This window comes from Cajanus cajan, chromosome 1 (genome assembly GCF_000230855.2).
Source record: "Cajanus cajan strain Asha chromosome 1, NIPB_CcT2T_4, whole genome shotgun sequence".
Classification (NCBI taxonomy): Eukaryota; Viridiplantae; Streptophyta; class Magnoliopsida; order Fabales; family Fabaceae; genus Cajanus; species Cajanus cajan.
In genome coordinates, this window is record NC_138517.1 from 5,697,924 (window position 1) to 5,751,844 (window position 53,921).

Here is a 53,921-nt window from a genome sequence, read left to right on the forward strand (position 1 = left end):
GGAATTACCCCACCCATGATCTTGAATTAGCAGCTGTGGTATTCACACTTAAGATTTGGAGACATTATTTGTATGGTTCAAAATTTGAGGTGTTTAGTGATCATAAGAGTCTTAGGTATTTATTTGACCAAAAAGAATTAAATATGAGGCAAAGGAGATGGTTGGAATTCCTTAAAGACTATGATTTTGATCTTAATTATCATCCAGGAAAAGCTAATGTGGTAGCTGATGCCTTGAGTAGAAAATCTTTGCATCTGTCTTCTCTTATGATTAGAGAGATGGATCTTTTGACACAATTTAGAGACTTGAGTCTGACTTGTGAAGTGAACCATAATAGTGTAAGACTAGGTATGACTCGGGTGACTAGTGAGTTGTTGGGGGAAATTAGAGAAGCACAGTTAATGGATTCATTTCTAGAGGCTAGACGAAAGGATATAGGACAAGGGATTGGAGAAGAATTTACCTTGGGTGCAGATGGAGTGGTAAGATTTAAAGATCGAGTATGTGTGCCTAGTAACCCTACACTTAAACGACTGATACTAGAGGAAGGTCATAAGAGCAAGCTTAGTTTTCATCCAGGAGCAACTAAGATGTATCAAGACCTAAGGAAGATATTCTGGTGGCCTAGGATGAAGAAAGATATAGCTAAATTTGTGAGTGCCTGTCTAGTATGTCAGAAGGCTAAGATAGAGCATCAAAAACCTTCAGGACTACTTCAGCCTTTGAGTATACCCGAGTGGAAGTGGGATAGCATTTCTATGGACTTTGTAGTTGCTTTGCCTAGGACTAGGAAAGGGCATGATTCCATTTGGGTTATAGTTGATAGGTTGACCAAGAGTGCACATTTTCTACCTATTAACATTAGGCATTCTCTAGAGAAATTGGCTAGATTGTACATTGATGAAATTGTGAGATTGCATGGGATACCATCTAGCATAATTTCAGACAGAGACCCTAGATTCACCTCTAGATTTTGGGAGAGCCTACAACAAGCCTTGGGGACCCAACTGAGACTTAGTTCAGCATACCATCCTCAAACTGATGGTCAGACTGAGAGGACTATTCAGTCTTTAGAGGATTTGCTTAGAGCCTGTGTTTTGGACCAAGGAGGAAGTTGGGATAGCCTTTTACCTTTGATAGAGTTTACCTATAATAATAGTTACCACTCTAGCATAGGTATGGCACCCTATGAAGCCTTGTATGGTAGGAGGTGTAGAACTCCTTTGTGTTGGAGTGAGCCTGGAGACAATGTCATCTTAGGACCTGAGATTGTGCAACAAACCACTGAAAAAGTTAAATTGATACAAGAAAGGATGAGGACATCTCAGAGTAGACAGAAAAGTTATGCTGACAGAAGAAGAAAGGATTTAGAATTTCAAGAAGGTGACCATGTATTCTTGAAAGTCACTCCATGGACTGGGGTTGGCAGGGCATTAAAATCCAGAAAACTTACTCCTCGATTTATTGGTCCTTTTCAAATTCTTAAAAGAGTCGGCAATGTTGCCTACCAAATTGCTTTGCCTCCTAATTTGTCAAATCTTCATGATGTCTTTCACATTTCTCAACTTCGAAAATATATCCACGATCCTTCGCATGTGATTGAGTCGGATCATATTGAGGTTAAGGAGAACTTGACGGTGGAAGCTACCCCGATAAGAGTCGAGGATCGAATGGTAAAGCAACTTAGAGGTAAAGAAATTCCTTTGGTAAAGGTTATTTGGGGAGGAGCTATACCTGAAAGTGCTACTTGGGAATTAGAGGAAAGGATGAAAGCTTCATATCCATTTTTATTTGCATCAGGTAATTTCGGGGACGAAATTTCTAAAAGGAGGGGAGTAATGTAACATCCCAAAATTTTATTTTTATGTATTGGGATTATTAAAAGGTTTATCATATTTTTATTTAAGTATTTTACTATTTACGTATTTTACTATTCATGTATTTTACTATTCACGTATACATTTTTCACTATTCATAAATACGTATTTACGTATTTGTAAATAGTGTTTTACTGTGTGCACAGTAAAATACTATTTACAAATACGTAAATACGTATTTATGAATAGTGAAAAATGTATACGTGAATAGTAAAATACATGAATAGTAAAATACGTAAATAGTAAAATACTTAAATAAAAATATGATAAACCTTTTAATAATCCCAATACATAAAAATAAAATTTTGGGATGTTACATTAAATGTGACACCCTTACTACCCCAACACATATATAAAAAAAAATTTATAATACATTTAAGAAGGTTAAATTTTCTAAGTTGGTAAAAGGGTTCACATAAAAATTCGACAATCACATTAATAGAGATATAAAACATAAAACACAAGAGTTTTACAAAATTGTTTTCAAAACAATATTACAGTGCCAAATACACATAAATATTTCATCCTAGAAATCCTCTGTCCCGATGTCACACTATCAGAGCATTCCCAGAATTTTAATTGTTGGCATCCTAGAAGCCACTCGTAGCTGGATCTTCTTCTCCTAAAATATCCACAGTTTATACGGTGAGAAAAGAAAATATCTATATGCAAAGTACATACAAACACATCACAATATAATCTCATAATAACTCATTATTTAATAAAATATTCATAAGCATTTATCTATATATATATATATATATATGTGTGTGTATCATAATTTATCAACCATTCATCATATTCACATCTCAATTCACAATTACATCAATCCATCACAATCCACTTGAACATTACGATTCATTCATAATCCACACAAATTTCACTATGTCAAGGTCACGCTACCCTTTTTCCAACCTAGGGCCGTGCTCACCCCTGACATAACACTGTGCCAAGGTCACGCTACCCTTTTTAGTAGCCTAGGGTCGTGCTCACCCCTGACATAACACTGTGCCAAGGTCACGCTACCCATCAGCTTAGGGTCGTGCTCACCCCTGGTCATCAGTACCATAATCACATCTCATTCACATCTCAATCACATTCCATACTTCTCATTTCATAACTCAAATTCACATCACGTACATAATTCCACATCACATACACATCACATACACAACAGATAAGCCCAACAAAATGAGGGTTTACACACCCTTCAAGCAATTCACATCAAGATCATCCATTCTTAACGGGTAATATAGCAATATTATTCATAATTTATAATAATCAATAAGATAATCAATTTAATATAACAGTGAAACTCATAATTATTCCAAATTCTAGTTCACAGCATTTATGATTTCTTCTTTCTTCCCAGATCATTATTCCTACAATTTGGCATATCTATAAACCTCATCACATAATTTCAATAGAACTAATGATTCTTCAAATAAAATAATTATAAAATCATAATCCTAAGAAATTCTTCCTCTACCCAATTCCCTCATGTACTCTACATATAAATAATCCCCTTTTTCCCCGTACCTGGATGAATAGTAACTTGAGCAGAACCTCCTCTTCTTTTTCCTTAAACGGTAGTCAAAATTCGGGCAGAACTTTCTCTCCTTAAATCGGGACCGGAACTAGGGTAGAACCTCCACCCCCTAAGCTCCTTCCATCAACAGCAGGAAGTAGAGAGAGAAAGAAAAGAGAGAAGGGAGAGAAGATGAGAGGTGTGTGGATTTGAGAGGGAGGAGGGGCCTTTTATAGGCATTTTCGCGGACCTATCCGGAACGGCCGTTCCAAATGTGGAACGGGCCGTTCCAAATGATAAAATTGTGTATTTTTGGGACGTCCAGAACGGGCCCAGAACGGGCCGTTCTCCAAAGGAGAACGGGGCGTTCTCCTTGCAGAACGGGCCGTTCCAGAAGGAGAACGGGGCGTTCTCCTTGCAGAACGGGCCGTTCCAGAAGGAGAACGGGGCGTTCTGCCACTAAATGTGACACCCTTACTACCCCAAAACATATAACGAAATAATATAACAAAATTAAAGAAAATAAACTTTTGAAATTGGTAAAAGGGTTCACATAACAAAAATTCAATACACCACATTAATAGAAATATCAAACCTAAAATACAAGAGTTTCTAAAATTGTTTTCAAAATAATATTACAGAATTTTCATAAATATCTTAAACTAGAAATCCTCTGCCCCGATGTCACACTATCAGAGCATTTTCCCAAATAAAACTGCTGACATACTATATACCAATTGCAGCTGGATCCTCTCCACCTAAAAATATCCACAATTTATACGGTGAGAAAAGAAAAGTTACTTATATGCAAAATACATACAAACACATCACGGTATAATGCATACAAGTATACATGTATTTAATTATCAATTATCCATCATTTTCACAATATATCACAATTAATAATATCACATCAATAATACATGCCAATCATACAATTATTTCCCCATCCATATCCATAACTCATATCACTTTCATAATTTAACGATAATATTTCTACATTCATAACTCATATCAATCTCACAATTAACAGTATCAATTATTCATCATTCACAATCCAACAATTCACATCAATATCACAATTAACACTATGCCAAGACCTCGCCACATCTGACACCAGTGATACAGGTTAATTGCCTCCCTTACTCACACCATACCAGGGGTACGCTCGTCCTTGAAGCATCACCTACCCAAGGTTCGTATCATCCCTGATCTACGAGGAGTACGCTCGTCCCTGAATCATCCACCACCCAGGGTTCGTATCATCCTTAATCCTTCAGTGTGAGTAACAACAATCACATACAATCAATACAATCTATTGCAATTAACCCTATGCCAGGGCTGCCATAACTGACATAAGTGATGGTGTTAATTGTCTTTCTCATCCCACACCATGCTAGGGTCACGCCTTCCCTGTAGCACCACTTATACAGAGCCGTGCTATCCTAGTCATCGATGTGAGACATCACAATCACAATCAATGTCTCAATCATATAACATCTCATCCTATTATTCAAATTTATAACACGTATATAATTTCATACAACAAATAAACTTAACAAAGTAGAGTTTACATATCCCTCAAGCATATTACATCCATATCATTCATTTAATAATCAATAATACAGCAATTCCCTTCATTAATAGAATAACAGTAAGATCCCTAATTATTCTAAATTATAAGTTAATAGGAGGCTCAGCCTTCCATTCAGATAAATTTAACATTATAAACTATTAGGAGGCTTGGCCGTCCATTCACATAAATCAAACGTTATTCTAAGAAATTCAACCCAATACCCTCATGTATTCTACATATAAATAATCCTCTTTTCCCCCGTACCTGATTAAATAGAAATTTTAGTAGAACCTCCTCTTCTTTCTATTAAACCAGGACCGGAACTAAAGCAGAACCTCCCCTCTTTCTTTCTCTCTTTCTCTCTCTCCTTTCTCTCTTCCAGAATTTCCTTATCTCAAGTTATGAATTTCTTTCAGCCCCTAGCCCCTATTTATAGAAATTCTGAAATTACTATGCACTATGCACTATTCATTAAAATAATATTATAAATTACTATGCACTATTCATTATTATATTCAAATTTATTTAAAAATTTGAACCCGCGTCCCTCGCAGCCGTCAGTTACTGTGCACGTGCACAGTAAAACACTATTTACAAATACGTAAATACGTATTTATGAATAGTGAAAAATGTATACGTGAATAGTAAAATACATGAATAGTAAAATACGTAAATAGTAAAATACTTAAATAAAAATATGATAAACCTTTTAATAATCCCAATACATAAAAATAAAATTTTGGGATGTTACATTACTCCCCTCCTTTTAGAAATTTCGTCCCCGAAATTACCTGATGCAAATAAAAATGGATATGAAGCTTTCATCCTTTCCTCTAATTCCCAAGTAGCACTTTCAGGTATAGCTCCTCCCCAAATAACCTTTACCAAAGGAATTTCTTTACCTCTAAGTTGCTTTACCATTCGATCCTCGACTCTTATCGGGGTAGCTTCCACCGTCAAGTTCTCCTTAACCTCAATATGATCCGACTCAATCACATGCGAAGGATCGTGGATATATTTTCGAAGTTGAGAAATGTGAAAGACATCATGAAGATTTGACAAATTAGGAGGCAAAGCAATTTGGTAGGCAACATTGCCGACTCTTTTAAGAATTTGAAAAGGACCAATAAATCGAGGAGTAAGTTTTCTGGATTTTAATGCCCTGCCAACCCCAGTCCATGGAGTGACTTTCAAGAATACATGGTCACCTTCTTGAAATTCTAAATCCTTTCTTCTTCTGTCAGCATAACTTTTCTGTCTACTCTGAGATGTCCTCATCCTTTCGTCTAGCCTCTAGAAATGAATCCATTAACTGATACCACTAAATGTGACACCCTTACTACCCCAAAACATATAACGAAATAATATAACAAAATTAAAGAAAATAAACTTTTGAAATTGGTAAAAGGGTTCACATAACAAAAATTCAATACACCACATTAATAGAAATATCAAACCTAAAATACAAGAGTTTCTAAAATTGTTTTCAAAATAATATTACAGAATTTTCATAAATATCTTAAACTAGAAATCCTCTGCCCCGATGTCACACTATCAGAGCATTTTCCCAAATAAAACTGCTGACATACTATATACCAATTGCAGCTGGATCCTCTCCACCTAAAAATATCCACAATTTATACGGTGAGAAAAGAAAAGTTACTTATATGCAAAATACATACAAACACATCACGGTATAATGCATACAAGTATACATGTATTTAATTATCAATTATCCATCATTTTCACAATATATCACAATTAATAATATCACATCAATAATACATGCCAATCATACAATTATTTCCCCATCCATATCCATAACTCATATCACTTTCATAATTTAACGATAATATTTCTACATTCATAACTCATATCAATCTCACAATTAACAGTATCAATTATTCATCATTCACAATCCAACAATTCACATCAATATCACAATTAACACTATGCCAAGACCTCGCCACATCTGACACCAGTGATACAGGTTAATTGCCTCCCTTACTCACACCATACCAGGGGTACGCTCGTCCTTGAAGCATCACCTACCCAAGGTTCGTATCATCCCTGATCTACGAGGAGTACGCTCGTCCCTGAATCATCCACCACCCAGGGTTCGTATCATCCTTAATCCTTCAGTGTGAGTAACAACAATCACATACAATCAATACAATCTATTGCAATTAACCCTATGCCAGGGCTGCCATAACTGACATAAGTGATGGTGTTAATTGTCTTTCTCATCCCACACCATGCTAGGGTCACGCCTTCCCTGTAGCACCACTTATACAGAGCCGTGCTATCCTAGTCATCGATGTGAGACATCACAATCACAATCAATATCTCAATCATATAACATCTCATCCTATTATTCAAATTTATAACACGTATATAATTTCATACAACAAATAAACTTAACAAAGTAGATTTTACATATCCCTCAAGCATATTACATCCATATCATTCATTTAATAATCAATAATACAGCAATTCCCTTCATTAATAGAATAACAGTAAGATCCCTAATTATTCTAAATTATAAGTTAATAGGAGGCTCAGCCTTCCATTCAGATAAATTTAACATTATAAACTATTAGGAGGCTTGGCCGTCCATTCACATAAATTCCAAATTATAAATTAATAGGAGGCTTGGCCGTCCATTCACATAAATCAAACGTTATTCTAAGAAATTCAACCCAATACCCTCATGTATTCTACATATAAATAATCCTCTTTTCCCCCGTACCTGATTAAATAGAAATTTTAGTAGAACCTCCTCTTCTTTCTATTAAACCAGGACCGGAACTAAAGCAGAACCTCCCCTCTTTCTTTCTCTCTTTCTCTCTCTCCTTTCTCTCTTCCAGAATTTCCTTATCTCAAGTTATGAATTTCTTTCAGCCCCTAGCCCCTATTTATAGAAATTCTGAAATTACTATGCACTATGCACTATTCATTAAAATAATATTATAAATTACTATGCACTATTCATTATTATATTCAAATTTATTTAAAAATTTGAACCCGCGTCCCTCGCAGCCGTCAGTTACTGTGCACGTGCACAGTAAAACACTATTTACAAATACGTAAATACGTATTTATGAATAGTGAAAAATGTATACGTGAATAGTAAAATACATGAATAGTAAAATACGTAAATAGTAAAATACTTAAATAAAAATATGATAAACCTTTTAATAATCCCAATACATAAAAATAAAATTTTGGGATGTTACATTACTCCCCTCCTTTTAGAAATTTCGTCCCCGAAATTACCTGATGCAAATAAAAATGGATATGAAGCTTTCATCCTTTCCTCTAATTCCCAAGTAGCACTTTCAGGTATAGCTCCTCCCCAAATAACCTTTACCAAAGGAATTTCTTTACCTCTAAGTTGCTTTACCATTCGATCCTCGACTCTTATCGGGGTAGCTTCCACCGTCAAGTTCTCCTTAACCTCAATATGATCCGACTCAATCACATGCGAAGGATCGTGGATATATTTTCGAAGTTGAGAAATGTGAAAGACATCATGAAGATTTGACAAATTAGGAGGCAAAGCAATTTGGTAGGCAACATTGCCGACTCTTTTAAGAATTTGAAAAGGACCAATAAATCGAGGAGTAAGTTTTCTGGATTTTAATGCCCTGCCAACCCCAGTCCATGGAGTGACTTTCAAGAATACATGGTCACCTTCTTGAAATTCTAAATCCTTTCTTCTTCTGTCAGCATAACTTTTCTGTCTACTCTGAGATGTCCTCATCCTTTCTTGTATCAATTTAACTTTTTCAGTGGTTTGTTGCACAATCTCAGGTCCTAAGATGACATTGTCTCCAGGCTCACTCCAACACAAAGGAGTTCTACACCTCCTACCATACAAGGCTTCATAGGGTGCCATACCTATGCTAGAGTGGTAACTATTATTATAGGTAAACTCTATCAAAGGTAAAAGGCTATCCCAACTTCCTCCTTGGTCCAAAACACAGGCTCTAAGCAAATCCTCTAAAGACTGAATAGTCCTCTCAGTCTGACCATCAGTTTGAGGATGGTATGCTGAACTAAGTCTCAGTTGGGTCCCCAAGGCTTGTTGTAGGCTCTCCCAAAATCTAGAGGTGAATCTAGGGTCTCTGTCTGAAATTATGCTAGATGGTATCCCATGCAATCTCACAATTTCATCAATGTACAATCTAGCCAATTTCTCTAGAGAATGCCTAATGTTAATAGGTAGAAAATGTGCACTCTTGGTCAACCTATCAACTATAACCCAAATGGAATCATGCCCTTTCCTAGTCCTAGGCAAAGCAACTACAAAGTCCATAGAAATGCTATCCCACTTCCACTCGGGTATACTCAAAGGCTGAAGTAGTCCTGAAGGTTTTTGATGCTCTATCTTAGCCTTCTGACATACTAGACAGGCACTCACAAATTCAGCTATATCTTTCTTCATCCTAGGCCACCAGAATATCTTCCTTAGGTCTTGATACATCTTAGTTGCTCCTGGATGAAAACTAAGCTTGCTCTTATGACCTTCCTCTAGTATCAGTCGTTTAAGTGTAGGGTTACTAGGCACACATACTCGATCTTTAAATCTTACCACTCCATCTGCACCCAAGGTAAATTCTTCTCCAATCCCTTGTCCTATATCCTTTCGTCTAGCCTCTAGAAATGAATCCATTAACTGTGCTTCTCTAATTTCCCCCAACAACTCACTAGTCACCCGAGTCATACCTAGTCTTACACTATTATGGTTCACTTCACAAGTCAGACTCAAGTCTCTAAATTGTGTCAAAAGATCCATCTCTCTAATCATAAGAGAAGACAGATGCAAAGATTTTCTACTCAAGGCATCAGCTACCACATTAGCTTTTCCTGGATGATAATGAAGATCAAAATCATAGTCTTTAAGGAATTCCAACCATCTCCTTTGCCTCATATTTAATTCTTTTTGGTCAAATAAATACCTAAGACTCTTATGATCACTAAACACCTCAAATTTTGAACCATACAAATAATGTCTCCAAATCTTAAGTGTGAATACCACAGCTGCTAATTCAAGATCATGGGTGGGGTAATTCCTCTCATGTACCTTCAATTGTCTGGATGCATAAGATACAACCCTACCCTCTTGCATTAATACACCACCCAAACCCATCTTAGAAGCGTCACAGTAAACCACAAAAGTCTTACTAAGATCAGGCAATACTAAAACAGGTGCACTAGTCAATTTTTCCTTAAGGGTTCGGAAACTATCTTCACATTTACTATCCCATACAAACATAACTCCTTTCCTAGTCAAACTTGTCAAGGGTAATGCTAACTTAGAGAATCCTTCTATGAATCTTCTATAGTATCCAGCCAATCCAAGGAAACTCCTAATCTCACTAACTGACTTAGGTGTCTCCCAATTAAGCACAGCCTCAACCTTAGATGGATCCACTGCTATTCCTCCACTTGAAATTACATGTCCTAAGAAACTCACCTCCTCTAGCCAAAAATCACACTTGGACAACTTAGCATAAAGTTGTTTCTCCCTGAGAGTTTGTAGTACTACCCTTAAGTGTTCCTCATGCTCCTCTTTAGTCTTGGAATAAACTAGTATGTCATCTATAAAGACAACTACAAATTTATCCAAGTATGGATGAAGAATCCGGTTCATGTAGTCCATAAAAATTGCAGGAGCATTTGTCACACCGAAAGGCATTACTAGATACTCATAGTGTCCATAGCGAGTTCTAAAGGCTGTCTTAGGTACATCTTCTTCCTTAACCCTAATCTGGTGGTATCCTGATCTAAGATCAATCTTACTAAACACACAAGCACCTGTCAACTGATCCATAAGATCATCTATCCTAGGTAATGGATATTTGTTCTTAATGGTCACCTTGTTCAACTGGCGATAATCCACACACAATCTCATGCTACCATCTTTCTTTTTGACTAAGAGTACGGGTGCTCCCCAAGGTGATACACTAGGTCTCACAAACCCCTTCTCCAACAATTCTTCTATTTGCTTTTTCAGTTCCACTAACTCTATGGGTGACATCCTATAAGGTGCAATAGAAATAGGTCCTGCTCCTGGAACTAAATCTATGGAAAATTCTACTTCTCTTCTAGGTGGTAAGCTAGACACCTCAGAGAAGACATCCGAAAAGTCACATACAACAGGCAGTTCATTTACTGAAACATTTTTCTCAGAATTTAAAGAAGCTAACAACATGTACACTTGGGCATCCGCTTGCATAGACACCTTAACTTGGTTGGCAGTCAAATAATCCTTACTCACTCTTTCAACAGGTTCACCAAAAACAATAGATTTACAAGCACAGTTCAAAAGGACATGATTGGAAGATAACCAGTCCATACCCAGAATAACATCTAGTTGACTTAGAGGTAAACAAATTAAGTCAACCAGGAAATCTCTACCTTCAATAGTTAGAGGACATTTTGGACAGACATCAGAAGTAATTACAGAACCATTAGTGGGTGTTTCGACAATTAACTCAAAAGATAAGGAAGAGACAGGTAATTTTAACTTAGACACACATGCGTGTGATATAAAAGAGTGAGTTGCACCAGAATCATATAAAACGGTTAAAGGAGTTCCATTAATGAAACACATACCCTGAATTAAGTCCTCGGATTGAGTAGCTTCAGCACCACTCAAAGCAAATACTCTTCCTGTGGTTCGAGGTTTGCTAGCGTTCCCTTCAATCTCCGTTGTCCCTTTCCTATTCTGAGGACATTCACTAGCCTTGTGTCCTTTCTGTTGACATTTGTAGCATATTATTGCTTTTGGTATCCGACAATCAATTGCCCTATGCCCTGGTTTTCCACAGTTGTAGCAGCTTTTGTGTGGAATAATACTCCCATTTCCACCTCTAGAAAGTTGACTAGCTTGGTTCCTTTGCACAAAGTCCTGATTATTTACTTTAGTGTTCGTATTTCCAACAGGCTTGTTATAAGGTTTTCCTTTATTGGATGAACCAAACTTATTATTTCTCATTGGTCCTCCACTTTTATAATGAGTCACCCTTGCTTGGTTGTCCTCATCATAAACTCTGCACTTATTTACCAAGTCATGATAGTGCGTGATCCCTTGATAATTGAACACCTGTTTAATCTCTGGGCGAAGACCGCTCACAAACTTTACGCATTTGTCCTCCTCATTACCCACACCGTCATACATGGGGCAGAATCTGACCAAATTTTCAAATTTAGTTACGTACTCAGCTACTGAATCCTCTCCTTGTTTCAATTCAAGAAATTCCACCTGTTTCTTATGACTTATATCTCGAGGAAAATATTTCTCCAAGAAGAGTCGCTTGAAAATATCCCAGCTTACTTGGGTTCCTAGAGCCATTATTCTTTGCCAAGTACTTTGCCACCAGATGCCAGCTTCTCCAGAGAGCATAAAGGTAGCCAAAGTCACCTTCTGTGTCGTAGGACATCCCATAACTTGGAATATCTTTTCAACTTCAAATATCCAGTCAGTAGCTCCGTCAGGATTATAGCCTCCACGAAAACTTGGTGGATTATTTCGTTGGAATCTTTCTAGCCAATCAACTTCTGGTCGTTGGTTCAAATTACCCAGAGCCTGAGCCATTGCTTGTAGAGCATCGGCAATTGCTTGATCATTTCTACCTCCTGCCATTGTTTTTCTGTTTTTCCCCCAAAAAGTTAACAATCATACTCTAAAACAATAAATTCAATTTATCTTCATATTATCAATAAGTTCAACAATCAATTTTATCACATCATTCATTTACCAAACAAACACAGTAGACTCATAACTCAAGGCCGATTGAATCGACCTGCTCTGATACCACTAAATGTGACACCCTTACTACCCCAAAATAAATGTTACATTTGGTATCAGAGCCGGGACCCGGGCCGGTGTGCCAGCGAGGGCGCTGGACTCCCTTGAGGGGGGGTGGATTGTGAAGTCCCACATCGGTTAGGAAGGAGAACGAAGCATGCCATATATATGGGTGTGGATACCTTCCTTGTGTGGAGGCCTTTTGGGGTGGCATGCGTGCCATTGCCAGAAGCAAAACCGTGAGGGCTGCGGCCAAAGCGGACAATATCCACATGCGGGTTGCTGGGCTGTTACATTAGCTCACTTCAATGAAACACGTCGCATGGCCTCCACACCATCAAGAAAATTTTTGACATAAGGGATCTCACACTTTGATCCATCGCTTCCCATTGTCAAATACTTGTTCGAGACTCTAAGCTAGCCACCTGGTCAACCATTGGCTTTGATACTACTGATGGCAAAAACTTCTCCTCACATAATAAGATTACCTATATGTCCAAGGATCATAAACGAAACACATAAAGATTCTATTTCTTGACTTTTTATATATATAGAAAAATTATAGTACAAAATTTTAATCTTACAATCCTCCTAATTAAAAAAAAAACACAAAAGAAATATCCAAAAGATATTAAAATAAATAAAAATCTATAAATTAATCTAAATAATATTCTAAAGATTACAAATTCTTGGAATAACTCCTTAAATTTCACACTCAATTTATTTGAGATTTGAATTATTTTTTCAATAATTTATTGAGATACCTCACATCATCAAATTATGAGGAGTATAAAGGTTTATAAAGCACATATAAACTCCATTGATATTATGAAACCTTTTAGGAAATGACCAAAAGCAAAATCATGAAAGTTTAGGACCAAAGTGGATAATATCATAACAATGTGAAGACATGTGTGTGGGTGCCCATTAGTGACATCAAAGTTATGGCGGGAAATTCACAAAAGTTTGAGATATTGATATTTCATGGTAAGACAAATTTTATGATTTGACAGTGTATTATATTCAATATATTTTAGTGCAACGGGATCTTGATCAAGTTTTAGAAGATAAAAAGTCAAATACTATTAACAATGACGGATCCATAAATTTTAGATAGTAGGAGCAATATTTATTTATATATTTGTAGTATTAAAAATTTTATATATAACTTTTAAAGGTATAAATATATATCATAATTATTTTTTACAAACTTTTTATATATACAATTATAATTAAAGATGAAAATAAATTAGGTCACACTAAATTTTATTATAATTTAGTAGGTTTGAACCTAATTTTCTTTAAAAATATATATCCTAAGTATGACTTATTTATCTATCATAGACATTTTTTAAATATTTGGGTAGAACTACAATCATAAAGACTTATTTTATAATAATTTAACACTATTAAAAATATAAAAATAAATATGTTAAATTTTATAAAAATCAAGTTTAATTTATTTATGATATAAACATGTTTTTAATATCTAATATATATTTTTAGATGATAATTTATTTTAAAATATATTTTATAATAACAATTCTAAATGGAACTTAAGTCTTCCAATTTTTCTTATTTTGATTTTTTTAATCAACATATATAATTTTACTATTTTTATTTTTTTAATCAACGTATACAATAAATAGAAAACTCAAAAGGTAAACATGCATACTGCAAATTTTATTTTATCAAAAATTTATTTATATTAATATATTACATTATATATGTGAATGTTAAGATATATATATATATATATTATAATTAAACTTTTTTAAAAAATTGATTTGTTATTAAGAAGTATTCTTTATCACATAAGAGAATTAATCTCTTTCAAAAGTTTGAGAAATATCAAATAAATAAACATTTTTTCTGAATCTATATTTTATACATATAATAATTTAAACATATATATTTATTTTATTAGAATATAATTTTTATTTTTTAAAATATATTATTTTTTAGATAAAAAATTATGTATATGTCAAATAGTAGTGGGGGCAAGTACCCCCACTATCCAAAACGTGCATCCGTCCCTGACTATAATGAAAGAGAAGGTCGTGAACACAATTCCAAGTATTGTTTTGCATATTAATCCTAAGTAGTTAGATTATTTTGCATATTAATTCTAAGTAGTTAGATTATTTTTCTCGTTAATATAGTTGTTGAGTTGTAAAGTGTGAGGACCTATCAAGTCGTTACATCAATATTTTTTTAACATTATATTATTTATATTTCTTTTAACTAAGATTATACTTTGTTAAATTTTAAAAAAAATTTAAATAACTTAAAACCTAACCTTTTTAAAAATATTGTTTTAGAATCTCATGACTTAAGTTATTTACGAAATAAATGTGACTTAATTTATACTTGGTGTAAGTTAGATCATACACCTCTCAGGAAACTGACATACCACGAGGGGGTAATTTACATTTCCATATTTTATTGTGATGAGAGCCACAATGTTTGAAGAAAATATGTTAGATTAAAGAACATCCGAAGATGTCTATAATATATATATATATATATATATATATATATAAAGAGAGTGTTTATGGTTATAATTATACCGATATAACTTTTACTAAGTATTACATTCCTGAATAATTTTATATTAATTATGAATTTTGTAAATTCAACCGTTAGATTAAAAATTCATATCACTTTATACGTGTATATTAAATTTTTTTAAAATTGAACAACAACTTGAAGGTAATCAAAGTGTTCATATTTCAGTGTATCTTGAAATGAATATATTACGTCAATTTTGTTTTATAAAAATGAAGTATCAAATCATCTTGGATTAATATAAAATTTTGTATATATGATCTAAGAGTAGAGAACTTTCAATCTAACAGTTAAATTTACAAAATTCACATTTAATATAAAATTATTGAGTGGTATAACACTTGGTAAAAGTCACACCAGTGTAATTATAACCCTATATATATATATATATATATTCCCATGAGTGTCAACAGATGGAAGACCAGAAGTAGCTAAGCCGCTTCCATATTTGTGAGCATTAATAAACTACACACGTGTATATATATATTATGTATGCCGAGTGAGAAAACATATATACCTTGAAATTTGCCAACTAAGTCACCTAATTAATGAGGTTTAGGAACAAAATATTCTTGACGTCAGAGAAATCCTCCCGTTGATACTGTTCCATACTTTTATTTGCCACCACCACTAATACAGTATTCTTATGTTAGTTGTTCACTTGTTTTCATTTCGGGGGCAAACCCACATTACCGAAGAAGAGTACCGTACCGTTATATGAATAATTTATTAATCATTCTTCACTACAAACATCTTATTCATACAAATTTCTTTTCTTTATTTCTCTCTTTCTATTAGAATATATATATATATATATATATATATATATATATATATATATATATATATATATATATATATGAAGCATATCAAGTGAAGGAATTTATTATGAGAGATGAGAGGGTTAAAATATAATCCTTAAATTAATTTTCTCTCACTTAATTAAACTCCAAATTTTCTCACTTGATATGCTTTATATATATATATATATATATATATATATATATATCTTTCTATTAGAGTATACATCTATATTTCTCTTTATTTTTTTCCTTTCTCTTACTATGTGTTAAATAGAGAAGAGTTGTTCATCAACTATTTTTATTAGAGAAACATCATCTTCAATTAAAGGAAATAAAAATTGACGGTCGAGAAAGAATTAATATGGTGTTCTGCATTAATTCTCTACAAATTATCCGAGTGGTTTTTTTTTTTTTTTTACATAATTACGAAAGGTCCCTTTTCCTCTATCGGTAATATGAGGATAGGAATACTTCTTGATGGTGTTCTTACACAATTGCCAAAGTCCTTTCTGTAGTAATGATGTGAAAAATGATTTTTGTACACCCAAAAACCTATGTAACATGCACCTAAAAAGAGAGAAATAAAATAAAGAAAAAGTATAAATATGATAGGTAATAAAATGTGATGAGGGGAGAGAAATTAGTAGTGAATGTTAATGAAGGGTTAGTAAAAATACAATATCCACACAAAAAAAATATCACTCGAGTGATATTGGGGTAGGGACCAACCTGTACTGCATTATTGTTTTTGTGTGGTAAGTCAAAATATTTGAGATAAAAAAAACATGAAGTTATGTTTAGGTGGGACGTGGAAGAAAAATGGTAGTATAGAATAATATTGTACAATAGGTTGAATAGAGAGGAAAGATATAACATAAAAAGAAGAAATTTGTGTAATATGACAAGTAATATGATGAAAAATGGTAGAGAAAAAATAATCTTATAGAATATTACAGATAGGTTTAGGGTTTAACCTAACTTATCAATATTTTTATCTCATATGGTTTTCTGTTAATTAAAAAATGTTCACATAGTTTTTTCAACTATAATTCAATTATTATTAATATATATATATATATATATATATATATATATATATATATATATATATATATATTCCTCTACAAACACTTGTTCTCTAGTGTATTTGTCACCGAAGTTAAAGCTAGGCTAGGTTAAACTAGAATTATTATATAGTAAGCACCAACGACAAGAAAGAGGGAAAAGAAAAATGGGTTAGGGGAAAAGAACTTAAGGGTTTATATTTTAAATAAAAATATGCTTTAGTTTGTAGGACATATATGAAGAAACACCCAATTAAATGCTTGCTCAAGCCACTTTCGTGTTTCAACGAGGGCCACATGCATCCCTTCTTCTATACGTTTAATCCTTTTAATAATCTTTCTAAAGCTCCCTTGACGAATAAATCAAAATTTATTTTTCCCCAAAACTCAAAACTACATCATCTATGCTATGTAGCATAAATTAGGTCGATGTACATTTCAAATAAATTGTAAGCCATTGGCCGATCACGATTGTTGAATAATTTAGCGTGACTAAAGCACAGAATCTTAGTTCTTATTATTATAGTAGTATCTTCTTATAACTTTTTTTTTTAATATTTTATGAAAAATGCTGATTAATGTTTTAAGGAAAGCGATTACAACCCAAAAGTAAAATGTTTAAGAAAAATAATATTATTAATTTTCCGTTACCATATATTTTCAATAGATCCACAAATATGATTTTTAACAAAAAAAATAATATTATTAATTCCTTAACCTGTACCTTTAGGAAGACCAATATACTTTATAAAATAAATATTACATAAAAATTAAATGTATTTTGACACCTAAAAGTATATAACAAGTATGAAGATTAATATAAAAGCGTTGGAGAAAGATTTAAAAATATTTTTATGGGTTTACAACTTTATAGTGCACAAATAAATATACTGAAAATAATTAAAAAATAATATGATTAATAAAATTGATATATTATCTCATTTCGTAGAATAAATGTTTAAAATGATTTTTTTTTCTCATTTTTCATTTCTCAATTAATTCTACACTGGTTTTCATTAAAATTTTGCAATGGTAAACTTCACACAACGATTATTTACTAACTAAGGCTAAACTAAAACACTATCTCAATCAAAGAAAACTACTTCAGTGAAATGAAATAGTTATTTCATACATACTTATATTTAGAAAAGAAAACCGAAGGAAATGAATGCTTGAGCAAGTTCTAAACTTCTAATGTATATGATGTGAACGTTAATGGGAGGGGTAGCAGTCGTATTTATGAACAGTAACCTCAAATTATTATAATATAAAAACTGCGAATGAGGTCACTTCTTACGTAACTTTGCCTGTAAGGAAACCAAAAAGGGTTTCAATTTTGACGATGGATGAATTTAAAAAATATTTAACATATTTTGTAATCATCTTTTTAAGAATAAAATAGTTTTAATAATTTTATTTCGGTCTTTAATTATTGCACTAGTTAGTTTTTTTTTTTTTTTTTTTTTTTTACATTTTACTTAAATTTTCTACAATATTTATTTTATCTGTCTTTGTCTATCATATCACTCTTTTTATATTACATCTTGTCCCTTATTATAAAATATATATTTCGTGAGAATAATGTGTTGTTAAAATAATATATTCGTTTTGAATGGCCTTTAATGATGATTTTCTTTCTTTCTTTAACATACTTTTTTTATTATATTATTTTTTGTTTATGAAAATTAGTTTAATAATTTTAAAATTTTAAAAATAATACTTATCTATAAGAAATAAGGAGTGTGTTGCAAAATTTTTCAAAAGAAAGTCTCATTATCATTTAATTTGTCTGATAAAATCTATAGGAATCTTTAGCATGTGAGATCTCCGTAGAAGGTTGCTAGAAATAGCATATTTTGCCCAAATGAAATGAATCTGCTCCTTCATTCAGCCCCCATAGCCAAAACTAAGGATTATTTAGACCACTCATTGAGTTGAGCATACCATGTTTCCTTTACAACGAGGCAATGAGTTGGTTATCCAGTTTTCTAATAGCCCCCACCAGCATGAACACAAAATCTCCGAAGATCTGATTCTGGATGATTATGCTTCTCTGGATGTCAATGATTCGGACAGAAAAATCACAAGTAGCCGACCAAAGAAACTTTTCTGTGTGGCTGATAAGAAGAATCATGGCAACTCTAACGAACATAATAAGAAGAAGATGATTCATAAGGAGATTGAAAGGCAAAGGAGACAAGAAATGGCTACCTTCTTTGCCTCTCTTAGATCCCTTCTCCCTCTTGAGTTCATCAAGGTGAAAAACCTTTGTTCCTTTGTTGTTTACTCTTTTTCTGTACACACTGTCAATAACTTGTTGAATTACTCCTTGATTGAGTGTGTGTTTAGTAACACATCTGATGTCACTGAAAGTGGATCTACGAAAGCAACTATTAATTGCTTTTTCATAAAAATTGACATGATTTTTGCTTAATCACTCAGTTATTTCCGTTTTAGGGGATACCCTTTGGAAATTAGGCTACTCCCATGAGCTAATTAATTACTAGTAACCATTCTCTTTATAAGAATCCAAGTGTAGAATCCCCTTTATTTCTATACTTTACACAATAACTACTGATTCTTACCCTTGTTTTTTTGGTAATATTATGTGATGTGGTTCAAAGTTTTCTGAGTTTATTAGGGTTATTGGATGGTTTTTCTTCAGGGAAAGCGTTCAATATCTGACCACATGAACGAGGCAGTGAATTACATAAAGCACATGCAGAACAATATCAAAGAACTTGGTGCCAGGAGAGATGAACTGAAGAAACTCTCCAATTATTCCAATACGGAAAATAATCAAGAGGGTTTGCATACATCTTGCAACTTTACTGTCCACGAGAATAATGGTATTATGGGAATCGAAATCACCAGCGGCTCCAGAGAAAAAAGGCCTAAACTTTCAAAGTTACTAAAGTTACTGATTGAAGAGGGACTTGAAATTGTTAGTTGCCTTTCAACAGAAGTCAATGGAAGATTGATCTACAGTGTTCAGTGTGAGGTAATAAGTTCATGTTTTCATTTTAGAGAGTTGCTATGGTGTCAGATAAATTTAAGGGTTTAAGTACAGTTATTTTTTAGACCAATAGTTGAATTAGTTTGGACAAGGGAAGAGAGAATGTCTCAATAACGTTACTTTCCAAAACCCTTAAATTTCTGAAGGTTCTATAAAATTTCTCTTTTTAACTATTCCAAAAATTTATTCTAATGTTATATATTTTCCCTATGGAACTTGATTCACAGGTTAACAATTCCAGCAGTGTAGATCTATCTGAGCTGAGAAAGAAAGTTTGCAATGCATTTCCAACATTCACGTGTTCTGATTAACTTTGTGGTTGGAGATAGCTAGCTAGACTCACAATCTGGCCAATGACAGGAAATTTTCCCATAACACGCTTTTTAGAACTTTCTAACTTGATCATTGACTTTGTTTAGAAGAGTTTCCTTGCAAATTTTACATTGGCAACTGTCCCCTTTAAATTTTTAGATACAAAGTTTTGTTTTATTTGCGTGAAGAAAGAGGGAAGAAGAAAGAAAATTTGTGTAGAGATCAAACTTATCATTTCTTTTCCCTGATTCCTTTCACAGCTTTTCTGCTATCAAATGGATTCAGTTTGCATTTGCTTTTTCGGATTTCTCTGTGCGCCTTCGCTGTCTCAACTCATTTGTAGGGCTGGGCAAAATTAACTTAACTAAACTAAAACTATTAATAACTGAATTATTTTAAACTAAAAAACTAAAACTATTTAAAATAAAATTGAACTAAACTATTTTTTAATTCAGTTTTAAAAAATTGAACTTATTTAAGTTATAGTTTAGTTAACTATAAATAACTACTAATTAAAAAATAAAAGAAGGCACCGCACGGGTTGGCTCTTTACGCTAAGAATCCCTAACTCACATTCACACGAGTCACACCAGCCACGAAAATCTGCTTACAGGCACCGCAAGGTAAATGTAAAAATCTTCCTTCACAAGCACGAGTTGGCTCTTTTTTATCGCTCTTAAATTATAGATGGTACGACTTTAATTCCTTGCAAATCTGCTTTTCCTGGCTCGCGAGGTGTCTGCTACATTGAGGATTAATTCAGATTTTTATGGACTTCATTTTTTCAAATTAATTCATGTATTAATTCATCTTGAGAGGTCCTACATATTTGAACATACAACTTATAGTTTTATGTGCTTGATAAGTGTTATTCTGTCCTTGATACAGTATTTACATCTGATGTGACAAGCTCTTTAGGACTGCAACTTGCACCAGATAATTGCACAGGAATTTCCAGATCACTTGATCAAATTCAGTGGAATTTTAGCTTCTGAATATGCTATCAAAATCATTGTATTGTAGAAGAGTTGTTTGAAAAAGTTGAACCACCAAGGTTTAATGTTCTGTGTGGAGTTTTATTGAAGTTTACCACTATTTGGAATGCTTTATATAGGGCCAAAGCCCCCCCTCTCTCCCCTTTGACAGCTTCTTGAGAGATCTTTCTGAAAAAAAAGAATCAGTTTACCAAAAATAGTTATTTCTGAACATGCTATCAAAATGTATTTGATCTTTATATATTTCACTAATTGTTGTAGTTCTCATAACATGCTGCAGGGAATGTTGTACATATGTAGTTTAAACTGGACCTTTTTTTTTATTATCTTCTCTAACAATTTTTCGCTTCTTAACTTGAAAATAAATCTGCATTGAATTATTCTCTAAACTATTTCCTTGTATTGCTTATTTCTTTGTACTATTTACATCTTTTAATAGTTCTATGCTTCCAATTCCAAGGTAATTTTAATGCAATAATTTTTGGTCATGGAGTATCTGAATGGAGGTGACCTGTATTCATTATTAAGGAATTTGGGTTGACTGCGTGTGGAGTATTTGCATTCACTGCGTGTGCTTCATCGTGACTTGAAGCAGTGAATGTGTTTGGATTTTTGTATACAAACTGTGGTTTAGGTCCTGTACAAAAAAATGTAAGTTTTAGTCCCTAAACAATTTGTCAAGTGGCAGAAGTTTTTGTAGCAGTTCATCAACAGTTATTTGTTAATACAGAGCCCCCAGATTCTCAGTAGCAGATTTTGGTATAGTTCATCAACAATTCATAAACTGGTGGCACAGTTTAGAAGCAGTTCATAAATAGTTCAGTTCAAAAATAGTGCAGTTCAGAAACAAATTAATGTGTATAGCAGTTCAGTTTACTTCATATTATAGTTCAGTATAGTTCAGTACAGTTCTGTACAGTACAGTTTAATAGAATAAAAAACAGTTCAGTTCAATTTTTGTAATCTAATTTTTAGTTCAGTTCAGTTTAATTGAACTACTTTTTAGTTTAATATAATTTTTAACAGTTTAGTTTAGTTTAGTTAATTTTGCCCACCCCTACTAATTTGCAAGATTCACCATGAAATTGTGTCTAATTAATTTTTATTAAATATTACATCGTTTAATAATTTTTAAATTTTTAAAATTTATAATTTAATTTATGCATTAAAAATTTTAAATTTAACAGTTAAATTGTTAAAATTTGATGTAGAGCATGAGTTATTGAATAGAGTAAAATTAGGTAAACTTATTCTTGGAATAACTCTATAAAGTTACTCCACATCTCATTTCTTTGTTTTTTTTTTTTAATTTAATAGTGCAAGATTAATATTAAATAAATATGACCAAATTTATTAGCTTCCTCTTTATTTACAATAATTTTTCTTGATTGATATAAATTATTCTCAGTAATTAATTTGTTATTTTTCATTTATGCTTTTTCTTCTTCATTTATATCTTCACATATTAAAAGGGAAAAATAAAGTAATGAAATTTTCTCACATATATGAATGTGTGATCTCGTTATAACATTATAAAATTAGAACAATAGTAAGCTCCGATTAACTGTAATAATTGTGTGCTTAGTTGATCCTGTTATTGTGAGAAATCTTCTCTTAACATAATTTCTTTTTAATTAATGATTTAATTTATCGAGAGATATATCAAGCTCACTCTTAAATCTAAGATTTTGAGTCAATTACTTAATTATTGTAGGAAAAAATATTTATGAATTTTTTGTTAACTTTTACTTGAAAAAAATCATGAATAACCAAGTACGATTAAACATATTGTAGTTCTAGAATTTGAAAAGTAGATATAGTGATATCAATATTAAAAGAATTATAAAACAATTGAGTTGAAAAATCACCTATTGACAAAGAGTATAAAAAAAAGAAATTAATCAATACCCAACCAAACAGTCAATTATTACAATTAATTGGAGTTCATGATTGCTCTTCTTTCGTAATGTTATAGCGGGATCACATTTCATGTTTGTGAGAAAATTTGATTACTTTACTTTGTTTTTTTCTTTTTGATATGTAAAGAAAGAGAAGTATAATTAAAGAAGAAATAACATAAATGAAAAGGATAAATTATATCATAAATAATTTATGTTAATCAAGAAAAATTACTATAAATAAAAAGGAAGTTAATAAATTATATTATATTTAAGTAATATTTAAAATTGATTATACACCGTTAAATTAAAAGAGAATAAAGAATTGAGATGTGAAATAGTTTTATAGAGTTATTTCGAAAGTCATTTAATTCTCCCTATATATAGAGAGAGGAGAGATTTGTTACTCTAGGAGTAAGTGTAAGTAGACTTACTCCATTTAATAATTCATGTTCTACATCAAATTTTAATGATCTATTCATTGAATTTAAAATTCTCAGTTCATAGATTAAGTCTGTAAATTTTTTAATAAATGTAAAAATTATTTGATACTACATTAAATTGAATTAATAAAATAAAATATCAAATAATTTTAAAATTTTATAAAAAAGTTACAAACTTGATATATATATATATATATATATATTAAGAATTTTAAATTTAATAATTAGATCGTTAAAATTTAATGTAAAATATGAATTATTAAGTTAAATAAATCTAGATAGATTTATTCTTTAAATCAATATATATATATATATATATATATATATATTAATATTAAGACATGTATGTCTTATATAAATACAGTTTTTAGTGTTTTTTAGTAAAAAAGTATAACTTTTCGGTGAGTCCATCCTATAGAATAAAATAAAAATTTTAACTACGAATTCATGTTGAAAACTGAAATCGAACGTTGGTTCATAATTTATGAATATATAAGTGTATGATTACTTTTGTCACTTGTGCAAATTTCAGTTTTTTAATTCAACACATCTTACTTGTTTACTAATATCACTCATTCTCTTTGACATATGAAATTACAGCTTTTAGAAAGAGTGTCTAAACACGAAAAAGCGGAAGAATAATAAAATGGTTATGAAATTAATTTGTTGGAGGGTTGTAACCGTACAACCTTTTACATAAACAACTCCAAAATAGACAGCAATTGTAGCTGTGGAAATCACTGCAACTGTAATATGGGATGGGGGGTGATCACAAACTTCATCAGGTCATGTCAAATCATTTAAAACTTATATATTTGTGTGCTGATACTTTGAATGTATATACTCTCTCAGCCACAACTTTTTATTATCTCTTAACAAATGTTTAATACTAATATGTTAAGTTTAAAATATTATTTAATATCTTAAAATATATAAAATATTTTCATTTAATATTTTAAAATATACAGGATAAGAGCAACTATAATTATGAAGTAGAAATATTAATTAATTATCAAATAAAGATATATGTGAAAAATAAAGGTAATTAATATTATTTAAAATATGTAAAATATAAAAAAAAAATTGAAAAAACTTTAAAACATAAAAAATTGTGGTTGGAAAGAATTAACACAATATTCATTAATTAAATAAACCTTGGATGCGAAGTTAGCGTTGCAGAAATTTTCGTATAGCTTGCTTTTCATCAACTAAATAAAGTGAAGAGCCTATAGGCATCAAATTATTGCTAATTATATATGTCTGCAATTATAGCAAAATAAAATGTCACACGTATTTATCTTTGTTAGTAAAGTTTTAATTTATTTATCAAAAATAAAGCTATTAGTTAGATATTATAGTTTTACACCAATAATAAAATATACATGAAACTAATACATAGTTTTATTAGTATAAGTAGATAAATGGTTTTAAAATATTTATACTAAATGATTTAAATTTTACCGGGCAATATCCATATTAATGGAAGTAATTTTAACATCTAATACTTTTTCCCATTAGTATATAATGGTAAATTTAACATTATTCAATGTTGGAGATTTACGAATGGTTAAATAATAGTCTAATAGTGAATGGTTTGATAAGTCTAACAACACTCATTAAGATAAATTCTTATATGTTTTGAAAAAGTAAATTTAAGACTAACTCAATTTTACAAAATTAACTTGTAAAGTAAAGATTGTTTCCTACTTATATATTCTTTAAATATTTTTATTTTTAATTGATTTAGCAGTTGAATATTTTTTAATACATTCATTCACGTCCAGCACTACTGGACTTAATAGGTGACCTTTTTTAATGATCTAGGATAAGCCTGATTTAGATTTTTTCTAAAACACTCCCTCACACATAATATTATTGGGTTTGTAGGTAGCTCTTGTACCATATTAGAAATTGGGTTATTAATTTAACTCAACCGTATAAAATTAGTTTATAAAGTGAGGGTTCTCTATTTACATATTTTTTAATTATCTTGTCTAACTTTAGTCTATGTTGGACTTGAATTTTTCCAATACATCCCTCATATGCAATATTATTGAGTTTGGTATCTAAATAAATAATGGATAACCCTTTTTAATGATTTGGGATAAAATAGAACTTAAATTTAAAAAAATAAATAATCAGAGATAAGAGAAGAATACTTCTGTATCATTCTTTTACTTGATGTGAGACTTAATTTTAAAAGACAATTATAAAAAATAATATTGAGAAAAAAATGTTACTCTATCTATAGTAACGTTTTCTAAAAAAATTATAATAACTTATTAACTTATTCTATAGTAACATTTTAATAAATATATATAAAAAATAGAAAAATATTCTTAAAGATTAAGGATGTCAACGAGGAGGGACGGATAGAAGTAGTAGTTCTCTGCTACCTGTTCCACAAGATAAATATTCATCTCGTATCTGTTTCCATATTCATGTGAGCATCTACTAAGCGAATATTCAAGTATTTTTTGATATCCACGGGTACTCGTGTATATTTATTTAAAAAAATATAAATAGTTTTTAAAATATTTTAATAATAATTTCTATTTGTTATTATAATTTTTTCAAAAATAATAATTTAAAAGTCAAAACTTAAATTATTCAAATTTTATACACAATTTTATTAATCATGATTTTTCAATTTAAAAACTAAATTTAATTGTTAAAGTACTTCAATTTCATAAGTTTAAACAAATATAAAAAATTAAAACAATTCAACTCCATAATTAAGTCCAAAATAAAAGTTAAAAAATTATAATATTTTAATCTCACAAGTCTAAATAAAATAAATTTAAGTAATATCTTATTCATACTTACTTAATAGATATCCACGGGACACGAGTACCTTGACATCCTCACCCTCATTTATTAATGAATATGAATATATTCATTTAAATTATCTATGGATATCCATTTATTATTCGTTGAATATTTATTTGCAAATACTTACAATTATAGATTTTTTTGTCATTCTTACTAAAGATGTTAAATGTAATAGTATATATTTTAATAGTATTTTTTAATTTCTTTAAATGTAATTAATTATTAATTTTAATTTTCATAAATTTTAAAAATAAATTTTATCATCATTTATTATAATTGAACATGCATTAAATATGTCATATCATATTCTCTCAGAATAATATATGATTATGTTTTGTCATTACTAAGTGATGGTATATTTATTTTTTAAAAATAAAATTTATTAAAAATAATAATAATAATTTTTGGACAACTAAAACTAAAATAATTATATTTAAGATAACTAAAAACACATTTAAAGATATATTTTATTCTCTTATATAATTATCAGAAAACCCGGTGGCAATCGCCAAGTAGTTGTTATATAAAGTTCTTTAAAACTTAGTTTGTAAAATTAACGTATAGTGCATGAAGTTGATCTTTAAATATGTGAACCTACGTACTCATGCTCTACAAGAGTTTTGTTAATTGGTGGAACCAAACGTTGGACATGCATGCAGTAAATCATTTCAAATACAGTTCAATTGCAAATTTCTTTTAAATTACGTTGTTAGCTTGGAAGATTATTTGCTACTGCAGTTTTTTTGTAGAAAAAAAAAATATCGAGGCTGGAAATTTTGCATTATTGCAATTTGAAATAAATAATTACTTCAAGTCTTCAAGTGGGTTCCATTTATCGTGAAAAGTATTCAAACTGCCGTTGAACAAAATTTATAACATCATATAAAATGGATACATCTATTATGTGTCCACTTTTTTTAAAACATTTATATTTATAAAAAAAACCTTATTTCTGCTGCAGACATCTTTGTACATACATTGTAGCAAAGAGATTAGTCACTATTATCGGCGGTAGATACTCTAGGCAAAAAAAAAAATTATTAAAACTTATACTTTTGATATATATTTTACTTTAAATTGATTTTGGAGCTCTTGTAAATATTCTTGAGTTATGCTACCCTAATTCTCACCCCTTTCTCTCGAGTCTTGATTTACGTGGCAAACACAAATACAAACGTTTGGTTGGTTCCCCCACACATCTTCCTCAAGTCTTTCCACCAGAGAGACTCAAACTTGTACCCCAATATAAATTTTCCCAGCTGCCATACTTGTATTCCAATATCTTCCCCCACAAGCTATTCTTTTGGTGAAACAGACACCACTTCCATTTTCCTAATTAAATCATTAAAGATTTCAATATCCTTAACTTCTAAGGCCCATGGAATGTTAGACATAAATCCTTTCCCAACTTATCCATAGGATTTTTCTCCTACCCTCTTCTGTGATACCCTCTACCCCAACATATATATATAATAATAATAAAAAGAAATATCTTATTGGATAAAAAAAATATTTAAAATTGAAACGACAATTCCAATAATCATGTGAGTAGAGAATTCACATTCATGTCCTTAATCCAAATAGCAAATAAAATTACAAAGAATAAAAATTGAATTTTCCAAAATATATACTTTAATAAATCATAAACAATGTCATATTCTAATTCTATCTATGTCCCGATGTCACATGTCCTATCAGAGCAAAATCCCACATCAGAGCAAAATCCCACATAGAAGCCTCAGCTCCATCGTCTACATCCTCAGCCTCATGTTGTTGATGGTCTCTTGTATATCAAACAAGGGAAACAACACAAAAGAAAGGAGTGAGAAACATCTCACTCTGGCTTACGGTGTAGGAACGCACACCGGATAGCCAAACACAAACAATACAGTTACCTCATAGATCAATCAACAACAATAGCTTATCCAATCATCCAAGTCATACAAATAGTAATTTATCATCATTTAATAATAAGAATGCACATGCATGGACACGAACTACATATTGGCGCCAGTAAAACATCACATGGCATATTGCCGCTAGCAATACACGAAGAGTAGTCTAGGAGTACATGCCGGGTCACACCCTCTGCGCACTCTCACTAGAAGGATATACTACCAGAGTCTCGTCGGGATAGCTAAGCTGCGCAAGATACATCGCATGCACACAATGGGCGAGACTGGGACTTCCGAACCGAGCTATCCCCAAGGACTAATCCCCAAAGCTTTTACACTAGGGGGCCTTCTCTGGCGGTGTATTTCATATCGTACCCTTAAAACACTTATGCAAATGATGCATGTCAATCAAGACTCTATGCATTCTCATATCGCATTATCATTTTCCATGGTCATATCACATCATCGCATTTCGTCATCATATTTCATTATCACATTTCATATCCCATGTCTCAATCACATTTCACTTTACATCATGATATTCACAAAGCCTCCACAGAGCACTTTAATTTATATCAAAACTCATTTATTTATAAAATTAAATACATATTTTTACATCTCATCAAACAAGGAATATAACAGAAAAATCAGAAATCAAAACAGAAACTATTTCATATTTTGCCTATTTCCATAGGGTTTCCCGGAGGAACCCATAGAACACTCTAGATCATATTAAAACATATTTATTTTCAAAATTAACCACATACTCATGCATCACATCCAACAAGGAACACAACAAAGTAATCAGAAGGAAAAATAGAAAACATTCATATTTTGTCCGTTTTCTCATAGGGTTTCCCATAGGAACCCATAGAGATCTCAAGTCATACAATTAATTGCATATAAGAAAAATAATAAGCAAAACAGATACAATTGGGAGAAACCCCTCATACATGAGCATACATAAAAATACAGCAAACACAGGATTGGGGGCCAATCCCACTACCCAGCATACAATCCCACACCCATAGCGAGGTTTCTCACTCCCCCCTTACCTGGATGAGCAGAAGACAAAGGTGTGATCTAAGGTCGTTCCTGAGTACTCTTCCTTAGAGCTCTTTGTTTCTCTTTTTTTTTTCCTAACCCTTCAGAACGCAAATGAGGTAGATAGGGTTAACGCTACCTGACTCCTTAAAATTAATTCATTGGGCTAGGTCAACCCAACCCATTTTCCTTCTCGTCTAACCCACTTCTCTTTTTCCTCAAAATAATTAAATAAAATAAATACATGTATATTATAAAATGTTTTTCCTCTATAATAATAATATATTTCTAACCCAAAATATAATAATATAATTTTAATAACAAAATATCATATAAAATCAACCTTCTCTTAAAACATATAAATATTTATTTAAACATGCTAATAAAAAATAGTTATTTAATACGTACTAAATAATTGTCCAAAACAATAATTATTTAAAACGTACAAAATAATATTCTTCTATAATTATTAAAATAATTATGACCAAATACCATATAATAATAATAATTATTATTATAATAATAATAATAACTTTATTGAAAACTGGGGTGTTACATCTTCCACTCCCCACAAAACATTTCACTAAATGCTAACAAATTTCCTTACCACTTATTTTGGGCATTTTCAAGAATGATATAAAATATAGTTGCAAAGCAAACATAACATAGTTTATGTTGCATACCCTTCCAGCCATGGATATGAACTTGTTTTTCCACTTTGATACTTTTTTCTTGAGTTTGTCCAGATAGGTTGCCACATATCTTGCTTTCTAGGATTACCACCAATTGGGATACCTAAATAATTGGATGGTAGTGACATAATCTTATAGTTTAATATATATGCAAATCTTTCTAGCATCCTTGTCTCTAACCCCACTACTCCAAATTTATTCCTATGGAAATTCACTTTTAAATCAAAAGCAAGTTTGAATCATAAGAGGATACACTTAATACTAATAGTGATCACATTGTCAAGATATTAGCTTTCCTAAGAGAGACCATATCATCCACATTTTGGAGAAAGTTGACTTCTACCATCTTTTTACCTATCCTATTCCCTACAAATAGGTTTTTCTCCACTACTGACCTCATCATACCACCAAGACCCTTTGCCACATTCACATAAAGAAAGGGGGCCAAGGGGTCACCTTTTGTACCCTAAATTCAATTGTTGGACTATCATTGACAAGGACAAACACACATGTAGCTAGTTTGGGGGCACTTAGTGATCTAGTCTCCATTTTTTGCAAAAGCCTAGTCTATTAAGCAAGTAATAACAAAAAAAGTCCTAGTTAACATAGTTATGCACTTTTTTGTAGTCCACTTTAAAGACCAAAACCTCCTTTTTTCCTTTTTGCCTCATTTTTATAGAACCTTTGCTAGATTTTTATATATAGTATCAATAAGAGAGATTGGCCTAAATTCACCTAGACCCGCTAGGTCTGCTATCATTGGGATAAACACTATAAAATATGAATTGCATATGTGGAGGAAAAGAAAGACACTAGAAGAGGGAATTGAATAATAATAAAAAAATCAGTACTTTTTCTTTTTTAAATAGTGAAGTAGTAACAAGACTATAAGAGAGCAAATGAGGAGAAAAATGTAAAGAACACAAAATATTTTTATACTAATTTGTCTCAATCATTGAAATTATGTTCAATTATTGATCAACCTGATTAAGTTCTAGTATCATTCACAAAGATACAAGTATTCTTTCACAAACCACTTCTAGTTCAACTTAAATGCCTTTTGTCTTGCCTTTTCAAGAAATTATCCAAGTATTGTTTAAACAACAAAGTCTTTTCAGGTTTCAACAACGAAATATTCCTTATAACAAAGCCTCTCCAAACTTCAAGCAATAACTAAAAGTTAAAGCTAAGAAATCACTTATTATTTCGTCTTACTTTTAAGACGTGATACAATCAATTTAAGTATAAAGTTTTTATAGAAACAATGAATTGAATTTTTACAGTATATTTTTTTCTCTCTCTCTCTCTCTTTCTGAGTCTCAAATCTTCTTTATATAGGTTCTTCATGAAGATGATCGTTGAATGTCCTTGAGCTTGTCTCACATGATTGCTTTGGCTATTTTTGTCTTCCTTTCTTATAGAAAGAAGTGTTTGTTGATGCATTAAATGTAAACATTAAATGCATTTTACTAAATTCTCACTTCTTATCTTATCAAAAATACTACTTATCATCTTTAAGGTACAAAATGGGAGGAACTATTGCGTGTGTCGGTTGAAAATAACTTTATTTGAGACTTTGCATACTTTGAGATATTTGTTTGTCATTTCTATGACAAAAAGCATATCTTCATTCCTTTTTGAAATTCAAGTACCAAAGGAGCTTTTATTCCTTCATTTTGTTAAAAAATAACATAGACAAATATAATTTGGTTATCATATGTCATAAATAATATATATTCAATGTATTCGTCTTAGATAAACAAATTTATTCGTTTGAGAGACTATATATCAACATAACCAATTGTCTATTTGGATTCCTCTTACTATGTGATCAGAAAAACATTTTTTTAAACAAAAAGACCTATGTTTGTTAGCATTAAAACTTATGTTCTGAGATATTTAAGATCGTCTTTTGGTCTAATAACATCCTCTTAGGATTTTGCATTGACATGGACCTCCTCCAAACACCTTGTGACATCACCTTTTATAGTTCCCCAAAAGGATTTCATAAAATTTAAGTTCGAATCCATTTGGACCTAGACTCTTAGACCTCTCACATTCCCAAACAACTTCTTTAACTTCCAGCTCTTCAAATTGTGTTGTTAAACTTGCATTTTGTTTTCGTATAATTTGTTTGAAATTTACTCCACCCAGTATTGGCCTTTGCCATCTCTCTTCACTAAATCTATATTTCAAAATATATCTCACTTCTTCCTTTATTTTACTAGGTTTGTCCACCCATTTTCATGCAATGTTTAATCTTTTTATGTTATTCTTTCTCCTTTTCCAATTAACCACCATATAGAAGTACTTTGTATTAGCATCATCTTTCACAAACCACTTGGACCTTGATTTTTATCTAGGAATGGATTCATACCTTAGGAATGATAGTGTTGCTGAATCACTATAAACAATTACTATATCTTTTCCAAAGATTTGTAATATTGAGAATAACTTAGGTCATTACTCTCGAAGAGACAAACCAATAGGATCCAAAATTATCATACAATTAGGAAGGAGATTTTTTGGACAGCGAACAATAATCAATAATTAAAAATGCAAACAAAAAAATTAAATGAAAAATTCAATTCAAATTACATCGATTCAAGATTTCAATCATTATGATAAAATTTTCACGGTTCAAATTATAATTCGAATTCAATCAACCTAAATCAACACGAACATAATATAATTGTTTATCTAAATCCAAATCTATTAAATTTTATAAAAAACGTGAAATGCAATTGCAATCTCACAATTTTCGTGAAATTCAATAATAGTGAATAGTTGATTCAGATAATTTTAGATCTAGATTTAAATCTAGATCTATATCTAAAATTAATCTTTAATCTTTATTTTAGATCTAAAATGAAATTCACAATCATGAAGAATAAAAATTAAACCTAAAATAGAGAAGAAGAGAAACAGATATTTCGTTCAGTAAAAAGACTAGAAACTTGAATTTTATCGTAGTTTTTGAAACCTAGAATCGATTAACAAGCTAGTCACACAATATAATCATGTTGCAACAATCTAATTCGTGTAAGTAAGAGAGAAAATCCAAGAAAGAGAGAGAGAATTTTGAGAGACTTCTAAATTCAATTGTTGAAAAATGAGAAATATGATGTAAAGTGTACATGTGTTACACTTATTTGTAGACTACACTAATAGGCCTAATTAGAGTAATTAAAGGTCCAACCCACTAAATCAATTAAGTATAACACTAAACAAATCCTAACATTAAATTCTAAAAATAAAAAGAAAATACGCACTATGCTAGGCCACAACATTGTAATGGTTTTTTGGGTCGCTTAATATCTAAATTAGCCTTTATTCTCAATAGAGAATTTGTAGAACTCTCTCTTGTCTTTTCAAGGACATCAAGAACGTCCAAATCTAATGTTGAGAGCTCTAGAAATGGTCTGCACAAGAAAAATGTCAAAATAAAAAAAAATTATAAAAATTAACTAAAATTTACAACTAAGACCAAAATTATTCACTAAAACAAATCAAAACTAATATATCACAATATAATACTAATAAAAGTTAAATAAAAAAAATAATGCATATAAAAATATACAAAAGTTGTCTATCAAAAAATAACTACCAAAATTAATCTTGAGACTCCCTTTTGCACCTACCTCCCTCCTCAGTTAATCTTCCCCCTCTCCTCCTTTTGGCCAAGATAATTGATTTACTCTTTTACTAGCTTGATTTTTCCTTTTATATCTTCATAATGCTTAGAATTTCACACTTTTACTTCCTCTTTAACCCCTTTCATTTTTTCTTTTGTTATGTATGCGCTCCACCTCTGTACTTGGTATTTTGCCTAGGTTTTTTCAACTACACTTCTAAATTTTTTATCTTGTAGCCAATAATCAAACATCCGAAAGGGCTTTGGGCCCAATAAACATTAATATTCATCAAAAGGATAGGACAGTGATTTGAAATGTTTCTCTCTAAGATGTACCGAGTATTGTCTAGTCAAACATTTAGACATTTCGAAGAAACCAGAAATTTATCTAACTTGCTTCTAGCTGACCCATTCGATCGAAACCATGTGAATGACCTCCCCGTTGCATGGATAACTTCTAATTCTACATCAAATATGAATTGATTAAACTCTCTGATATCTCCACGCCCTAAAACTCCTTTGTCTCTCACAATTTCTCCTCTCACGGTTGAAATCACCAACATACACCAAATATAATTTTCTCACTTCTTCCCACATTCTTTTTTCTTGCTCAATGTTGCATAAAGAATACATATTAAGTATTGTTAGATTCAAACCACCCTCCTTCCACACTACCTCCACTCCTAAATACCCATCCTTATAAGCTAACCTATCACCTTCATACAATCTTCATAGGAGTATTTTGGATGGTAATTTTTTTTATTCAACAAAACAAACATATTAATAATATAAAGACTTAAATGCAATGTGTCTGAAAAGTAAGTATCATAAAGTCATGAAGTACAACATAAATGTTTGTTGGCCTATATATTAACTCTTAAAACTTGACATATGGCCTTTCAACCTAACTACATAAGATGATAAAACTCCACCCCCAAATCAGTAAATGACTGTGAGTGATATTACACGATTAATGTAATAAACCAAAAATAAAACCAGAACATGATACAGCAACACACTGAATAAATTAAATTTACCCAAAAAAAAATTGTTGTATGTGTCGAACAAGTCCATGCAATATAATTGCAACCTGCTCATTTATGCATGCCAGCTATCTTAGTGCAAATTTAAAGTAATTCATGTTTCCTTGACGCGAAAATTAATTTTCCATCACTACAATTTTTGTGCTTTAGTATTGCAAATACACTTGCTCTGTAATAATCAATTCCAATCCTCATGAGTGTACAAGTCTTCTACCAGCTGTCTTTTAGTATCCACCAACACCCATGCACGGCAGTCTTGCGTTCTGAATCCAGTTTGGAATTTCTAGCACACCCTTTAATGTCAACAATCGATCCCACTAAAAAATTTTCACATAATGATACAATATTTATTATTAAAAATTATTTTTATTTAATTATAAATATAATATATGATGGTATATTATTAAAAAATGTAAATATAAACTATAGTGACACACAATATGTAAATTTCATTCAAAATCAATATTAAAATTATATATAACTATGTATCAAATGAATTTATACATACATATTTTATGTTTATAGTGACTTTTTGTATGTCATTAATTGTATTTAACATTTCTTATAATGCGAACATTTAGAGTACGAAGTTTGTATGATAAAACATTTAAAGTAGTTTGATAACTAGTGATGTGATATAAGCCTAATAATAAATATTAAAATATATTTTAATATTATTTTAAAATTAAGGTGTAACTCTAGCTTAAGTCCAAAGGTTATCTCATTAATTTAAAGGGGTTATATATACTACTTTAATTAATTATGTCATTGTTCAACGTGAATTCTCAAATGAAAGTAAAAGGATTTAACTCCTCTAAAGTGAAGGATATATATATATATATATATATATATATATATATATATATATATATATATATATAATGAGTTGTGAAATCTATACATTTTTAAGAGAGCAATCTCCATCTATCAATTAAAAAATATCATTAATTAATTTACACTCTTAAAAAAAGAGAAATGAAAATTTAGAAGTAACAAACGTGTTTCGGTCTAGAAGACATTTAGGCGAACTACCAAAATTAGAACATTAAAAAGGTGTAATCTATCATCTTTGGTCTAGGGTTAGAGTTTTTATAGTTTACTTGCTCATGGGTCTATGAGTCCCAAAAATCTCGAGATTCTAAGATGATTATTAATATTGTGATCTTTGTCTATTAAATATAAGATTTTATCCTTGATATGGATCTCAAATTAGATATATTTCGATATCATCTAGGAAGGAGGTATACTTTTGGATGAAAATCAAGGAGCAGCAGACGCAAATCAAGGAGCGGAGCAGCAGACGTAAATCAAGGAACAACAGTTTTGAATGTAAATCTTGACAACAGCAAAACAGTAAATCAACAGTTACTATTAGGATGTCAATAATTTTAAATTATAGATAAAACAGCTGTAAATTAGTTTCCTATTTTTTCTCTATTTTGATTTTAAACTTTAGTAAATCCGTCTATTTATATTTCAGCAAATCAATAAATGCAGTACGTTCACAAATCATCTTCTTCTTTATACTTTCGTTCTTTACATGGTATCAGTTGATCCTGAAATTTTCCATCATGTCTCACGCAAATCCTTCTTCTACGAATTCATCGCCCATCACCCCAGATCCTTGCATCATTCATCACTCAGATGGCATCAACTGTTCTTGTCACACCTTTGCTAACTGGAGACAATTATGGTTCATGAAGTCGTGTTGTGACAATGGCACTTCGTGCAAAAAGCAAACTTGGGTTTGTTGATGGATCACTCCCAACTCCAAAGAAGAAAGATGATATTCCCAATTGGCAATGATGCAATGATTTGGTTGCTAGTTGGATTCTAAATTTTGTCTCGCCTGAAATTCGTCCAAGTATTTTGTATGCTGAAACTGCAACACAAATTTGGATTGATTTAAAGGATCATTTTTCTCAATCAAATGCTCCTAAAATATATCAATTAAAACAATCAATTTCTGCTCTTAAGCAAGATGGTATGTCTGTCTCTTTATATTTCACACAACTTAAGTCTTTATGGGATGAGCTCAGTTCCATTGCCCCAATCTCTCCATGTATTTGTGGTAATGCTAAAAGCATTATTGAGCAGCAAAATCAAGATCGCGCCATGGAATTTCTTCAAGGTCTTCATGATCGCTTTTCCACTATTCGTAGTCAAATTCTTTTGATGGAGCCCTTCCCTTTGATTCAACGCATCTACAATCTGGTCCGTCAAGAAGAAAAACAACAAGAGATCAATTTCAAATCAACCCCTATTGTTGATTCTGCTGCACTCCAGGCTTCTAGACCGATATCTCAACCACCTGGCAAGCACCATTTTCCTTTCTGTGACCACTGTAATAAGCATGGTCATACCCTTGCTACTTGCTATCAGATTCATGGCTTTCCAGATAAGTCAGTAAAGAAACCAGGGACATCATCATCTACTTCTGCTAATCCTATTAATCAATTATCATCTGAACAATACCACAAACTCCTGACACTTCTAGCTAAGGAAGATACTACTGGATCATCCGTAAATTTGGCAGGTACAGCTCTTGTTAATTTCCCTCCTTCATGGATTATTGACTCAGGTGCTTCTAATCAAATTTGCACATCTCTATCTTTTTTTTTCTTCGTATTCTTCTGTTCATAAATATATCTCTGTTCAATTGCCTGATGGTTCTCAAGCGCTTGTGACACACATAGGCACTATTTGTTGTTCACCATCACTTATGCTCACGAATGTTTTCTACATTCCCCTTTCAAATTCAATTTGTTATCTATTTCACAATTAACAAATTCAACAAATTGTGATGCAATTTTTTCATCCACTGAATGTATATTTCAGGACCGAGCAACGAAGAAGACAATTGGTCAGGGTAGTGTCCGCAATGGACTTTTTTTATCTCAGTGTAGATTTAGCATCAAATTCTACTTTATTTTTCAGGTATTCTAATAAGAATGACCGACATCATTCTTGTCTTAGTCATCCATCAAGTTCTTGTTTTGGTTTTACACATTGTAATAAGCTTAATCTGTGGCATTCACGTCTAGGTCACCCCTCTAAATCTCGTTTAAATTTCATTGTTAGAAATTTTCCAAATATTAATGCTAATAAAGACTTCATTTGTGATGTATGTCCATGTGCTAAACAATCACGCTTACCTTTCTCTCAAAGTTCCTCTTGTTCCACTCATTGCTTTGAATTAATTCATGTTGACATTTGGGGTCCCTTTTCTATACCGTCTAACAATGGATCACATTATTTCCTAACCATTATCGATGATTATTCACGATGTACTTGGCTTTATTTAATGAAGCACAAATTTAAAACTTTCAACATGATAGTTCATTTTTTTAATCAAATTCATCGTCAATTTAATACTAAAATTGATCAAATCAACTCTGGTAATGGTGATATTTTTCTTCCCCAACTTCAAATCATTCGTTCTGATAATGGTTTAGAGTTTCTTTCCAAACCAATGCAGACTTGGTTTCATGACCATGGAGTTATTCACCAACGTAGTTGTGTTGCGACTCCTCAACAAAATAGCGTTGTGGAACGTAAACATCGACATCTTTTTGATGTTGCAAGAGCTTTACGTTTTCAAGCAAACTTGTCTCTTTCTTTTTGGGGTGAATGCATTCTTGCTGCTGTGTATCTTATAAACAAACTTCTAACTCCAATTCTTCAATATAAATCTCCTCATCATGTTTTACTTGGATCACTTCCTTCATATTCATCACTACGTGTCTTTGGATGTTTATGTTTTGCTAAAAATATGAACATTCAACATAAATTTGATGAGCGATCCAAACCTGGCATATTCATTGGTTATCATTTTGGTCAAAAAGGATATTGCATATATGACTTACAATCTCGTAAAATCTATGCTTCTCGTGATGTTCAATTTCATGAAGATATTTTTCCTTTTCAAGATTTTTCATCTTCATCATTTCCTGATGAAATTCGCATTAATACCCCTGTTAATGCTGATGACTTACTTGATCCAGTGACTACAGTTCAAATTTGTCCTGATATTTCTTCAGCCAATAATCAAGTTGCAAATTTAGATGACACAACTGTGACCATTTCCACATCCAATCCTCAGGATGATAACTCCACTAACTCTCAATCCCTTTCTGAAGATGCTACATCAAATGATATTCCTTCTGCAGACACGAGTCTTCCTACCACTAATCATTCTCGCCGTCCTCGTCGTCCACCACATCATCTCAAGGACTACGTTTGTAATCATATTAAATCGACATCTAATTTTCCTTTGGCAAATTATTTATCTTTATCCAATCTCAATAACTCTCATCAAGCCTTCCTCACAAATATCATTGACAACCAGGAACCAAAATCTTTTTCTCAAGCCATGAAATCAGCTGAATGGCGTGAAACTATGTGATCAATCATAATTTGATATGTATCTTTTACTTCAATTTTAGCTATTTTACATTCCATTCATGCTTAATTATAGGATTTAGAAAGATATATGTGTTGTTGGGCCTAATTGGATAGTTGGGAATTATTATTCTAAATTTTCGCTGTTTTTGGGCTGATGAACATGTCTCGGTTTTCAGGGCATAAGTTGGGCTGTGGTTATCCAAATGGTGCAAACGCGGTGGCTTTGGAAAGCTAAGACGAAGCCCTAAAAATTACCCAGAGATAGCCGTTGGCCAATTCGATCATCTAGAAGGTCAAAATCGGTGGCCAAAAATCGGTGCGAAAAATATGGCATCCAACTCATCCCACCAACAACACCAACTCATCCCACCAACCACACCAACTCATCCCATTTCGTTTTGTCTTAACTTTTCCCCATTATTTTATGTTTTTTATTTGTTATATGAAGGCTATAAATAGGCCTTCACTCTTCCATTGTAAGATGTCCCAAACACCTTCAAATAAGTTACTCTTTGGTGTTCTTCTACCTCCCTTTCTTCTTCTTCTCAATTTCTTCTTAATCTTTCTTTTTATTTAATGTTATAATGTCTTTTAATTTCATGGATAGTTAAAGTTTCTAATTCAGCTTGTGGTAATAAAAAAAAATTTTCATTTTTTTTTCATTTTTTTTTTTTTATATTTTTTATTTTTTAAGGAACTGTTTTGGTTATATGCTTTTGGGGTTTATTTGTTATTTTTGGTTTAGGTTTTATGTTTAGGTGTTATGCACAGTTTTTCATGTTTCTCTTTGATTTCTGAGTTTTGATAGTTGTAGGCACTTGCTTCACTCTTGGATATGAGTTATTTGATATTGTATGGATTGAAATCCCTATTTTTCTCTGCTTGGAAAGTTGATTATGAGGTCTGAGAGGTTGAATTGAATGTGACAGATATACCCTGTGCGAGGATTTCAGCCACTCTTTGTTCTTTCTTGTGTGTTATGCATCTTGATTACTTGCACAGTTGCCTTCTTGACTCTGTTTGATACTTCTTGATTTACATGCATGTTTGGATATGATTAAGGCATTTTTGTTCTTATAAGCCTCTAGCCAAATAAGCCTACCTTGAATTAACTCCTTTGATAACCCCTACTGAGCCTATTTACCCTTCTTTGTTTGAAGCTCATTACAAGCCTTAAGCGAAAAACCATGATTACCTTAACCTTAGGGAGTTTTGGAGCTTTGGAATTTTTCGGGAATAAATTCTTGAATAAGTGAGGGGGTGTCTCATTGATTATTGTATTTTGGCTAGTTAATTCTTCCGATTGTATATGTCTTAGTGTTTCATGATGTACTGTTCATTCATCAAAAAAAAAAAAAGATAATAGTGAATAAAAGAGAAGCTGTTTTGTTTGAGGAAAAGGAAAATAATTGGTATTAGAGGTTTTTGGGTTTGCTCTTATGCTTATTTCCTACTTATTGCCCATTGCTCCTCTAGTTCCTCTAGTTTGTAGCTACTTATTCCATATTTTATCCTCTATCTTGTTCGTGGCCACATTACAATCCTGAAAAGACCTTATGGTCCTTTTGTGCATGTTTATTGGGTGTTGATTTTAGAGGCTTGCCAAGTCTATCTGTTGCTTGTTTTTCATGAGTGCTTTGAGAGTATATAGTTGCCTAGACACTTGAAAGATACAGTGATATAGTGCATCTTGTGAGGTTCTGTTTCTTTTGATTCACCTCTTGAGTTGATTGACTGTCTTACTATGTTTTGAAATGCTTGGATGATTTCCATAAGTGTCTGGTTTCTCTGACTCTTTATGTGTTGGATGTTGTCTACTCCTTTTCTTTTCCCAGGATTCATTGAGGATTGTGTAAATCTGTTTGTTTTCTTGTGTGTTTTTTTGTCTCTGTTTCTTCTTGTTGCGTCACTCTCTTTGATATCTTTGGAATGGTTCTCTGCTCTGCTTTCTTGATTTTGCCCAGGAGTGCAAAAAGCTAAGTGTGGGGCTATTTGATCAATCATAATTTGATATGTATCTTTTACTTCAATTTTAGCTATTTTACATTCCATCCATGCTTAATTATAGGATTTAGAAAGATATATGTGTTGTTGGGCCTAATTGGATAGTTGGGAATTATTATTCTAAATTTTCGCTGCTTTTGGGCTGATGAACATGTCTTGGTTGAGGGCATAACTTGGGTTGTGGTTATCCAAAATGGTGCAAACTCGATGGCCTTGGAAAGCTAATACGAAGCCCTAAAAATTACCCAGAAATATCCGTTGGCCAATTCGATCATCTAGAAGGTCAAAATCGGTGGCCAAAAATCGGTGCGAAAAATATATGGCATCCAACTCATCCCACCAACAACACCAACTCATCCCACCAACTACACCAACTCATCCCATTTCGTTTTGTCTTAACTTTTCCCATTATTTTATGTTTTTTTATGTGTTATATGAAGGCTATAAATAGGCCTTCACTCTTCCATTGCAAGATGTCCCAAACACCTTCAAATAAGTTACTCTTGGGTGTTCTTCTACCTCCCTTTCTTCTTCTTCTTCTTCTTCTTCTTCTCAATTTCTTCTTAATCTTTCTTTTTATTTAATGTTATAATGTCTTTTAATTTCATGGATAGTTAAAGTTTCTAATTCAGCTTGTGGTAAAAAAAAAATTCTCTCTTTTTTTTAATTATTATTATTATTATTTTTATTATTATCACAAGCTGAATTAGAAACTTTAACTATCCATGAAATTAAAAGATATTATAACATTAAATATAAAGAACGATTAAGAAGAAATTGAGACGAAGAAGAAGAAAGGGAGGTAGAAGAACACCCAAGAATAACTTATTTGAAGGTGTTTGGGACATCTTGCAATGGAAGAGTGAAGGCCTATTTATAGCCTTCATATAACACATAAAAAATATAAAATAATGGGGAAAAGTTAAGACAAAACAAAATGGGATGAGTTGGTGTGGTTGGTGGGATGAGTTGGTGTTGTTGGTGGGATGAGTTGGATGCCATATTTTTCGCACCGATTTTTGGCCACCAATTTTGACCTTCTATATGATCGAATTGGCCAACGGCTATCTCTGGGTAATTTTTAGGGCTTCGTCTTAGCTTTCCAAGGCCACCAAGTTTGCACCATTTGGATAACCACAGCCCAAGTTATACCCTGAAAACCGAGATATGTTCATCAGCCCAAAAACAGCGAAAATTTAGAATAATAATTCACAACTATCCAATTAGGCCCAACAACATATATATCTTTCTAAATCTTATAATTAAGCATGGATGGAATGTAAAATAGCTAAAATTGAAGTAAAAGATACATATCAAATTATGATTGATCAAATACCCCCACACAGCTTTTTGCACTTCTGGGCAAAATCAAGAAAGTAGAGCATATAGAACAATTCCAAAGATATTAAAGAGAGTCACGCAATAGGAAGAAACATAGACAACAAAACACACAAGAAAACAAACAGATTTACACAATCCTCAATGCATCCTGGGAAAAGAAAAGGAGTAGACAACATCCAACACATAAAGAGTCAGAGAAACCAGACACTTATGAAAATCATCCAAGCATTTCAAAACATGGTAAGACAGTCAATCAGATCAAGAGGTGAATCAAAAGCAACAGAACTTCACAAGATGCACTATATCATTGTATCTCTCAAGTGTCTAGACAACTTTATACTCTCAAAGCACTCATGAAAAACAAGCAACAGATAGACTTGGCAAACCTCTAAAATTAACACCCAATAAACATGCACAAAAGGATCATAAGGTCTTTTCAAGATTGTAACGTGGCCACAGACAAGATAGAGTATAAAATATGGAATAAGTAGCTACAAACTAGAGGAACTAGAGGAGCAATGGGGAATAAGTAGGAAATAAGCATAAGAGCAAACCCAAAGACCTCTAATACCAATTATTTTCCTTTTCCTCAAACAAAACAACTTCTCTTTTATTCACTATTATCTTTTTTTTATTTTTATTATTATTATTATTATTATTATTATTATTTTATTACCACAAGCTGAATTAGAAACTTTAACTATCCATGAAATTAAAAGACATTATAACATTAAATAAAAAGAAAGATTAAGAAGAAATTGAGAAGAAGAAGAAGAAGAAAGGGAGGTAGAAGAACACCCAAGAGTAACTTATTTGAAGGTGTTTGGGACATCTTGCAATGGAAGAGTGAAGGCCTATTTATAGCCTTCATATAACACATAAAAAAACATAAAATGATGGGGAAAAGTTAAGACAAAACTAAATGGGATGAGTTGGTGTGGTTGGTGGGATGAGTTGGTGTTGTTGGTGGGATGAGTTGGATGCCATATTTTTCGCACCGATTTTTGGCCACCGATTTTGACCTTCTAGATGATCGAATTGGCCAACGGCTATCTCTGGGTAATTTTTAGGGCTTCGTCTTAGCTTTCCAAGGCCACCGAGTTTGCACCATTTGGATAACCACAGCCCAAGTTATGCCCTGAAAATCGAGACATGTTCATCAGCCCAAAAACAGCGAAAATTTAGAATAATAATTCCCAACTATCCAATTCAGCCCAACAACACATATATCTTTCTAAATCCTATAATTAAGCATGGATGGAATGTAAAATAGCTAAAATTGAAGTAAAAGATACATATCAAATTATGATTGATCACTATGGCCAAAGAAATTCAGGCCCTCGAATCAAACAACACCTAGTCTTTATGCCCACTTCCAAAAGGAAAATCGTCAATTGGTTGTAAGTGGGTATACAAAATTAAATATCGATATGATGGTTCTATTGAACGACATAAGGCCCATTTAGTTGCTAAAGGTTACACTCAAATTGAAGGTATTGATTATCATGATACTTTTGCACCTGTGGCCAAATTAGTCATTGTCCGACTTCTCCTTTCTATCGCTGCCATTAAAAACTGGTCATTACATCAACTTGACGTTAATAATGTTTTTCTTCAAGGAGACCTCAATGAAGAAGTATATATGAAGCTCCCACCTGGATTTTCTCATAAGGGGGAGACTTGTGTATGCAAATTACATAAATCCATTTATGGTCTTAAACAAGCTTCTCGTCAATAGTTCTCTAAATTTTCATCCACTCTTATTCAAAGAGGTTTTCGTCAATCCATTTCTGATTATAGTCTGTTTACTTACATTTCTGGTCAAACATTTGTTTTTGTTCTCGTTTATGTTGATGACATTATTATCACCGGCAACAATGATGATGCCTTTTTAATATTAAACAATTCCTTGCTCAATCCTTCTCCATCAAAGATCTTGGCAATCTTCGACATTTTTTAGGCATTGAAGTCTCTCACTCCAAAAAGGGAATATTTTTATGTCAACGAAAATATACTCTTGACATCTTATCTGAAACCAGTATGACTGGTTGTCAACCATCTGATTTTCCTATGGAACAACATCTTCGTTTACGACCAAATGATGACACTTTTCTTCCTGATCCAACAACCTATCGTCGCCTTGTTGGATGCCTTTTATATCTCACAGTTATACGGCCTGATATCCAATATGTTGTTAACACCCTTAGTCAATTCATGCAATCCCCATGCTCCTCCCATCTTGATGCAGCCACACGAGTTCTTCGTTATCTTAAAGGTAGTGTAGGTCAAGGTTTATTCCTTCCTGCATCTAGTTCTATTACTTTAGTTAGATATGCTGACTCTGATTGGGTTGGTTGTCCTACTACTTGTTGATCTATTACTGGTTGTTTTACCATGCTAGGCTCAAGTCCCATTTCTTGGAAAACCAAGAAGCAACCCATAGTTTGGATACATTGTAAATTCTATATGAACTAAAACTCTTGTCTAGTTAAAAAAACTCTTGTATATTAAAGTTTACCAATTAGTTAATAAATTTATTTTTAAATATGTTAAAAAGCTTAATTTATATATAAGTTAGTAAATTTTAAGCTTATATAGAGTAAAAAATATATAATATCAAAATACTATTAATAAGATTTAATACAATGACAAAACATTATTATTATTATTATTATTATTTAGGATAAGAAGTGTTTTAAATTTGGTTAAAATTGATTTTAACTCCTATACTTTTAAAATGGTGATTTTAAATCTCGTATATATTTTTTTAAGTGTGGTGGATTTCATCTCAAATCCTATACTTCATTTTGGCGTAGCTAAGGATAATATCCATCACATCTATATAACGACCAAAATATCACCATTTTTAAAGTACAGAGAACTAAAGTAAATTTTGACCAAATTTGAGGGACCATTGACCCTTTATTTATATGAATAAGTTAGTTTACCAAGCTTAAAAATCTATTTAGGGATATAAAATCGTACCTTTTTAAATTAAGTTATTAAGACAAAGTTTTAGCTTATTCAATAAATAAGTTTGAATGTCATTAAAGTTGTAGAGAAATTTAATGTGAATTAGATCATAGATGTTCAGCGATCAGTGTGTGGTCCACTAGCTTATTATTTTCCTTAATCAGCAGCGTCCATCACAGTACTCTAATTGCTTATGTCACATTACTGTTGTGGTTTAATTTATCTCTTTTTGGGCCGTCAACCGTTCTTGGTTCCAACTTCCAAATAAAGAACAAACAAAATATTACTTTTGAGTTTTGAGGTTGTGATTGACGGAACGTACATTTGATATTTGTTCTTCTAAGTTTAGTTTTGCTGTGCAATGAAATGATGGATTAGGATTGTCTATCATTCCTGAATTTATTTTATACAAATTATTTTTAACTTATTGAATAATTTTTATTTCTGCAAATATTTGTAACATTAATATCGAAACAGAACTTTCGATTAAACCAATGCTACCCTCCTCCCATGTGACTATTTGTGTGCATTTAAATGCGGTCCAATAATGCTAATGACCTACTTTGGAGTTTAAAGACTTTTTTTTTTTTTTTTTTTGTATTTTCTGGGGGAAAATATCTGGCATCATTATTCATTTTATGATAAATGTCGTGTACAATTCAAACAATTTGTACTATTGTTCTATAAACAAAAAATTCCTTCAACTTTGTCCACACCATGGACCAGAAAGTGAATCTTATCAAGTAATATATCCATGTATTATATCCACCATTCACAGAAAAATTTAAAAAAAAATTAAAACAAGAATATTATAGAGCCTCGATTAATTGACAGAACACAAATCTTTCTGTTTGATTCTTTATGTACCCACGAAATATTGCTTCTCCCTAACACCAGTAGATTAGTCCACACATTCAAGTGTTAATAGAAACACGTACAAATTTGATTTTAGTTTATTATTATTATTATTATTAAATCTGGGGTATTCTAAGTTCTAACATCTTATAGGAGGATGTTTAGCTCATAGTTTGCAAAGTAAACTTTTTTTCTATTTGCTCTCAAATCATGATCTGACACCTACACTATGTTCAAACACATCCTAACCATGATTTTACAAAATATACTTTTTTATTGATGAAACTCAATTCAGCACACTCCAAAGCAGGGTTTGGAAGATGCAAATTATAATCCGAACATGTTATTAATGATATCTTCCTCATACTAAACTAGGACTGTGGCTATCAACGCAGAGTTCAACATATAGTCTTCCTTTTACGAAACTCTTCCATCCCATTTGCTATTGATTGAGCTAGATTAAGCATGAAAAACAAAATAATAACTATTTTCAATACAAATTCTCGGGAATTCCTTGGATTTTAAGAGCAAAGACAGATGTTAGAGGTGGAGGGGAAGACAAGACATCAGAGCTTTTACAGAATTAGTGTGTCAGATCAGAAGATTGTATACAAATTGAGTCCTAACAATGATGATGAAACTATTGCAAATTATCAATGCTTAAAACAGATGATAAAACTAGTATTTATTTACAAAAGTTATTTAAGTTCTTCGTGGGAGAACCCACCTACAAAGTGAAGTATGAAGATGACCTTATTTTAGTCCTGAAGTCAAGCAATCCCCACCAGTTAAAAGGAAAATTATTTCAGGTTGAAGCAAATTGAGTCATAGGGATCAATTTTTTTTATCACCTTTAGTTCATTGCACCAGTTGATAAACGATAATTTAGCATGCAATTTGAGGTTTTTAAAAATGCCATTAGTATAATATTCCCTTTCAGTACTTACCAAAATAGAGCATCTTTTAGTTCATATGCAACTGCATACAAGGAAGTGCCTCGAATAATGATTACAACCATTAATACAATCACATGAGAAAAGCTTATAGATAGATGCTTCTTCAAAGAATTTATCCATTTCAAATTCCAATGTCTGTTACAACTGGTATGACCAACATGGCTCTTCCACCTAAGAAAACAACTGATGGACACAAACTGTAAAGCATAGTGAAATTCTATAAAAGCAGGAAACAGTAATGGGCCACCAGAAAGGAATAACTTCCGTAGTAAAGAAAAGGTATGTTGTTATTTCATTTCCAAAAGTAAGAGATTACAAACTACAAAGATGGCCTCAATCCTCACTACAAGAACATGGGCCATAATTTCCAAACGATGAACATCACTCAAGGCATGCCTATAAGTCAGCATGAAAAAATACCTGAAGTAGGTGAATCAATGTGACATACACAGATCAAACACTACTAATCCACAATGGTATCAAAACAGAGTAAACTGAAGGAACTAGGAGCAAAGTGGTTAACAAAAGTTACAAAAAAAATAATAATGAACACCAATGGTAAGAATATAGCTTTCCCTTTCTAAATCCCTATACATTTTTTCCTGTCATAGGTAAACTTCCACTTCCAGTATACTAGTTTAACTTCTAATGAAATTGTGTTATCTGGTATTAGAACTAGAAACTCACCGGCCTTTTTTCCTAGACTTGAAAGGGAACCTAGAAGGGGTTGAAGGTGAGTACTCAACGGGCAATTGGGGTGGCTCCAAGTCCCCACTAAGCATTCCTACAACCTCCTTCATTGAAGGACGACGATCAGGTGACTTTAGCAAGCAAAGCAAAGCCACCTTGATGCAGAGAAGAGCCTGCTCCTTATCCAACATCTCAATAGACTCATCAACCAGCTCAATGAGCTTCCCATTTTTGGCACAATGGCGCGCCCACGACAATAGATTCGCCCTCTGAAACTCAGACAAGGGCGAACCACTCACCTGAAGTGGGCGCCGCCCAGAAATGATCACAAGCAACACCACCCCAAAGCTATACACATCACACTTCTCGGACACATCCCCACCATAGCCACACTCAGGAGCAACATAACACACAGTTCCCCTCATACTAGGAGTACTACTCACACCACCACTCTTTGGAATCTCCCCACTAGCAGAATCAAAGCTGTTATTCCTCCTCCCTCTCCACAATTCACCACTCAACCCATCCATCCACCACTCCATGTTCCCACGGTTATTCCTACTCCTACTCTTGACCTTCCTCCTGTCCCTATCCAATGCATCGTCACTCACCCACCAATCATCACCATTCTCATCATCATCACTCTTCACATTCTTCTTGTTCTTGTTCTTGTTCTTGTTCTTCTTTTTCTTCTTTTCATCCTCCTCGCAACACTCCTCCTTCCACCATTCCCTCACAGTCCTTCTCTTCCCCTTAACAACCCCATCGAACTTTTCCTCCTCCATTGACTCCCACCATTCCAATTCCCTCTTCCTTCTCTTCTTCTTCTTCTTCTTCTTCTCCTTTTTCTCCACATCTCCACATTCAACTCCACCATTCACCCTCTCCTTATTCTCCCTCCCCATCCACTCCATCACATAATCCCTCACCGAGTTACTCTTCAACCCTCTCCCATTCCTCTTCCCACCCTCTTTCTCCGGCGACGCCCCCGCGGCCACCGCCAACCCCGTCTCCGGCGAATCCATCGCAGTCTCCGGCGATTGCCCCACACCCAAGCTACCTTCCTCCATAAAAGCACTATGAGCACTCTCCACCGACCCACAATCATCAACCTCCTTCTTCTTCTCTTCATCGTTATCAACACAAGTACCACATTCAAGAACGTCAATTTCAAACCTGGGAATCTCGGAGCGCAACCGAGCCAAGCCGAAATCGCCGATCCTGGGGGAGAAATCGCGGTCGAGAAGCACGTTACTCGGTTTGATGTCACCGTGAACAACGGGAGGGTCGCAGGAGTGGAGGTAGGAAATTCCCTTGGCGATGTTGAGGAGAACTTGGAAGCGCGTGTTCCAGTTCGAGAGTTCGGGGCACTTGCGGTGCAAGAGCGCGTCTTGGAGGTTTCCGTTGTGCATGAGCTCGTACACCAAGAGGAAGCGGCGTCGTTTCGGGTCGGAGGAGAAGTGCGTGGCGGTGATCACGTGCCGCGAGATGAGCCTCGACGCGAAGAAGAGCTCGTTGTGGAACTCGCGCTCGCCCTGCTGCTGGTGGGACGAGTCCATCAGCTTCACGGCGACCGGGGCGCCGCCGAGGTCCCCGGCGAAGACGGGGCCGAAGCCGCCGTGGCCGAGGCGCGTGGAGAAGGAGCGAGTGGCGCGGCGGAGGACGGAGAACGGGAGGCGGTGCGGCGGGGAGGACGTCGCCGGAGGGGGGAGGGCGGCGGCGGCGCGCTTGCGGTGGAAGAGGAGGAAAATAACGAGGAGAAGGAGTAGGAAGCATGTTGAGGCGGTGGCGGCGAGGAGAGGGACGAGAAACTGGTGGTGGTGGTGGTGATGACGTGGCGGGGGGTGGGGAATCGGGTAGTGGTCGGGTGAGGGTGACGTGGAGAGTTGTCGGGAGGGCATGGTTATGTGTGGTGGAATGGGGTGGTGTTGGTCATGGCTTTGAGATGTTGCAGGGAAAAGGGAAAAGGAGTGAAGAATGGAGGGAACTTTCTCTTTCTATATCTAAGTTGAAGCTTGATGCTTGCTGTTTTCGCTACTTACATTCTCTTCTTCTCTGTCTTGAGTTAGACTGTGTCATCTCATGTGTGTTCGTGGGTGATGCTGAGACCACTGTTTGTTTCTTCTTGGACTTTTGCTGAGGTTGTTTGTTTGGATTGGCATCAGACAACTGCTACTTTTCTTTTTTTTTTCTACTTTAATTATTATCATTATTATTTTTATAAAACTAACTAAAATTTTGTTAGAAATTTTAAACTCTTTTAGTCTTATTTATGATTTAATGGGTTTCTTTATTTAACTATGGCTTTAATATATTTCAAGTCTGTGTAAAATTTTGGTAATATTTTTTTTTATTTTTCATTTTTTTCTATAGCTTGAAATTATTGTATTTAGTCTTTTAAGAATTATAAATTTTGATTTTATTCTTGTAAAATGTTTTTTTTTATTCTTCAAAATTTCAAAGCTCATTAACTTTTGTGTTTAATGTAAGATAAATAAATAATATTTATTTTAAAAATTTATAATTTATTTCTATAAATATTGTATAGTATTATAAATAATTGTGGGTATATATTATTTAAGATGATTATTTAATTTTTTAATAAACACATGAGAAGTTAGCAGATGATATAATGGTATGAACTAAAACAAGTGATTTCAAAATTTAGTGATATTAATAATGTTTTTTATAAAAACCTAAATCAGGACTTGCTCTTTTATCTTAACTAAAAACATGTTAATTAAATCTATATTTTCTTTAATGAAAGACTGACCATGTCTTTAAGATATTGATTGAGGAATTATTATATAATTTTTTTATTATATTTATGATATAAATTAGTAATTATTATCACTATTTTGAATATTTATAGTTACTACTATTATTATATAGTATATTATATAATTTAAAAAAAATGTTAATTAAATTACCACTATACTTAGAGTGGATTGGAATAGAAGGAGGAGAGAGATAAGAAATAAAGGAATTTAAGAGAGAGAGGAGAGAAAAGGATACATGTAATACTTCTGTTTCAATTTTTTTTTTTAATTTAGTCCTAAAATAATTGACTTTTAAGCAATTTAATGTCTAATTAATATTTTTCTTAATTATATCTTTATTTAATTGGAGTTTTCATAGTCAACTAATCGCTTACCTTTTAAAAAATTAAGTTGAGATAATGAGATATTAAATAAGATTTTGTTTAGTCCAAATTTACACATCTATTAAATATTTCTTAATTTTTGTGCAACTAAAGATTTGAAACAGAAGACGTATATGATATGATCGAATTTGTAAAAGAGTGAAAGTGAGTTGTAAAAGAGTAAGATGTATTTTTCTAAGCACTCAAAAAAAACATTTTTTTTTATTGAACATAGTTAATAAAAATTACAACAACCTTGGTCAAAGGACAACTAGCATTTTTTTATTAAATATTTTAACTATTTTAGAAGTCATCAAGTCAACATTGATTATCGGCATCTTAATTATGATTATTCTTATTTATTTTTGAAAGCGAGGTTATACTTAGATATTTAATGTTAAGTTGAATGAAATAAAATAGAATGAAAAAAATTATCTTATTAAGCGCTCTTCATTTGAATTTTGAATAAAATTAAAATAAAACAATTAATTTAAGGAAATTGAGATATGAGAAGAAAAAGAAAAAGAAAAATTCAACATAAAGAAATATTATTAAAAAAATCCATCGTTTAAATTTTTAAAAAAGTATAAAATTTAATATTGTATAGTTATGATAAAAGTACTTTACATATAATAAATTTTAAATTTTATTTTCCAAAACTTACGTATAAATATACTATTTGTAACAAGTATGATGTGTACATCTAAACTTACGTTTAGACGTTTCCTATAAGCGAGTCTAAGACTCTTAAAACTCAAACTTCTGACTTATATCCTATGAGTTCCTTTACAAGTTACAACTATATATAATCTTTGTGGCTTAGTACTCTTTATTTATTTATTTATTATTTTTCTATTAATGTGTTTCTTGTTTTCTAGTTTACTTGTATTTATGTGAACAGCTACGATTGCACCACAGACTGGGAATTTATTTATTTATTTAGTACTCAGTTTCTTGTTTTCTAGTTTGCTTGTGTTTATGTGCACAGCTACAACACACCACACAGGCTGGGAATTGATGTCACTCAATTGACTTTGTCAAAAAGCACTTTTCCAGTTGTTATGATTTTTCTTTCCATGTGTAAATTATGACAACAAAATCAGTGCCTAAATTTCATAATACCTGCTTTTACATACTCATAGCTTCATTGCCTCTTTTCTTTTAATGCAAGGCATGCAAAGGAAAGGACTAATTATTATAACTTTTTTATAAGTATACTTTGGAATAGCGTCTATATAGCTAACAAATATCTTGAGGCCGGAGTATACCGGATAAGAAATTAACAAATCATTTATTTTATATAAAACTTTATATATATATATATATATATATATATATATATATATATAATAGATTTGTAATACTTTCTTGATTATTATACATATATACAGGAAAAAGCATACATGATAATATCATTTTTCGTGTGAAATTGGATGGTAAATATCAACTCTTAAATTAAAATAAATAATTTAAATTAAAATATTATAAAAAACTATTATATATATTATCATAATTGTAATTATCCTTATTTTTATCACTATCATAAGAATTGTAACTATCGTTATTATTATTGTTGTTATTATTATTACTATTAGTATAATTATTGTTACTAATATTATTATTATCACTATTATTATTGTTATTATCAATATTATTATTATAATTGTTAACAATGATGGTAATAGCACCAACAACAATTGTGGTGATAATCAAAATTGTAAAATAGAGATAATGGTGATGATAATAATAACGACAAAATATTAAAAAAGAATTAATTAAATTAAATTATGTGATAATTAAACTGGTATAACATTTTATTTAAACTAAATTAAACTATTAAATAGTTTAGATGAACCAAACTGCTCTATTTCCTAGTTTAGTTAACTAACTTCTAAATATTCAAACTGAATTATACTTTATACTTTATAATGAATTGAACTATTTCTGTACTCCAAATCAAACTTTTCTTTTGATTAAAATTGAATGGAAGTGATTTTTATAGTAATTTGGATTTTTAAAAATAGAACTTAAAATTTAGTTCAATTCAGTTTTTATAAAAAAAAAATAGCTTTTTAATATTCTAAAATTAGTTTAGTTTCCTTAGTAGTTTAATTTGAAATAATTTTTAAATAGTTCTATTAATTGGTAAAAAAAAATTATGCAAACTTAATTAATGCTTTCAAGTTTGAGACTTAGATATGTAATGTTTAGAGAGAAAAACATGTGACCCTTGAAAAATATTATTTTCCTATTACATTTAATTAGAATCGATAAAGATAGGTTAAAATAAACCTACCCATGAATAATTTCTAAACTCATTATGACTTTAATGAAAAATATCTGATTTGATCAGATACAAGTATAGGTAATATCCAATTTTTTAAATTAGAGATGGGGACAATGATGAGTATATATATTCTTACCTACCTATAATCGTCCATATTTCCATCGCTGCTATAAATTTCTAAAAAATTAATTTACTTTTTTTTTAATTTTACTTGAAATTTATGTAATTCTTAC

General features: G+C 32.0%; 3 protein-coding genes, 1 long non-coding RNA gene and 1 pseudogene across 4 annotated transcripts; 3 read left to right on the forward strand and 2 right to left on the reverse strand.

Annotated features, from left to right (window-relative positions):
* Nucleotides 1-2,287: 2,287 nt before the first annotated feature.
* On the reverse strand, nt 2,288-3,607 carry LOC145953865 (uncharacterized). The gene is made up of 2 exons (XR_014431097.1): nt 3,417-3,607; nt 2,288-2,499 (listed from the first exon to the last, which is right to left on the reverse strand). It is a non-coding gene; the product is annotated as an uncharacterized LOC145953865 (long non-coding RNA).
* Nucleotides 3,608-19,004: 15,397 nt separating this feature from the next.
* On the forward strand, nt 19,005-20,865 carry LOC109793889 (transcription factor bHLH36). The gene is made up of 3 exons (XM_020353354.3): nt 19,005-19,489; nt 19,898-20,233; nt 20,476-20,865. The coding sequence occupies exons 1-3, from the start codon at nt 19,178-19,180 to the stop codon at nt 20,557-20,559; spliced, it is 732 nt and encodes a 243-aa protein (XP_020208943.1). The 5' UTR covers nt 19,005-19,177; the 3' UTR covers nt 20,560-20,865.
* A 15,887-nt stretch (nt 20,866-36,752) lies between these two features.
* Nucleotides 36,753-39,441, forward strand: LOC145956104 (uncharacterized). Its single transcript, XM_083071675.1, has 4 exons — nt 36,753-36,781; nt 36,863-37,559; nt 37,875-37,973; nt 38,515-39,441. Exons 1-4 carry the CDS (start codon nt 36,753-36,755, stop codon nt 39,439-39,441), a joined length of 1,752 nt encoding a protein of 583 aa, XP_082927801.1.
* A 5,384-nt stretch (nt 39,442-44,825) lies between these two features.
* On the forward strand, nt 44,826-45,158 carry LOC109789900 (putative mitochondrial protein AtMg00810). The gene has a single exon (XM_020348951.1). It carries the CDS (start codon nt 44,826-44,828, stop codon nt 45,156-45,158), a length of 333 nt encoding a protein of 110 aa, XP_020204540.1.
* A 2,680-nt stretch (nt 45,159-47,838) lies between these two features.
* On the reverse strand, nt 47,839-50,404 carry LOC109789901 (receptor-like serine/threonine-protein kinase At2g45590 pseudogene; annotated as a pseudogene).
* Between the last annotated feature and the right edge of the window lie 3,517 nt (nt 50,405-53,921).

Coding starts and splice junctions, on each gene's coding strand:
- LOC109793889 (XM_020353354.3), top strand. CDS start 19,178: ATGTTTCCTTTACAACGAGGCAATGAGTTGGTTATCCAGTTTTCTAAT. Junction 19,490..19,897: donor TCCCTCTTGAGTTCATCAAG/GTGAAAAACCTT, acceptor GTTTTTCTTCAG/GGAAAGCGTTCAATATCTGA. Junction 20,234..20,475: donor TCTACAGTGTTCAGTGTGAG/GTAATAAGTTCA, acceptor CTTGATTCACAG/GTTAACAATTCCAGCAGTGT.
- LOC145956104 (XM_083071675.1), top strand. CDS start 36,753: ATGGCACTTCGTGCAAAAAGCAAACTTGG. Junction 37,560..37,874: donor AAGATACTACTGGATCATCC/GTAAATTTGGCA, acceptor TGTATATTTCAG/GACCGAGCAACGAAGAAGAC. Junction 37,974..38,514: donor AATTCTACTTTATTTTTCAG/GTATTCTAATAA, acceptor AAACCAATGCAG/ACTTGGTTTCATGACCATGG.
- LOC109789900 (XM_020348951.1), top strand. CDS start 44,826: ATGACTGGTTGTCAACCATCTGATTTTCCTATGGAACAACATCTTCGT.